Source organism: Gymnoscopelus microlampas (assembly GCF_963454915.1).
Source record: "Gymnoscopelus microlampas genome assembly, chromosome: 9".
Classification (NCBI taxonomy): Eukaryota; Metazoa; Chordata; class Actinopteri; order Myctophiformes; family Myctophidae; genus Gymnoscopelus; species Gymnoscopelus microlampas.
In genome coordinates, this window is record NC_139946.1 from 51597556 (window position 1) to 51669644 (window position 72089).

Below are 72089 nucleotides of genomic sequence, written 5' to 3' on the forward strand. Positions count from 1 at the left end.
GTCAATTTAGGTCTGTGCATGTTTACATCCTGTATACTTTACATTATTGGTTTGTCCTATTTGGTACGTCATTGGTTCTTTATTGACCAAGTGGAGGCAGTGTGCAGCAGGTGCTTTTTATTCTTGACCCCTATAAAATATGCTTCTGGTTCATGGTTTCTACAAGTTGCTGTGTCTGGTGTCCAGGGACGTGCACAGATAGACTCTAGGTGGAGCTAGAGCACCTGCCCTTTGCCCTCTTGACCAGAAGTGCCCTTTTGAAAAGTTTACAGCAGGGGTATTCAACAGGGGTTCCGAGACCCCTAGGGGTCCTCAGAGTTACTACAGGGGGTCCGCCAAATCTTTATGTGATATGATTTTTCTTTTTACCATAACCACTCGAAACCTAGCATCCCTTTTCTGAGGAGAACTTTAGCCCGAAAATAGCCGATCTACAAGCCCACACGCTGCGAGGCGTTGTGGGCTTGTAGATCGGCTATTTTTGGCAAAGAGGTATAGGTGTAGAGGCAAAAAAGAGCAGACCAAGTCAACAAAAAAAAAGAATACAGTACTAATTGCTAACTCACGTGAGATATATGACAGTACAGACTACTGAGACTAGGCATTTGGTGTCTGACTGTATCAAAATGTACTTAAAGTACCAAAAGTAGAAAGTATACTCAGTGTGCAGAATGTCCCGTTTTCACAAGTTCAAAATGTATACATTTTGTTTTGGAAAAAGGCGTCCAGCTTGCTATACGTCACGCAGATACGGGAAGTAAACCGGAGGTGGCATGTCTTGCTATTTCCGTCTTGGGTTTAGAGAGAACAGACAGGTCACATATGAGGAAGTGTCACATACAGTATCAGGAAGTGAGAGATAAAACAACCCAAACAGACACAGCTAGAATCTTTCAAGGGGTGAGTATGGGAAAAATGTTGTTGTTGATGTTAAGTAAAACAGTACAGTATGCAAGCCTATATTTCCTCCTGGGAAACAGTGAGTGAATGACATACATTGCTCATGTGGTAAGAAGACTTGTAACATTAACTGTTTATTTTGTGTGTGTGATAGACAGAGTGATACACACATACAGTGCAGTATGTGTGTGATATGTCATGTATATTTCATGTCTCAAGTACTAAAAAAGCATGTATGATGCTGATGCATAATGTAAAATACGTTTGTACAATGCTGGAACTGAGAAAGAGCTGTGAAAGATAGCAGCAACCGGTTTCTGTTGCCCTCATCTAGGGTGTAAATGTTGATCCTGGTTCAAATGAGGGACAGCAGCAGTCACATATTTTAATCTTACAACACTTGTGATCATTTCAGAAGATAGATCTTAGATGGGCAACTGGCGGCCCGGGGGCCACATGCGGCCGGGCCCCCACCTTCACTTAATGCGGCCCGCAGGTTAATATCGGAATACTGATATATTATGGATTTCAGCTGTTACAATTCCAAACATGCAAACATGACCCGCTTTAATTGCTTCAGTCTATATTAGTAGCTTAATGACTGGCATTACAATTCTATTGTCTTTTGTATGTCTAATGTATTTGTATTTAAATTCATAAAGATACACAGAACATAGATATAACTAAATGCATTTGAAATTAAATAAACATTATTATACTTTTCAGGATTCTAATAAAAAAAATAGCAAAGAGAAAATCAGGATTCCAATTAAAAACAGCAAAAGTAGCCGATCTACAAGCTCAAAACGCGTCGCAGTGCGACACGTTTTGAGCTTGTAGATCTGCTATTTTTGCATTTTTTAAATTGGAATCCTGAATTTTTTATGTGAATAGAATGGCGATCTCCGTATTTTAACTTTTTCCGTAAATTAATGCCGTGGCGAAGTACGGCATTAATTTACGGAAAAAGTTAAAATACGGAGATAAGAGGCAGTATAAGCAATGTGGCCCCCTGGAGTGAGTGTGGAAATATAATGGCCCCCTCCATCATCAAAGTTGCATCACCCCTGAGATAGATGATGCTACAGTGTGTCGAGAAGACATGTATGCCATGAATGAGAATTGTAGTCTGTGTGTGCACTACTGTATAATGTATCTAGCAGGCTGTACAGTGTGGTAGTTTGTGCGTGTTGTTTCTCTGCAGTGGAGAAGGTAATACATCACAGGGGTTTCTTTCTTGAAATTAGCATGTGTATATGAACATACAAGTAACTAAAGTTGGTAATCTTGTTTTTTTGCTACAGCTCGGCATTATGGAGTCCGTTTCCTCCACTCTTCTCTTCCTGCTTGTCTCTCTCTCGTGTGTGTGTGGCGTTTTAGGGAGGTCTGATTTCAAAATCTGTGCCTTCAACGTCCGTAGTTTTGGCGAGTCTAAGTCCAACAATGCCAAAGTCATGCACACACTTGTCAGGGTAAGCTCTTAATGGTACTTAATGTCAGATGTTTTCTGTAAGACACTTGTGTTGTCTGTTCTATCACAGCTGCATGATTGATTGGTATGTGTCACTTCTTCCAAATGACACAAAACCAGTTTTATTATTTGTAATAAACGTGATGTTAGTCTAACCCAGCTGTGGTGTGTGTGTGTGTGTGTGTGTGTGTGTGTGTGTGTGTGTGTGTGTGTGTGTGTGTGTGTGTGTGTGTGTGTGTGTGTGTGTGTGTAGATCATAGCCCGCTGTGATTTATGCCTGCTTCAAGAAGTGAGAGACAGCAAACAAAAGGCTTTGCCGCTGCTACTAGCTCAGCTCAACAGGTTACGAACCATGCACACACACACTCACTCACTCACACACACACACACACACACACTCACACTCACACTCACACTCACACACACACACACACACACACACACACACACACACACACACACACACACACACACACACACACACACAGTTTGACAAATACTCTCATCCATGAGTTCTCACCCAGACACAATTTCCACAGTGTCTTTGTTCTTCCCTCATAATACAGCTATTAAACTGCAGACTATATGTTTCTCTCACCTGGTCATCTCAGCTATGACAGTGATCATAACTATGATGCAGTGTCCAGTCAGAGACTGGGCAGGTCTCCCACCTACCAGGAGCAGTATGTGTTTGTGTACAGGTGAGCACAACACAATGTAACTGTAAATGGGCGCGCGTGTGTGTGTGTGTGTGTGTGTGTGTGTGTGTGTGTGTGTGTGTGCGTGTGCGTGTGCGTGTGCGTGTGCGTGCGTGTGCGCGTGAGTGTGTGTGTGTGTGTGTGTGCAAATGTGTGTGAATGTAACCACATTAACCTTAGATTCCCTATTGTGGGCCTGTCATAATAGGCCAACAATCGATGACCACGTGTCGCAAAGCGAGGCGTTGTAGATCGGCTATTTTTGGCAAAGATTTGGTGTAGAGAGGAACACGGTGGAGACCAAGTATAGCCCCCTGATGACCCCGATCAAGTATAAAGGGTGTAAGTGGTGAAGTTTGCACAATATTGAGACAGAAATCATTCCCTTACTATTGCAATAATGACATCAATTGAACTTGCATACAAAACTTTTAGGAAACAGTTTCTGTTATAGTATAGTCTAGGGAGGGGTGGGGTTAGGGGATGAGGTGCTTAGGACTGGGTGGGGTTAAATCGATGTTATTGTCACAAATTATGAAAAGAAGTCAGGAATTGATGTAATTTATTTGCTTTTACAGCTCTATAAATCTCTCCATCCTCTGTCCACTCTGGTCCCAAACAATGGCGGCAGAGACTGAATTGTGTTCCTTATCAGGAGGCACTGTGAATTCGAGAGCTCACTAGGTTGTTTGAAATGCATATATTGCAGAAGCTAATACACAAGAATAATACACGGTGTATTGTGCAGTGAATGCGCACACAGTATGTGCACATGTAGTATGTACACGACACGTGCATGTGTTCCTTTATGCGTGTCTGTCTGTCTATCTGTACCTGTCATCAGTGGCGTGCACAGACATTTTGAGGGGCAGGTGCTCAAGTAAAAAAAAAGGGCACCTTGCGCAGCGAGCGGAACCGCCGGCTGCCTTAGTAGTGTGAGATTTATAGAAGAAAATTGCAATGCACATTTTGGGGAATTGTTAATATATTAGAAGCTTTTAATCCAGAATTGATCGATGTCACCATGGGCTACATACTGTTAACCAGGGGTCTTCAACGTTTTCAGGCCAAGGACCCCCTAGCTGAGAGAGAGATGAAGCAAGGACCCCTCTATATTGTATAAAATTGTGTTTAAGATTATACTTTTTTTTGTTTACTTGGTCTGCTCTTTTTTCCCTTTACACCTATACCTCTTTGCTAAAAATAGCCGATCTAACCCACAACGCCTCGCAGCGCGAGGCGTTGTGGGCTTGTAGATCTGCTATTTTTGGCTAAAGTTCTCCTCAGAAAAGGGATGCTAGGTTTCGAGTGGTTATGGTAAAAAGAAAAATCATATCACATAAAGATTTGGCGGACCCCCTGTAGTAACTCTGAGGACCCCCTACGGGTCCCACACCCCCTGTTGAAGACCCCTGCTGTAAACTGAAAAAAAGGGCACTTCTGGTCAAGAGGGCAAAGGGCAGGTGCTCCAGCACACCTAGAGTCTATCTGTGCACGTCCCTGCAGTCATGTCATTGTGCTGCTACCTCTCATTAACAGCCACTCACTGCAAATTCTAATCAGTCAACATAAAGATATTTTGCTTGTCTTGTGTACGTATGTGCGTGTCCAGAACCGGAACAGTGACGGTGACAGGTCAGTACCAGTACCCAGACACTCGCCCAGGAGACGTCGATGCTTTCGCAAGAGAGCCTTTCTGCATCCGAGTTAAAGCTCCCAAGACAGGTGACCTCACTATTAGAAAGACTTTCATCAGGACCCGCTGAAAATCACTGGGAAAGTGTATAGCACCAATTATGTGGCATTACATTACATCCTGCCTCTCTGTCTCTCACTCCTCTTTCTCTGTCTTTTCAACCCTCCGTCTCTCTTTTCAGCCATAAAGGAGTTTGTCCTGATCCCCCAACACACCTCTCCGTCCAATGCAACCAGAGAGATCGATGCTCTCTATGATGTGTTTCAGGATGTCAGGAGATTGTGGAAAACTGATGTAAGAAAAGAAGCTTAAAGGAATAGTTCACCCCCAAAATGACTTATTTTCTATCGATTACAAACCCTATGGAGACTTGAATTCATGGAGATTTTTTTTGTTTTTGTCGCATTCCTAAGCCAATCATTTGATGACTGGTGGCGGCTCCGGTAGGAGACTCAAAGTGTCAACTTTGAGTCTCCTACCGGAGACATTAGCGTCTTTCCGCAGGTCAACAGCGCCCTGTTACGGAACAAACACTCTATCAGTGATTACTATCATAATAAAGAGCTATTCAACACTTATTTTAACACAAAAATACCTCTTACAGCACCTTTAAGAAGTTATTATTGTGCATTTCATAAATAATTAAGTTGAAGGAATACATTATTATCAATATATTATTATTACTAGTACTTTGAAGATTCATTCTTCTACTCCTAGTCTCCTATTACTGCTAATGCCACCTCAACTACTATTACTACCTTTACTATTACTAGTACAACGACTTCTATTACTGTTAATACGATAATGCCTACCAACAATAATAATAATAATTCTAACTAATTTTTTACTGCCCATGATGGGTACAACTAAGGGTATCGCATGGCCGGGTATGGCATGCATTCCCAATTTGTATCTTTCCCTATGTATTTAAGTGTGTCCTAAATGTGTGTGCGTTACGTGCAGAATGTGATGTTCCTCGGTGACTTCAACGCTGCCTGTGGCTACCTGGCCAAGAAGAACAGGAAGGATGTTCGCCTACTTACTGATAGTTCCTTCATCTGGCTGATCTCAGACAACACAGACACCACGGTCAAAGAGTCTACCAGCTGTGCCTACGACAGGTATAGGCACACTCCAGATACAAATAGTTCCTCACGTCCTTTCTATCGTCTCATCTTTACACAGTAAATCCCAAGTGTTAATTGAACTTTACCACAATTGAACCCTGGGTTGAATCATTTTACTTTGGGGATTTTACTGTGTCCATTCTTATAACCCAATATTGTGGTTCTTTGGTTCTATATAATGGTTCTTTAAAAAAAGGAAATTAATCTAATGAAGGGTACCACCATAGAATAAAGAATGTTCTATTATTGTAATTTTATGACATCCTATAGTTAAATAGAACAATTCTGTCATAAGTTGTATTTGCTATTCTTGTGTATTGTGGTCATTACTTCTGTAAGCTATGTCCTTTTGGCTTAACTATTGGTTATTATTTCAATGCAGGAACATTTGAGCTGCTGCTGTTTGATTGTGATCTCTTTGTCTCAATGTGGTTTGGTAATAATAACAATAATTTCAATACTCTTTGGACTTGTTAGTAACATTTCTAGTAGACTGCTGGTTAGGGTCTTCCAAAAAAGGTTAAGGACAGTCTATCTAGAGATAAGGAATGAAATAGCACAATACAATGTACAATATTTTAAGTTGACAGGTACACCCATGAGGGCTCGTAACAGTGCCTGATAGGCTACAGTTTCAAATTTCAAGTTTCAAGTTTATTTGTATCATTCTTCTCCTTACTCTGGTTATGGAAAAAGGAAGAATATAATGCCCCCCGGGGCATATTCAATACATAAAAACTGTACATTTAAAGCAATAAAAACAACAATAAGAGCAGCAAACCTAAAATCTCACTTAATATGAAATGTAGATCGTCAAAGTCTCCAACAGATTTGTTTATTACAGAGTAATAATATAGAAGCATCTAAATTATTTCTACAAAATTAAATTAGGTTGTGAAAAGTATGAAATATGATTAATGCAAAGCAACACGTTAATGTATGCCTCTTTGTTACAGTTTATTACAGCCCCAGTCAATAGTGTTCCGGTCTAAACAGCAGTGAGACAATGACTTTGACTCTTTGTGTGTTCTTTTCTAATAGGATCGTGGTGCATGGGGAACCCTTTGCCGAAGCCATTGTGCCTCAGTCAGCCAAAACCTTCGACTTCCAGAGGGAATACCGTCTAACAGAGGAACAGGTAACACATATAACACTAGAGTTGTGTATGTGTGTCTGTCTGTCTGTCTGACTGTCTGTCTGTCTGTCCTGGCCGTACTTGTGACACAAATATAGCACGTAGTGGCAACTGACCAGTACTTTGGACCAAACATTGTATTGAATTGTATTGTACTTTACTCTCTTGTATCTTTGTACTAGTCTAGTCTACGCCAGTATCTTTTCTTTTTCTTTTCTTTTTTTGTCAGTTCTTTCAGTACTTTGCTCTGATTCTCGACTGGAAAGATCCGTAGTTTGGTATAGGAGTTTTTTTTCATTGGTTAATAACTTGTTCTTTTCTGGTGTAAATCTTTTCAGGCCCTGGATGTCAGTGACCACTTCCCTGTGGAGGTTCGGTTAAAGTCACAGGAAAGGCAAGATCCATTTGCGACCTCGACGGAGGTCGTTAAGGTTGCAACCGAGGTCGCTAAAGTCACGACCTCAAAGTCAGGCACATCCACACAACAGGTCTCAATCCACCTACTCCTCTTCCTCCTAACCTTATTGACCTGCAGCTGAACGACCATGCAAGCATAACTGTGTGTAGGTGTGTTTACACAAGATGGTACTATGAAAACTCTATGAATGGATTATTAGTTTGGCACCATTCATTACTTTTACTCTCATGTTACAGGTTAGTTTTGCCCTACTGATGATGAGTTGTTGCAATAGTAATCCCGCTCAGTACGAGAGGAACCGTAGGTTCAGACATTTGGTGCATGTGCTTGACTGAGCTGCCACTGGGATGCTACCGTCTGCGGGCTTATGACTGAATGCCTCAGTCAGAATCGCGCCTAGGCTGGCCTTGCATAGCCAGGTGTCTGCCAGGTGTGGAGGGCCTTTGTGACTGGGCGGGGGTGTAAATCTTTCTCTGGCAGCTTGTGTGTAAATAATTTATACATTTTAGGCATTAGGCTCACCGTTGAATAATTTCACTCCTACAACTGCCATTTAAAAACGTATTTAATATTCACAACTTACAGTAGTCCATACAGTAGTCTTTTTCTGTGGTGTTGAGTGTATTTGCCAACTATACATGCCTACTCCAGAGCACAGCGCACTTGAATGGTTTGTCGCGCCAAAGTTGAGTTTTTCTAACCTTTGATGCTATGCGTTTTGCTGTCTCTGCGACAGCATCCTGATACAGTGAGTGGGAAAAGTGTAGACGAGCGTCTACGCTTTTCCTAGTTTGCTTTTAATAGTTTGCACTGAAGCGTGTGTATAGAGTATGCGTGTCTGTCTGTGTGTGTCTGTGTGTGTCTGTGTGTGTGTGTGTGTGTGTGTGTGTGTGTGTGTGTGTGTGTGTGTGTGTGTGTGTGTAAAATGATAATGTGCACTTCATTTATTAGAAATTCCTTTTTAAACATTTGTAATATTATACCATTGTAAATGAGGTTAATTCGTCAATGGTTTCTCGAGGTGAAATGAAGGTCGATGATGATGATGATGTCTGTATCCTTATAGTGTTGATATTTGGCAGTCTTGGACATGTCCACAAACATGCTATTTTTGTCCATGTGATATTGTTTAACTTCAACATGATGTTGTAATACAATCGGCAGCTAATAAGCTTGCCATACTAATTCATTTGTGTATGTTTTTGTCATTGTTTCCTTTCATAGTTTCTAACTGCAAGTATCTGCACATCAGTGTTAATTTTCATTGTGATGTCTAATAACGTAACTGAGTGGCAACATACGGTATACAGGACAATAAAGGAGAATCTGCATACTGTAGTGTGTACTGCATATTCTGCGCCATAAGCTAATTGAGATAGTTTGCTTCCCCACTTCTTGCACCACCCTGAGTTGCACCCATCTCATATGCATACTACTGTACATCTGCAACATGCTAAAACACCTCTTGCACTGAAAGTAGCAATGATACTACCAGTACCTTCACTTTACTACTCTTTTTAGATGTAGAAAGAAAATAGTTTCATCATATCCTGATTCATCATTGCATGGTTAGTTATTGGTTGACATGAGAGACAAGGTATGGACAAACAAGTTAGTTCTCTTTGTCCTAGAAACAAGGTTTCTAGGACAAAGAGAAACAAGTAATAACTTGTGTGGTATGGTGCCTGGTGGCAAATGCAGGCGGTGAAGGTAAATGTACAGTACAATGTAAACTGCAAGTGTGTGTGTGTGAGAGAGAGAGAGAGAGAGAGAGAGAGAGAGAGAGAGAGAGAGAGAGAGAGAGAGAGAGAGAGAGAGAGAGAGAGAGAGAGAGAGAGAGAGAGAGAGAGAGAGAGAGAGAGAGACATTGAATGACAGGGAAAAAGATTGACAAAAGAAAACATGCAGGACAGAATGTATCACCACCATCTGTGTTCTTTCCATACAGAAAGAGTCATCACCTGTGATATTCTACAGTATATTCCATTAATTTATGCCAGGTATGGCCGTCTATCCAGTGCAACACGGTCGCCTCGGAAACAACAGGAAGTGTTGATCAAATAGAATAAATTTTCGGTTACTGCATTGTCTATTTCTCGCTTCAAATGTTTTCAAAAACAACAAAGCAAATGGACATTTTGGCCTACTCCACAATCAGTCCTCTGCAGAACATGTTGCAGCAATTCCGTGACAAAAAAGACAGCGGTTTTCAGGATAATTGTTTATTGGACGGACGGACGCACACTTCGCACAGTGTAAAACACAGATAGCCTATCTTTACCTATATTGTCATATAAAACAGTAATACCATGGGTGTATGTAATCGTTGAGCTACACAGGCAGGCACAGTTTGACAGAGACAGACAGACAGACATTACATTTCCTCATACCATGTGTGTGTAAAACACGATAGTGGATCTTACATTCCCTCAGTAAACCATGAGTCTCTCTTCAATAGCAGTCGTGTTGCTGTTGCTCTGTGGAGCCCAGCATGGAGGAGCCCAACAGAACAACTTTTATGGAACAGTCATGACCTTTTACCCAAAGGACATAAACGCAGATGGAACTAGGACGGTAGGTACAGTTCGATATTATCGTTAAACAAAAGAATGAAAACTGGAATTGAAAAAATAAATAACGGGGGAAAAACACATAGGTAACTGAAATAAGAAACAAGGCTTAACAACAAACTAACTGAAACTGTATGTGTTGAAAGAATTGACTAAAACTAAAATCATAAAACATGTCTTTTGTTTTAGACTCAAGTCATTTAGCTGTGCCAGCCCGGTTAAAGCCCTGTGCCTCAAAGCTTCACTAATAGTGGAAATAGCCAACCTACAATCTCACAACGTGTCACATCTAGATGCATATTGTAGATGTGATATTTTCACTATTTTTATGAACGTTTTGAATCTCTGCCCTGATTACCCCTTATTACAATTTACAAATACAATTCGCCTTTTGTCAGGGTTAAGTGTTGAACGAGGACCCAAATGCAGACACTGAAGGCAGCAGGTCAAATCCAGCAATGTATTAATAAACTCAAAAACGAGGCAGGCAAATAACACTGAACACACATGGTAGACATATGAGGAACTTACAAGGAACACAGTCAAACACAGGGTTTAAATAGACACAGGGATAACAGGACACAGGTGAACTCAACTGACAATCAACACTGGGATAGGCTCGAGGACTAAGAGGACACAGGTGGAAACACGGACAAATCACAAGACAGGTTAGACAAGGCAGGTACAACTACAGGGGCGGAAAGGAAACAATTAGAATGATACTACAAAATAAGGACCAGAAACACTTCAAAACAAGACACAGAAATGCATAGCCTTTTCTAAAAAATAACAACTCTTCTAAATAGCAAAAGTCTTTAAAAACAAATCAAAAAGAATACAAGTGCAAGTGGAACAAGGGTGTCTGTTTCAATTTACATTGATTAATTAACACACACACACACACACACACACACACACACACACACACACACACACACACACACACACACACACACACCCCCACACTCACCCCCACTCACCCCCACACACGCGCACACACACACACGCACACACACACACACACACACACACACACACACACACACACACACACACACACACACACACACACACACACACACACACACACACACACACACACACACACACACACACACACACACACACACACACACACACACACACACACACACACACAGTCTCACACACACACACACACACACACACACACACACACACACACACACACACACACACACACACACACACACACACACACACACACACACACACACACACACACACACACACACACACACACACACACACACACACACACAAAACACTAAAATTACCGATCTACAATTTGAGTAACACTATTTAAAAGTAAATAAAATGAGTAAAAATACTTAAAAGTTGTTAAAATGAGTTTCTAGTTCCCCAAATGAAATCCATATTCTGTATTAATCTAATGTGATCTCTAACTCTTGTACCAGTTCCATGATTTGTGGTTCATGTTCTATTATCTAACTAATTTGCTATTCTTCACAGTTTTTAACTGCTTCTCAATGACTGAAACGTCTATCTTTTGAATTAACTGTTTATTTTATTTTATTTATTTATTTACTTTTATTATAATAATTATTATTATTATCATCATGATCATCATCATAATCATCACCACTCATTAAACGGCTACATTTGCCATTTTTACATAAAAAAAAAATGAATTTACACGCTTTATCTGTGTCCGTATCCACCTACTGTAAACAAAGACAGACAGGATCAACGTTTTATGTCATTATCTCATAATTACAGGTGGTTCTGCGCTATAAGACAGCTTTCACATCATGCACAGATTCAGACACATGGGAGTGTTACGTTTCTGGGGTTGGGCTTTGTGGCAGTGAGACCCTACTGGAGGTCAACACGGTACAGAGCACCACAGAGTGGTGTCAACGAGAAGGAATCATGACTCGACTGGTTCAAAACAACGATTTCTTCTTCATGGTGTGAGTGAAGACAGCACACTGACACGACAAAAAACAATTACACGTTAAATACAATTTTCATGTTTTACACAGTAAGTCATTTAATTGGTATTTAATTATACTGCCTACCATGACTCAGCTAAATGAGAGGATCTGGTCAAGTGGTTATAATTGAAAGATCACAGGTTCAATCCCTGAAACAAATAGTGTGTCCATTGATGTGTCATAGCAACTAAAGGACATTTATGTGTGTGTGCGTGTGTGTCGTGCAAAAATAGTGAAAATAGTTGATCTACATGCTCATAACGCATACATAAAAACACCTTTTGCCTGTAATCACATGCCCAAAATAGGGATAGTTTATTAATGTATTTATTAAATTTAAGTTTCACTTAAATTTCACCCCTACATATTTTACATTTACCTTTTTCAAAAGAAATAATTTCAATTGCTTCATCTGACACAGTGTGAGAAAAATTATGACAGAAACAAACTGTGTTATTATACTGTTGTCTGTGGCTTTTTAAATAATTATAATGATAATAATAAAAATGATAATGATAATCTCATCTCTCACAGGTTACAAGGTGGTAACTGGATAAATAACACAGACAACATTGCGAGCTGGTTTGCTGCAACGAGTGTGAACCTCAGGACCAGATCTGACACTGGGAAAGCCAACAGGACTCCTCAAACTACCATCATACCTTCACTACGGTAACACAATACACTTCTCTTTTGTTCTTATACTCATTATTGTCTCCGCCAGGAGACTATGTTTTCGTTCTCGTCCTTCCGTGTGTCCACCAAGCTAACATTGGTCAAGCTTCACGTGACATGTGACAATATGTTGAAAGGGTGTGCTTTGATTGGCTAGCGAGACGCATGATGAAATAGAGACCCTATAAGTAGGTGTGCCACTTCAAAAGATCATTTATATCTTTTGAAGTGAGGTAAGACAGGATTAATCAGGAACAGTACTGGCGGAAACCTGTGCTCCGAGGAGCACATTTTCTAGTTTATTATATTTTACATCTCAGTTTTAATCTCTCATTAAGCTGAACAGCAGAGTGACAGGTAGACTAGAGACACATCCTCGAGATACTTCATAGAATAAACACTATGACACACATCCTATCCTATCCTACTATAATTGAAATGACCTCCAAAAGTACGTCCGGGGTAGGTCATCACTCCACTTGCCCAAAAACTTGCCACAGTCTATTGATCAGTGCTCTGGCTAATACTTGGGCTTCTTTTCCCGCCTTCACTGTATTTACATAGTGTACGGTTAATATAAAACTACATTTCCTACTACATCTTAACATCTTAGCCACAGCAGCTTTCCTTCTTTTTGGCCGCAGCAAAGATTTCTGCTGTTTACCTTCCATCTCTCTTTGTCTCTCAGAGTTCCTTCTAACTGTGAGAGAAACTTCAACCTGTTAACATTTGACCCAGATGGAGACCAGGTTAAATGTAATGTTGATGGACCTACTAACATTACTTCTTTTCTCACCATGTCAACCGTGAGTTGAATGCTTTTATTTTGTAAATAAGATCATCAGAACATAGATCACATCATACTGATAACAGACATATGTTATGCAAATTAGATTTTGATGCTGACACAAATTTGAATTAACATTGCATTTATGTTGTACTACTATAATAATGATTACTGCTATGATTAGTCTGTACTGTTTTTCTATATTCACGTCGTCTTAGAAATGTGACCCATTATTTCTCCTGGTTTGTTTTTTTTACTCGTTTTTCGTTTTTACTTGTTTTTCTCTCTTCTTTCAGAATTGCACTTTGTCATTTGCTGCCACCAACACCAGTAGTGAGGGTACCTACATTGTCCAGTTGACAATGAATGACTATCCCAACCAGAATGTTACCCTCACACACAGGGGAGGATCTCAGTCCATTTCCACTACCACAAAGTTGCTCAGCTCTGTACCTCTACAATTTGTTGTCAAAGGTGCACAGCAAAACCCTCAGTTCATCTAAAAATGGTCCCTTGCTGGTGTATTTTCTTAGGGGTTCCTAGCAACTCAACCAGTTAATGTGCAAATAAATTAGATAGATAATCTAATTAAATCAACAATCTAACATATTAAAACGTAAAGCCATTACAATGGTTATATTTGCCCTTTGTGTTCAGTGGATGGAGCAGTACCCAGCTGTACAGAGGGACGGTATCTACCCAGGTTCCTGCCTCCCACCCCGGCTAACAGAGCACAGCTCTACACCCCTGTTGGTGACACACTGGAAATCACCATCAACACAGAGGCAACAAACTCCACGTGAGTAAAAGACAACAAGACTGAGGCCCTCTAGCATGAGGACAGTAAACTGGAGCATTCAGCCTATAACAAGTGTTTTCAATTCCACTAAAATCTGTCTCTGTGGGTGTGCATTGTGTTCCTGATGCGGGCATGTCAGCAATATCCCACTGACAACGTGCAGGTTTGACTAATGACAGACATGTCTACCTCTTCCTGATCTCTTTCTACTGTAGCTTAGTAGGCAGGCAAACAGGAATAACTTCTTCCTGTTCCTTCTTCCTTCCTTCCTTCCTTCTTCGCAGGACGTGGGAATTCATTTAGCTGCCACCCTAACCCTGGATTGGTTGCTGTAGCAATTTATGCAGTAACCAGTCTGCCGTAACCAGTGGTTTATATAGGCTACTCAAGTAAATACTAAAATAGTTTAGACATTTTCAAACGTAAAACATTTTGAAAATAACGTTGTGAGCTTGTAGATTTCCTATTTTGCAAGAGTCCCTTCCTAGAAATGAACTAATGTACTTAGATACTGTCCACCACTGGCCGTAACTCAAAATTCCTTCCAGATGGACTGAAGGAAGACATTTGAAGTGTGTGTTTTTGCCCTGGGGTGTCTTTTAATGTTCATGAAGTTCATTCATTCTTAATGTATATCATATGGCCATTTGGGTCAGGGTAAAGTATAATTAGTGTGGTTGCCCAACAGGGCAACCAGACTATAGTACTCTATACACTTTATTTATTTATAGATAAACTTTTTTCAAACCGCTATTTCTCCCACAGTTTTTATCCCCCAATGTCGTGACATATGTCAAAATGACCGTCTAAATCGGGAATCGTGCGCGTGTATAGGGCTAAGAGATTGGTTGAATAGTTTAATTGATATTAATTTATTAGTGCCATTAAATGTCCCCATCCGCTTTAATGGAAAAGTGAAAAAACTCAAATTCAAGTATTTTTTTCTCAGAAACCGTAAAAGCTAGAGTTATCAGATTTGGAGGGATAATTTATAATATTGTCCGAAATTATTGAAAAAAATATCACACCATTCGGCCACATGGTGGCGCTATAACAGCCCCCTTTACCTTTTGGCCTATAACTCTTGAACCGTAGGTCGTAAAATCAACATTTCTTTTTCCCTGGATTCCTTGGGTCACGACGCATCTTCCCATATAGGCCACGCCCATTTGCGTCAGGATAGATTTTCCGCCATTTTGAATTTTCTTCAAAACACACTTTTTGCTCCTTTTCCTTCAAATTGGGTCCAAATCTCACACAAATCGGTACACATGATCTATGGACCCATGCGATGAATATATCCAAACGGCATATTGATAGTCCTTACCGTTCGTCCGTAATTGGCTTCCAAAGTTAGCGGGAGGGGCCCGTTTTACAAAGAATGCCAAAAAACACGAACGAAACGTCCAATCGATCCCAGATTTGAATCACATGTCGAGGGTGGTTTACTCAACAAATCCCCAAAAGCATTTCCACTTTGACCCATAGGGGGCGCCACAAATGCGCAAAATGTAACCGTTCGATGCAAAAACATGATTTTTGGGGGGATCAATCCTCTCAAAATGAAACGCAAGCGATCTCAGGAGTGACGACACAATGTAATTGGCGCAGCCTCCGACGTTATTCCTCCCGGCGTATTCCTCGAGTCCCGGCGGCCGCGACCCGCGACCGGCGTCGGCGCAACCACACTCTGCAATTTCCCCGGAATTGCGACGCGTCTAGTTCGTTTTTTTTCTCTAAATTAGAGGACAGAGAGAAAACAAGCCTATTTTACGTTTAGTGTGATTTTCATTTTTTCTCTATATTCATTTTAGGTTCAAAAGTAAAACATGGATACTGGGCCCGTTCAGGGTACTAACGTGTTGTCCTTTGGTGTGATTATGTCTAAAGGGTTTCTGAGCTGTTGTTCAGCGGACCCCACAACATGATCCTGACTGGATCAGCACAGGGACAGTTCATCCTGAGATGGACGCCTTCACAGTCAGAGGATGGAGAACATCACCCTGTCTGCTTTGTCGCTCAGGCCAACGGGTCAGCATCCATTTAAACGATCTGTCTGTCTGTCTGTCTGTCTGTCTGTCTGTCTATTATATTACTGTGTCAGAAAACCAATAACGTTTTTATTTGATTATTTCCGATACAAAAACATTGTATTTATATTGTTTTATCTCAACTGCTGCAACCCCAAACATAATCCAAGAATTTACATTGAGGTAAAACATAAGTCCTGTTTATTAAACGTGTTTGTTTTCTCAGTGTGGACACATATCAGTCGGAGCTTCGCTGTGTCATTGTCATTGGTGGGTGAAACTACACCTGTTTACTACTGCACCATATTCCATATTCCATCAGTGATGATGTGGTTTGAGGAGTCTCACTTAGCTACACCCCTGAGTCTCGTAAGGGTGATGAAATAATGATTATTCATTTTTTAATCACTGTCATGTTATAACTTACAGTCCAACAGAACTTTTATGGAACTGTCATTACCTATGACACAAAGGACACGTATGCAAATGGTTCTATGACGGTAGGTACATGGAAAAGTTATTATGGTTAATTAATGAAAAATAGTAACTAAAACATTAAAATAAAAAACGCTTTAGGTAACTGAACTAAAAACTAGGCTTTATTAAGAACAAACTAACTGAAATTGTATTATGCGTTGAAAACAATCACTAAAACCAAAATCATAAAACATCCTTTGTCCTTTGATTTAGACTCAAATCAAGTTTTAAGCTCTGTTAATGCCACAAACTTCACTGATAGTGAAAATAGCAGATCTACAATCTCACATAATCACTATAATAACCTTGGAACAGGGTGTACGTTTCAAATTATACTGATTAACATCAATGTCATTTGCAATTCCCCAAATCTCTCACTCTTGTACCAGTTCCATGATTTGTGATTCATGTTCTATTATCTAACTAATTTGTTCTTCTTTACAGATTTTTACTTCTTCTCAATGACTGAAACATATGAATTTATATTAATTAACTGATTATTTTATTTATTTATTTTATTTTATATTCTTTATAATAATACACATAATAATAATAATTATTATCATCATCATCATCATCATCATCATCATTAGTCATTACACAGCTACATTTGACTCAAATTGTTCATTTTAAATTCATTTGCAAGCTTCTGTGTTCGTATCCACCTACTGTAAAGAGAGACAGCATCAAAGTCATGTAATGTATAACTTTTATGTCATTATCTCACATTTACAGGTGGTTCTGCGCTACAAGACAGCCTTCACATCATGCTCAGGTTCAGACACATGGCAGTGTTATCCTGGGTATGACTGTGGCAACGAGACCCTACTGGAGGTGAACACAGTGCAGAGCACCACAGAGTGGTGTCAACGAGAAGGAATCATGACTCGACTGGTTCCCAACAACATTAAGTTCTACATGTAGTGAGTGAAGAGGGATTCACTATAGCCAAATTCCAATACCGAAAATCTCGGCCACTCGCTCACTCCCACTCGGTCACTCCGACTTCGAACCGGAAGTAGTCGGGTTCCAATTGTTCATTTGCTTCTTGGAGGAGGCGAGTGGAGTCGAGTGGAGGTACATGAAGTGTACGCTCGACCAGTCTCCACAGCTTCTCGCGGCAGACTTCCGCATCACTTGTACACATTTTTTTTGTTTTTTTCCCCTTCTCCCGTGACAACACATGGTCCTCCTCAACATGTGGCCACACATACACTGAAACCCGAAAACACCGGCCTGATTCTTAAATTTTAAGAATCAGTTCAAAATTGAATGAGTACGGCTATAGTTAAATGTGAAGCTCTTTCTGCTATAAATATGCATCCACCGTTCTGCGCGCCCCTCGGCTGCGACGTTTCCTTTTTGCCACACATCTACACTTCATGGAGTACATTTTTGTACCGGGGTTCTGGGCACTGTACGAGCAAACAGGTCAGGATTAAATTCATAAATGTACGTTTGCTCATCCTGGCACTTCATTCACTATTTCAGGAATAAATGGTCTTGCACAAAATGTTAACTATAAAGATAACGATGTGGCCATCCACATGGATGAATTGTCTATTCTTATATTGTATAATTCTATACCTGCATATTATTCTATGCATGGCTCTGGTCCAGCTGTGTGAGACGTCATAAGTGATCACGGAATTTGCCGTCACTTTGAAATGACGCTTGAATGCATTCCGATCCTGTGAGGCCACCCGGTCGACCACTCCGTCCTCGCAAATAATCCTCGGCTCCTCGCAGGGGCGGGGCTTAGGCGCGAGTGGAGGAAGCGAGGAGAGTGAGTGAGTGACCGAGTTTGGGGGATTGGAATTTAGCTTATGACACAACAAAAACTATAATACTTCAAAGGGATAGTTCACCCAAAAAATGACTTATTTTCTATCAATTACACACCCCATGAAGCCTTGAATTCATGGAGATTATTCTTTTTTTGTCGCATTCCTAAGCCAATAATTTGATGACTGGCAGAAAGATGTGTCTCCAGGAGACTCAAAGTTGACACTTTGAGTCTCCTACCGGAGCCGCCACCGGTCATCAAATTATTGGCTTAGGAATTGTTGTTTTAAACAGCAGGCAATTTAATTAGTTTAATTCTCCAGCCTAATAATAAAAAAATGTATTACATCTAATATAAATGTTATGTTATACTGTATATGTACGTGTGTGTGTGTGTGTGTGTGTGTGTGTGTGTGTGTGTGTGTGTGTGTGTGTGTGTGTGTGTGTGTGTGTGTGGTGCAGAAATAGTGAAAATATATCTACAAGCTCATATCGCATCGTGATGTGATGGGTTGTGAGCTTGTAGATCGGCTATTTAAAAAAATAAAACATCTTTTGTCTCTAATCACATGCCCAATATAGGGATAGTTTATTAATTGATTAATTTAATCAGTTTCATTAACTGTTGCACCCCTACAGGAGAGTCGTCTGTCTTAATTATTATTATTCTAATAATAATAACAATAATAATCTCATCTCCCACAGTTTACAAGGTGGTAACTGGATACATAACAGAAACAACATTGAGGGCTGGTTTGCTGCAACGTTGGTGAACCTCAGGACCAGATCTGACACTGGGAAAGCCAACAGGTCTCCTCAGACCACCATCATACCTTCACTACGGTAACACAATACACTTCTCTTTTGTCTAATCTCAGTTTTAATCTCTCATTAAGCTGAACAGCAGGGTGACAGAACTGTAGTGATGATATCATCTAGAGACATTATCCTGGATGGGACATGACATCACACATGATGGTTTTAATGGGACATGATGACATCACACATGATGGTTTTACTTGGACATAGGGACATTTAATGGTTCAGATCAAATCGATCAAAGTGGGTGATGATGTTATCACAAGAAAGGAGGAAATTACCTACCTGGGTTCCATCTTGGAGGCAAACCTCTCCGGTAACAAAAACACTGAAAGAGTGATCAAAAAGGTCAACCAAAGAACACGCTTTTTGTATAGGATTGGACGTCTAGTCAGTAAGAATACTCTTAAGAAGATTCTTGCAGGGGCCCTCATTCAAGGTTATTATGATTATAAATGCACTTCATGGTATCACAACACCTCCAAGGCCTTAAAAACAAGGCTCCAAACATCCCAAAACAAACTAGTAAGGCTACTTCTTGGCCTCAATCACAAAACCCATCTAACCCCTGCTCATTTTGCTAGGATTGGATGGCTTAGGGTTGAGGACAGAGTACAGCAACTTGCTATGGGCCTGGTCTTCAAGATACACCACAACATTGGGATCCTATTTGTCAAAATAATTCCAAAATGTTAACGAAGTCCATGATCATAACACCAGAGGAAGCTCCACAAATCATGTTCAACCCAGATTTGGCTCAACAAAGGGAATGAACTCGTTCTCATGCTATTCATCAAAAATGTGGAATGCCCTACCAAAAGGAGTAAAGATGTGTAAAACCCTACTCACTTTCAAAAAACTGCCCTAAAGACACACCTTCAGGAGGCTGCAATTTGAAAATGGCCCCTGTCCAAGTCTTAACCTACCCCAAGTCCTAACCTACCCCCCCCCCCTTTTTCTTTTTCTTCTCTTGTACATATTTTTCACTCTTCATACCAGTAACCTGTGAGCTGATTGTATGACATTCCGTATAGTAGTGTGTATATCTGTCTGTCTCTTATATGCCATCATGATGTGTGTGCATGGGGATCTCATCTTAAACAAGCTCAGTGCTTAATGAGTCTTCCAGTTTAGTAGACCTTGTATTGTGAATTTGTACTTCCATGTACTGATGTTCTCATGTCTTACTAAATAAAGTACATCAATCAATCAATCAATCAATCAATCAAAGGTGTAAGTCCTATGTTCAAATAAAACTAATTTGGATGTAATATCTCAAACAAAAATGATCTGAGTCCACAAAGTCAATCACTAACTCAACGGGCAAACTCTGTTGGTGCTCTTTATGTTCTTAATGCTCTAATTTCTAGATTATGGATACAATGTTATATATTTAGATACCAACTATACAATTCAAGATAACTGGAAAAGCACAATGTAAATGTGTTTTAGGATGAATATTCCCTTTAACATTTATACTAAAATATAATCATATATTTATACTACTATTATAATACTACTAGTACTATGTACCTCTCCTAATAAAGAAGTGGAGAAGAAACCAATCATATGATCTCATTCTGTCTCTTTCTGTTGTACCTTCCATCTCTCTTTGTCTCTCAGAGTTCCTTCTAACTGTGAGAGAAACTTCAACCTGTTAACATTTGACCCAGATGGAGACCAGGTTAAATGCAATGTTGATGGATTTACTTCTTTTCTCAACATATCAACCGTGAGTTGAATGCTTTTATTTTATAAATAAGAACATAGATCACATCATACTGATGCCATTACAAATATTGTGTTCATTGAATAAATACTCAATTTTTAATTAACATTTTTAATTGCATTTATGTTGTAAACTTACTATAATCATGATTACTGCTATGATTTCATTTGTCTGTACTGTTTTTCTATAGCGACGCCTTCTTAGAAATGTGACCCATTGTTTCTTCAGGTCTTTTTTTTTTTTACTCTTCCCTTCTCTCTTCTTCCAGAATTGCATTTTGTCATTTGCTGCCACCAACAGCAGTAATGAGGGTCCCTACGTTGTCACGTTGACAATGTCTGACCATCCCAACCAGTCTATCACCCTCACAAGACCTAGTGGATCTCAGCAGAGTATAACTACCAGCAACACTATCAGCTATATAAATCTACAATTTGTTGTCAAAGGTACACAGCAAAGCCCTTAGTTCATTTAAAAATGGACCCTTGCGTGATCTATTTTCTTAAAATGGTTATATTTGCCCTTTGTGTTCAGTGGATGGGGCAGTACCCAGCTGTACAGAGGGACAGTATCTACCCAGGTTTCTGCCTCCCACCCCGGCTAACAGAGCACATCTCTACACCCCTGTTGGTGACACACTGGAAAATACCATCAACACAGAGGCAACAAACTCCACGTGAGTAAAAGACAACAAGACTGAGGCCCTCTAGTGTGAGGACAGTAAACTGGAGCACTCAGCCTATAACTACGCAGCAGTGAGAACAGTGTTTTCAATTCCACTCAAATCTGTCTCTGTGGGTGTGCATTGTGTTCCTGATGCGAGCATGTCAGCAATATATCCCACTGATAACGCGCAGGTTTGACTAATGACAGACATGTCTACGTCTTTCTGATCTCATTCAACTGTAGCCTAGTATGCAGTCAAACAGGAATAGCTTAACTTCCCAGGACGTGGGAATTAATTTAGTCATTAACTGTCCAGTCTGCCGTAACCAGTGGCTTACATACTCAAGTAAATACTCAAGTATTAAAATGTACAAATCACAATATACAGTATAGATGCATTGCTGTTTAGACAATTCCCAACAAAATGTAAAAAATAAAAAAGGCAGAAATGTTTAGAAATGTTCAAAACGTAAAACATTTTGAATAAAGCAGACACGGTGTGGCCTTGTAGATTTCCTATTTTGCAAGAGTCCCCTCCTAGAAATGAACTAATGTACATACACAATACTGTCCACCACTGGTCTTAACTCAGAATTCCTTCCAGATGGACCGAAGGAAGACATTTGAAGTGTGTGTTTTTGCCCTGTCTCTTAATGTTCATGAAGTTCATTCATTTTTAATGACATATGGCCATTTGGGTCAGGGTACTTAAACTTATAATTCTCTTGAAAATAGAGAAAACAGACCCATTTTCTAAATGTCTGTAAACATTGAAATCAAGTGGAACAAAGTTGAAAAACTGCTTTCCCCCCATTTGTTGTGATTTAAAAATGTCCTCTAGTATTTTCACTTTAGATTTAAAAGTAAAACATGTATGTATAATGGGCCCGTTCAGGGTAATAACGTGTTGTCCTTTGGTGTACTATGTCTAAAGGGTATCTGCACATCTGACGGACCAAATGAAGTCATTTAGTTCTTCTGGAGGTCTGGAGATGTAAATTAAGACATTTGAACCATGTTCTATTCTTTGGTGGTGTTGTAGGGTCTCTGAGCTGTTGTTCAGCGGACCCCACAACATGAACCTGACTGGATCAGCACAGGGACAGTTCATCCTGAGATGGACGCCTTCACAGTCAGAGGATGGAGAACATCACCCTGTCTGCTTTGTCGCTCAGGCCAACGGGTCAGCATCCATTTAAACGATCTGTCTGTCTGTCTGTCTGTCTGTCTGTCTGTCTGTCTTTCTGTCTGTCTGTCCATATAACCTTTTTTGAGTGTATTGTATTAGAGCATTGTATCAGAGTACTATATTACTGTCAGAAAGTCAATAACGTTTTTATTTTATTATTTTTATCTATAAAAAAACATTGTATTTATATTGTTTTATCTCAACTGCTGCAACCCCAAACATAATCCCAGAATTATCATTAAGGTAAAACAAAAGTCCTGTTCATTAAACGTGTTTGTTTTCTCAGTGTGGACACCTATCAGTCGGAGCTTCGCTGTGTCATTGTCAGTGTCTCAAATGGTGGGTGAAACTACACCGGTTTACTACTGCACCATACAGTAGTTCACATTCCATCAGTGATGATGTGGTTTGAAGAGGCTCAAGTTAAATGTGTCACCTTTATGTTCTCCACCTGCAGAAGCTACAACCACGACCCCGACTACAATACAACCAAGTACAACCACCCAGCACACCACTATGACAACAGCACCTGCTACTACACCCATCACACCTCCTACTACTGAAACTACAACACCACCTACTATTACAACCACACCACCTCCTACTATTGAAACAACAACACCACCTATTATTACAACCAAACCACCACCACCTACTGCTAGTGGTAGGACTAGTGCTAAACCAGCTACGACTGTGACATCTCCACCCAGAACAACAGTCACAATCGTACTGCCCACAACATATGTCTCAATTAGCTAAACCCCTGGGTCTCATAAGTGTGATGAAATTATGACTATTCTTTTTAGCGGTGCCAGCCGCTCTACTCTTGACTATGTCCGTCCGTATGTCCGTTTGTCCGTTATGTCCGTTTGAGCCCGGATGTCCGTTTCAGCACGGGCTTTAAACAGCTATAACTCCAGTTCGCAGCATGCCAGCAAGTCCAAATTTGGTATGTGGACTTACACCACCAATTGGGACGAGCATTGATTGCTGAAGCCCCGCCCCGCCCTATTATAGCGCCACCAGGAGGCCACTGTGTCCGTTTCAGCACGGGCTTTAAACAGCTATAACTCCAGTTCGCAGCATGCCAGCAAGTCCAAATTTAGTATGTGGACTTACACCACCAATTGGGACGAGCATTGATTGCTGAAGCCCCGCCCCGCCCTATTATAGCGCCACCAGGAGGCCACTGGCTTTAAACAGCGCTTTACACAGCTATAACTCCAGTTCGCAGCATGCCAGCAAGTCCCAATTTGGTATGTGGACTTAGACCACCAATAGGGACGAGCATTGATTGCTGAAGCCCCGCCCCGCCCTATTATAGCGCCACCAGGAGGCCACTGGCTTTAAACAGCTATAACTCCAGCTTGCAGCATATGCCACCAAGTCCAACTAATACCACCAATAGGGACCAACTGTAATTACATAAGCCCCGCCCCCTCTGTCTTCCCATTGGCTGGGCTTTAAACAGCCAGAACTCCAGTTCACAGCATGCTACTGAGTACAAATTTGGTACGTGGACTCAGACCACCAATAGGGACGAACTGAAATGTAGTAAGCCCCGCCCCCTCTGTCTTCCTATTGGCTGGGCTTTAAACAGCCATAAGTCCACTTTGCAGCATGCTACCAAATACACATTTACCACGTGAACTTAGACCACCAATAGGGACAAGCTGTAATTGCTGAAGCCCCGCCCCCTCTGTATTGTCATTGGCTGGGCTACAAACAGCCATAACTCCAGTTTGCAGCATGCCACCAAGTCCAAATTTGGTATGTGGACTTACACCACCAATAGGGACGAGCATTAATTGCTGAAGCCCCGCCCCGCCCTATTATAGCGCCACCAGGAGGCCACTCATCAAAGGCACCGCTTCCTTCACACAGGGTGGGATTTTTTTAATCACTGTCATGTTGTAATTTACAGTCCAACAGAACAACTTTTATGGAACTGTCATGACCTATGACACAAAGGACACGTACGCAAATGGATCTATGACGGTAGGTACATGGAAACGTTATTATGGTTAATTAACGAAAACTAGTAGCTAATAAAATTAAAATAAAAAACACTTTAGGTAACTGAACTAAAAACTAGGCTTTATTAAGAACAAACTAACTGAAACCATATTATGTGTTGAAAAAAAAAAACACTAAAACCAAAATCATAAAACATTGCCCTTTGTTTTAGACTCAAATCATTTAGCTTTGACAGGTTTAAGCTCTGCTAAAGCCCTGTGCCACAAAGCTTCACTGATAATTCAAATAGCAGATCTACAATCTCACAACGTGTCGCATCGAGATGCATCAGGAGATTGTAGTTGATTGATATTTTCACAATTTTTCTGTACATTTTTAATCTCGCCCCTGATTACCCCATATTGCAATATAACAAAAAAAATTAATACTAAAATAAATAAAAACTAAAACTAAGCCTTTTCTAAAAAATAACAAAGTTCTATTCTAAATAGCATGACCCTTTAAAAACTAATCAAAAATAAAACTAAACGTGCAAAGCTATAATAACCTTGGAACAGGGTGTGTGTTTCAAATTACCTTGATTAACATCAAGGTAATTTGCAATTCCTCGACTCTCACTCTTGTACCAGTTCCATGATTTGTGGTTCATGTTCTATTATCTAACTAATTTGCTCTTCTTCGCAGTTTTTTACTTCTTCTCAATGGCTGAAACATATGACTTTATATTAATAAACTGTTTATTTTATTTATATTTTTTATTTATATTTTTTATAATAAAAAGAATAATAATTATTATTATCATCATCATCATCATTAACATTACTCATTACACGGCTACATTTGACTCAAATTGTTAATTTCAAATTAATTTACAAGCTTCTGTGCCTGTATCCACCTTTTACTGTAAAGAGAGACAGCATCAAAGTCATGTAATGTATAACTTTTATGTCATTATCTCACATTTACAGGTGGTTCTGCGCTACAAGACAGCCTTCACATCATGCTCAGGTTCAGACACATGGCAGTGTTATCCTGGGTATGACTGTGGCAACGAGACCCTACTGGAGGTGAACACAGTGCAGAGCACCACAGAGTGGTGTCAACGAGAAGGAATCATGACTCGACTGGTTCCCAACAACAATAAGTTCTACATGTAGTGAGTGAAGAGGGATTCACTATGACACAACAAAAACTATGATACTAGGCACAGTTCACCCAAAACATTACTTATTTTCTATCAATTTCACCCCATGAAGCCTTGAATTCATGGAGATTTGCAGAAAATGCAGAAAATATATCTATAAGCTCATAACGCATTGTGATATGACGGGTTGTGAGCTTGTAGATCGGCTATTTATTTAATTTTTTTTGTTTTTTTATAAAACACCTTTTGTCTGTAATCACATGCATAGGGATATTTTATTAATGTATTAATTTAATTAGTTTCATTAACTGTTGCACCCCTACATGTTTTACATTTACTTTTTTCTATATATGTTTCTGAATTGCTTCATCTGACAGTGTGAGAAAAATAATAATCTCATCTCCCACAGCTTACAAGGTGGTAACTGGATACATAACAGAAACAACGTTGTGGGCTGGTTTGCTGCAACGTTGGTGAACCTCAGGACCAGATCTGACACTGGGAAAGCCAACAGGTCTCCTCACACCACCATCATACCTTCACTACGGTAACACAATACACTCTTTTGTTCTTATACTCATTACTAGCATTAACATGATACTAATCTACCCTAAATATAATGACTTATTAGTCATTTTTTAATTATATTTTATATCTCAGTTTTAATCTCTCATTAAGATGAACAGCAGAGTGACAGAACTGTAGTGATGATGTCATCTAGAGACACATCCTGGAGCTGCTTCATAGAAGAAACACCATGAGACACATGATGGTTTTACTGGGACATGACATCATACATGATGGTTTTACTGGGACATGACATCACACATGATGGTTTTAATGGGACATGACATCACACATGATGGTTTTAATGGGACATGACATCACACATGATGGTTTTAATGGGACATGACATCACACATGATGGTTTACTGGGACATGACATCACACATGATGGTTTTAATGGGACATGGGGACATTTATTGGTTCAGAGGTGTAAGTCATTCAAATAAAACTCATTTGGATGTAATATTTCAAACAAAAATGATCTGAGTCCACAAAGTCAATCACTAACTCAATGTCAACAGACAAACTATGTTGGTGCTCTTTATGTTCTTAATGCTCTAATTTCTAGATTATGGATACAATGTTATATATTTAGATACTAATCTGTATACTATTCAAGAACTGGAAAAGCACAATGTCAATTCTGTTTTAGGATGAATATTCCCTTTAACATTTATAGTAAAATATAATCATATATTTATGATACTACTTGTACTAGTACTACGTACTTCTACTAATAAAGAAGTGGAGAAGAAACTAATTATATGATCTCATTCTGTCTCTTTCTGTTGTACCTTCCATCTCTCTTTGTCTCTCAGAGTTCCTTCTAACTGTGAGAGAAACTTCAACCTGTTAACATTTGACCCAGATGGAGACCAGGTTAAATGCAATGTTGATGGATTTACTTCTTTTCTCAACATATCAACCGTGAGTTGAATGCTTTTATTTTGTAAATAAGAACATAGATCACATCATACTGATGCTAATACATTCTATAGCGACGCCTTCTTAGAAACCCATTGTTGACCATTGTTTTTTCAGTTTTTTTTACTCTTCCTGTCCGGTGTCCCTTCTCTCTTCTTCCAGAATTGCATTTTGTCATTTGCTGCCACCAACAGCAGTAATGAGGGTCCCTACGTTGTCACGTTGACAATGTCTGACCATCCCAACCAGTCTATCACCCTCACAAGACCTAGTGGATCTCAGCAGAGTATAACTACCAGCAACACTATCAGCTATATAAATCTACAATTTGTTGTCAAAGGTACACAGCAAAGCCCTTAGTTCATCTAAGGATGGACTCTTGCCAGATCTATTTTCTTAGGGGTTCCTAGCAACTCAACCAGTTAATGTGCTAATACATGAAATAGATAATCTAATTAAATCAATAATCTAACATATTAAAACGGTTATATTTGCCCTTTGTGTTCAGTGGATGGAGCAGTACCCAGCTGTACAGAGGGACAGTATCTACCCAGGTTCCTGCCTCCCACCCCGGCTAACAGAGCACAGCTCTACACCCCTGTTGGTGACACACTGGAAATCACCATCAACACAGAGGCAACAAACTCCACGTGAGTAAAAGAACAAAATGTAAAAAAAAAAGAAAAAAGCCAGAAATGTTTGGACATTTACAAAACGTAAAACATTTTGAAAAAAGCAGACGCGTTGTGAGCCCTTCCTAGAAATGAACTAATGTACTTAGATACTGTCCACCACTGGCCTTAACTCAGAATTTCTTCCAGATGGACCGAAGGAAGACATTTTAAGTATGTGTTTTTGCCCTGTCTCTTAAATTGAGACCTGAAGCCGATTCTACATGTCTCCTAAATCTCAACAGTTTTCTGAAAATGTATGTTTCTATATCAGTGGCGCTCAATATTTTTCATGCCAAGAACCCCCAAATGTATATATATTTGGCCGCCAACCCCCATCAAAATATGTTGTTCCAGGGACCCCCCAGAAGCAAAGATTTGAGTTAAAAATGTTCGCTTTAGAAATATATATATTCAAAGATTTTCACGATTTTTCAAAAATAGCAGATATACAAGCTCATAGCGCGGCACTCGGTGCCGCGCTATGAGCTTGTATATCTGCTATTTTTGAATAGCCCAAAGTGTAAAATTATGCTTTTTAGCTCAAATCTAAAAATGACACATGTTCCAGGTCTTAATGGGTTAAAGGAGAATTCGCTTTTCTCACCTTTTATGACATTATGATATCCCAGGACGAGTGGTACAGTAGAAAAAAAACATTTTAAACTCCATCCCAAGTAGACCGCAGCTAAAAACCCGAGCCGATGGGACTTACGCTAGATTGCATATTTGAATAGCTTTTCTTTTTTTTGGGTGAGATCTAATGTTCTTATGGATAGAAAACCGGGAGACATCTCGTCTTGTGAGACTTCCGGAGAGGCGCATCCAACATAAACACTGAGGAGTGTTTTCTGTCCATAAGAACGTTAGATCTCACCAAAAAAAGAGGGGGAAAAAAAGCTATTAAGTCCATTAGCTATTAAGTCCATTGAGCTAGACAGCACCATTCAAATGGGTGTGTTCTCAAACGTGTTCTCTTAATACATAAATAAACACAATAAATACATAAATCCACACATGCTATTAACAATCTGGACGAACTACACACAAGTAATGATTCCTTCTCAGTACAACCTAAATATCATTACCAATTACCAAGAACACATCATAACCCCCCAGCATTCAATCCAACTTGAGAACCACACGTCCCATACTATTGCACTTCTCTATGGCACTCTACTATTGCACTTGCTCATCATGATTCAAAAACACCAAACATTTCAACAATAGAATCATGACTGTGCAAAATCTAGCTGTGCAAATGAATAAAGTGCAAATATGCTGTGCAACCTGACTCAATAAATAAGGGGATTATATCAAATGTGCAAACATATCTAACAGAGAACCTCTGTCTAAAAGGTTTACGCACATCTGGTCTGGAGATGTAAATTAAGACCTTTCAACCATGTTCTATTCTTTGGTGGTGTTGTAGGGTCTCTGAGCTGTTGTTCAGCGGACCCCACAACATGATCCTGACTGGATCAGCACAGGGACAGTTCATCCTGAGATGGACGCCTTCACAGTCAGAGGATGGAGAACATCACCCTGTCTGCTTTGCCGCTCAGGCCAACGGGTCAGCATCCATTTAATGTCTGTCTGTCTGTCTGTCTGTCTGTCTGTCTAACCTTTTTTGAGTGTATTGTATTAGAGCATTGTATCAGAGTCCTGTTCATTAAACATGTTTGTTTTCTCAGTGTGGACACCTATCAGTCGGAGCTTCGCTGTGTCATTGTCAGTGTCTCACATGGTGGGTGAAACTACACCTGTTTACTACTGCACCATAGTTCACATTCCATCAATGATGATGTGGTTTGAGGCTCAAGTTAAATGTGTCACCTTTATGTTCTCCACCTGCAGAAACTACAAGCACGACCCCGACTACAATACAACCAAGTACAACCACCCAGCACACCACTATGACAACAGCACCTGCTACTACACCCATGACACCTCCTATTACTGAAACTACAAGACCACCTGCAATTACAACCACACCACCTCCTACTGAAACTACAACACCACCTGCAATTACAACCACACCACCTCCTACTGAAACTACAACGCCACCTGCAATTACAACCACACCACCTACTATTACAACCACACTACCACCTACTACTATTGAAACTACACCACCTACTATTACAACCACACTACCACCTATCACTACTGAAACTGCAACACCACCTACTACTACTGAAACTGCAACACCACCTATTACTACTGAAACTACAACACCACCTACTACTACTGAAACTACAACACCACCTATCACTACTGAAATTACAACACCACCTACTACTACTGAAACTACAACACCACCTATTACTACTGAAACTACAACACCACCTACTACTACTGAAACTACAACACCACCTACTACTACTGAAACTACAACGCCACCTACTACTACTGAAACTGCAACACCACCTATCACTACTGAAACTACAACACCACCTACTACTACTGAAACTGCAACACCACCTACTACTACTGAAACTACAACACCACCTACTACTACTGAAACTACAACACCACCTACTACTACTGAAACTACAACACCACCTACTACTACTGAAACTGCAACACCACCTATCACTACTGAAACTACAACACCACCTACTACTACTGAAACTACAACACCACCTACTACTACTGAAACTACAACACCACCTACTACTACTGAAACTGCAACACCACCTACTACTACTGAAACTACAACACCACCTACTACTACTGAAACTACAACACCACCTACTACTACTGAAACTACAACACCACCTATTACTACTGAAACCACAACACCACCTACTACTACTGAAACTACAACACCACCCACTACTACTGAAACTACAACACCACCTATCACTACTGAAATTACAACACCACCTACTACTACTGAAACTACAACACCACCTACTACTACTGAAACTACAACAACACCTATTACTACTGAAACTACAACAACACCACCTACTACTACTGAAACTACAACACCACCTATCACTACTGAAACTACAACACCACCTACTACTACTGAAATTACAACACCACCTATTACTACTGAAACTACAACAACACCACCTATCACTACTGAAACTACAACACCACCTACTACTACTGAAACTGCAACACCACCTACTACTACTGAAACTACAACACCACCTACTACTACTGAAACTACAACACCACCTACTACTACTGAAACTACAACACCACCTATTACTACTGAAACTACAACACCACCTATCACTACTGAAATTACAACACCACCTACTACTACTGAAACTACAACACCACCTATTACTACTGAAACTACAACAACACCTATTACTACTGAAACTACAACACCACCTACTACTACTGAAACTACAACACCACCTATCACTACTGAAACTACAACACCACCTACTACTACTGAAATTACAACACCACCTATTACTACTGAAACTACAACAACACCACCTACTACTACTGAAACTACAACACCACCTACTACTACTGAAATTACAACACCACCTATCACTACTGAAACTACTACAACAACAACAACAACAACACCACCACCTCCTGCTACTGAAACTACAGCACCACCTACTAGTACTAGTCCTAAACCAACTACGACTGTGACATCTCCACCCAGAGCAACAGTCACAATCGTACTGCCCACAGCAGAAGTCTCAATTAGCTACACCCCTGGGTCTGGTAAGTGTGATGAAATTATGATTATTCTTTTCTTAATCACTGCCATGTTGTAACTTACAGTCTCATGTGGAAGTTACCACTACCATGTTAAATGTAACTTACAGTCTGTTAGTTTACTGTCAGTATTCTAAAGCTGGGATATTTTTCATGTACAGTAGGTGGCACCACTGGCCTGAGAATGAGAATCTCCTCAAAGACTCCTTTGACCAAAGAACACATCAGGACAATAGTGCTGCCAAAGGTAATAATACTAATAATAATTAAAGCTGCAGTGGTGACCGGGACCTTGCACCTCTGTACAGATCGGGATGCGTGGCCATCTGCCATTACCACAGGAGTAGTTTGTAAAAGTATAGGGGTATACGAACATACTGTGTACAGGCAGTGTAACAGGAGGGCTCAACACGCATCCCTGAGGGGCTCCTGTGTTGAGGGTCAAGGGGTCAGATGTGACGTTGCCCATTCTCACCACCTGGTGGAGGTTCGTCAGGAAGTCTAATATCCAGTCGCACATGCTGGAACTTCTGACCAATCAAACACAGTGTTCGGCTAGCAGGGGTACGTATTCGGCTATTTAGAAAATCTTAGAAGTGTAAGAACTACCTAACTGATGTCGCCATGGCACCGCTGAAGTTATTAATGATGTGTCTCAAGCACTGTTGCCAGTAAACTTAGTGAGAACTTGCTTTTCGAAAGTTCCACGTCCACTCGACTGCCAGGCAGAGCTCCAAACAATACTACGATGTAGCTATCTAACTATATAAATGGCGACCGACTTCCGCACCCTCGGTGAGGACACCCCACAGCTCTGTTATCGAATAAACAACGCACCGCCAGACCACATGTCGCCAACTGACTCGCCACGGCGGCCGCGCTGAATTTACGCGTCGCGTAGGGGACATCTCATTGCTCACTACACCTTTTCCACCGCGCAACATAATTAATTCTACTCACCAAATGTCGGACAAAACGGAAGGTGAATCACTTTCGTACCGTTTACCGTGCACACCACCGACACCGAACGCCGACGGGTTTCGCCGAAACAACACGAGCGGCCGCCATTGCACTCTGCCCATCTCCTCCACAACACCACACACGCAGCTCCTTTGCTTCAACCCCCCCCCCCTTCTTACGTACCTCCTTTGTTCCACCCAGGCCGTTACTTTCACTTCACTCATGTCTCGATCACAATATGTCCGTCCTTCACGTGCCATGTTCATCCCAAACACACAAACAAACAGCGACGGCCACAGCACAGCACGTTGCCCAGGCTAATGTGGTAAACAAACCGTTCTAGGTTCATGACACCAAAGGACTCGACAGTGATGTCATCATTATGCAACCCGGAAGTACAAATACCAAGGATACGTCAGTGATGTCACTCGGGTTGCCAGGCATGCCAGGTTCTCTAAAAACAAGCGCCAGAAACAAGCAACCACCTTCATGACAAAAAAAAAACCACCGTAGGGGTCCGCAATGTTCCAGGGGTGTCCCCGCGCGTCCCAACACTCCACAGGGGGTCAGTGGACCAGCAGGGGGTCCGCGGACCCCCTGTGGACCCCCTGAAACATAAAAAATATTATTTCTTCTAATTTTTTCCTTTTTCAAAAAAACTTTTCCACAGTTTTACTCCGGCGATTTGGGTCCCCCAATATACACGCGGCCACGCTGGGCCCCGTGCGCGGCTGGGGTTGAGGGGGGCGTAGCCCCCCGAAACTCTAGTAGTGAAATAAAACAATTCAGCCACATAATTCACCACCCATATACCCACAGTTACACTTAGTATAACATTGGTCAAGTAAAGTGAAGTAGTGTCCGGGTAGCTCAGTCGGTAGTTCAGGGGTCTTCAACAGGGGGTCCGGGACCCCTAGGGGTCCTCAGAGTTACTACAGGGGGTCCGCCAAATCTTTGTGTGATATTTCTTTTTTTTACCTTAACCACTTGAACTCTAGCATCCCTTTTTCTGAGGAGAAAATAGCAGATCTACAAGCTCACAACGCCTCGCACTGCGAGGCGTTGTGAGCTTGTAGATCGGCTATTTTTGGCAAAGAGGTATAGGTGTAGAGGGAAAAAAGAGCAGACCAAGTAAACCAAAAAAAAAGTGTAATTCTGAAACACAATTTTAATACAATATAGAGGGGGTCCCTGCTTCATCTCTCTCTCAGCTAGGGGGTCCTTGGCCTGAAAAGGTTGAAGACCCCTGAGGTGACTTTGGACCACAAAGTCATGGGTTTGATCCTTTGACACTAAATTAAACATAGCCTTAATTAGTATCATTGGTTACACCTGAAGGAAGTATCATTACACAACTATTTATGTCAACATGGCTCGGCTGCCATGAAAAAAAGGTCTATTGCGTATTCTTTAAGGGATGGCATATTTTTAGCCAAGCATCAAGAAATGTGCAAACACACACAGACATGCGAGCATCATAACATGTCTGTCAAACATAATGTAAAACTATTTCTCCAGCTTGACTTACTTCAAACAAGGCACGTCCTATAACCTGTTATGAGGTAACATTGTGTTCTTTCATTTCCAGCTCAAAGAGGAACTGGTCAAACATGGGCTGCCAGCAGACATCATACTAAAGCTGATAAACGTTCAACAGAAGGAGTGACAACTACAGCTAAAGCACCCTCTAGGTGGACCTCTAGTGTTGCCTCTGTAACTTTATACATCAATGGAGCTTTGGAGATAAATGTTTATTTTGGTACAACTTAACAAATATATATATATGTGTGTGTGTGTGTGTGTGTGTGTGTGTGTGTGTGTGTGTGTGTGTGTGTGTGTGTGTGTGTGTGTGTGTGTTAAAATAAGCTTTTATCGCCAAGTTCCATTGATGTATAAAGTCTTCATTTTCAAGTGTGTATACAAATGTACCCTACGGGTACACTCTCAGAATTACAGACCTGTAATGGTCCATTTGGACCACCCTCAAGGGAACCCTGAAGGTCCCTCAACCCACTTTGTATACTTAGTAGTATACATTAAGGGATAGCTCTGTCTCTGGTAATATTTGTATGTCCATGGCAAAAATGGCCACCACAAGCCGGCATGGCGATGAACCCCGCTCGGAAAAGGTTGTTTACGCACAGATTGATTCATGTTATGCTTACTTAGATGAATGATTCACCACATGTACTGTACGTGTACTGGGTCAGGCAGATAGAGGTCATAAATCATGACAGTTAGGTGCCTTCACACTAAACTATTGTGACACTGCATTCCATTACAATCCTGGCATGCCCTCGTCACTCATCATGTAGGCCTACAGTACATACAGTGGCGTGCACAGACATTTTGAGGGGCAGGTGCTCAAGTGAATTATTCTTTGCCAAAAATAGCCGATCTACAAGCCCACAACGCCTCGCAACGCGCGGCGTTGTGGGCTTTGTATCTGTATTTTTGGCTAAAGTTCTCCTCAGAAAAGGGATGCTAGGTTTCGAGTGGTTATGGTAAAAAGAAAAATCATATCACATAAAGATTTGGCGGACCCCCTGTAGTAGCTCTGAGGACCCCCTAAGGGTCCCGGACCCCCTGTCGAAGACCCCTGCTGTAAACTGAAAATAAAAAAACTTTTTTTTTTTCTTTTTTTCAAAAGGGCACTTCTGGTCAAGAGGGCAAAGGGCAGGTGCTCTAGCATCACCTAGAGTCTATCTGTGCACGTCCCTGCCTACATATCTGTTTTGTCTCTCAAGTTTCCTTGTTCCCGTCAGTGTTCCATAGGCATTTTATCCTTGACGTTTCCGTGAGAAGCATTTAACATGTAATTATTACGTCTAATAAATCAATTCAAGTGTAGCTTGTAGTGTGTGTCTTTTTTCCATGGTTACATTTGCATTAGAGCCATGCAGGCCCGGCGGCCTTGGACTTTCTCATCAACAGCAGAATACATTAATGGAATCCAGCAGCAGAATACCTTAATGGAATCCACAACTAGCTACCGTACCTTGCTAAAACAAAGCAATGGTTTAGCTGGTAGAACTTGAGCTAAGTGGCCCTTTTGCAATGGAAGCACTGTCTGTACTGATTAGACTCAATTATTATTATCCAAAAAAAGAAATAGGATTTGTTTTGGTGGTAAGTGGCTCAATAGTTAATGCAGACATACTATTGTGTTAAAATGTGCAGCACATTGGAATAGACCCTATGACACATTAGGAGTCCATTAGTATACAGTTAGGGCTAGGCCAATGTGTTTTTGGTAAAATGATTATTTTGTATGGTAAAAAATGAAATATTAATGAAAATGTCCATCACAAGCTGGCATGGTGATGACCCCTGCCTACATGGAATGTTACATTATTAGTTACATTGTTTGTTTTGCTTACTTTGCAACTGCAGCTGGTTTAGCCTAATTGTTTTATTGGCTTAAGTAGGCTATTTTACAGATGACAAAAATGTGGCGTAGCCTCGTCCCATCTGTTCTTTGACATGAAGTAATGCAGTGGCGTGCACAGACATTTTGAGGGGCAGGTGCTCAAGTAAATCATACTTTTTTTGTTGACTTGGTCTGCTCTTTTTCCCCTCTACACCTATACCTCTTTGCCAAAAATAGCCGATCTACAAGCCCACAACGCCTCGTGTAGATCTGCTATTTTTGGCTAAAGTTCTCCTCAGAAAAGGGATGCTAGGTTTCGAGTGGTTATGGTAAAAAGAAAAATCATATCCCATAAAGAATTGACCCCCTGTAGTAACTCTGAGGACCCCCTAGGGGTCCCGGACCCCCTGTTGAAGACCACTGCTGTAAACTGAAGAGAAAAAAAAACTTTTTTTTTCTTTTTTTCAAAAGGGCACTTCTGGTCAAGAGGGCAAAGGGCAGGTGCTCTAGCACCACCTAGAGTCTATCTGTGCACGTCCCTAAAGTAATGTAATACGGAAGAAGAGGAACTTCTCAGAAATGTGAAGTTACCCCACCAAACGTCTTGTGGATTCACACACAGCTACACAGCAGCACACACGCCTATCATTATGTGGCATCTGGCATGGCACATGCTATTTGCATACACAGGGCACAGACCCGAATCCTGACACAGACACGTCCAATAAGAACAATATAGCACAATTATTGATGATATTTTGACTTTTGTTTCTTTTATATATATTTGTTTTACCCGACCACCTTTATGCCCCTGGGCACTGTCTGTTTATGTGGGTCTGTGTGGATGGGTGGATATAAGGAAACGTTTCTATGTGTAGCAGGGCTTTGTAAAGCAATGACTATATCTATCTATCTATCTATCTATATATATAGAGGACTGAACAAGGTAAGGTTCTCCAGAAAGGTACGGTTCAGAATGAACAGAACCAGAGGCTGATGTATCAAATGTGTCAAGTTTATTCAAACAGTTGGTATAAAAATAGTCAGGTTAAAATACAGAAAGGAAGAAAGCGGTTAGTATTACTGGGAGTTCTACAAAAGGGACTAAACTGAAGAGGCAAAGGGGCAATAAGGGTAATGGCTTCGGGGCCTACTTGGGCCTCTAAACTAAATATACAGAAATGAAACAAATCCAATCCAAATAATGCAAACCAAAAGCAAATAAAGTAAATAAGCAAATCAAAACAAAATACAAATACGCAAAATCAAACTCATGCAATACTTAATGGCCCAGTATAGCTCTGTCCTCAGTCAACCCTATTGCACACAGTCCAATAGCAAAAAAAAACAGTCTAAAACAGTGATGGTTAGTTCAGCTCCTACAAAAAAATCAAATAATAAAGCATTAGACCAACCCTCCAACAATTCATCCCAGACATTAGGCCCCTATAGCAAGATGACAAAATACAGCAAAATAACAAACATAGGCCTACCCAATGAGTCAATATATGCTCATGGCTCCCATTGATATACTGTAGGCCTGCACAGCCACAGGGTACTGCTGCTCAAAGGACCTGGAGGCTCCTGGAAATACAGATATATATATTAGTATAATTAACATCAGGCCTAATATTGTCAGCCTATCTAACTCTTATATTATTCTATTGCTATAATGAGTTATAAAAAACCTTGTCATTTGTTTCAGATTGTCTTACCAAGAATTAGTCTGTACCCCTCATGCCTCCAGATCTCTCTCACAAACACTCAAGCCAGGCTTCTGGCTAAACAGGAGGCCACAAACCTGGCCACCCCTCTTTATGCACTTTCCTTAAAGGGCCAGTGCTACATATGTAAACTAAAACAAAATAAAAATGAAATAAAATACTTGAGTGATTGTGTTTTCATCAGTAAGGAAGGTAATGAAGTCAATGTGAAGTCAAACAATAGAATGGGTCAAATGAAACAATAGTAGTGGTCTTGTTATTTGTAAAACAGTCATCATTCCCAGTTCGTGTTCAGAGACACATGACATATTCAAATAAACAGATCATTATGTGTATTGTGGGGAGGAATCAGTTGACATAACTGAATTGAGGAGAAAAATGGGGTAAAAAGCTAAAAAGTGGAAGAAAATAATTCTTAACAGTTTACTTGTTGAATTTACAGTAATGCAAACTATTCCATTAATCATAAATAGTGTAAGACCTCATTTTATTTGTCTTTTTTATGTTTACGTCAAAGATGTCCCAGTGTTGGCTGAGGACTGGTCAGTGCACCAGACAGTCCAGCAGAGGGCAGCAGTGTGAAGTTGACCTGCAGCAGTGACGCTAACCCACCAGTACACAACTCCAGCTCCCTGGTCCAGGTAGGGTCAGGACAGGTGCTGGTTCTGGCCTCTCTGCAGCCTTCCCACTAGTCTGTGAGCCAGGACCCCAAATATGGGCCATCTGTACCGGGGTTCTCATAGTGATTTTTGGGAAGGTGTACACACATATAGTGCTAGAAAATATGTGATAGCATTGCAGCGGTGCTGGTTTTCTGTGTGTTACCACTCCATTCATAACCCCATATCAAAACACACTTTTCAAAATTATAGATAGAAACGAATGAGGCATTCCACTTCAAACTGATGGCTATTGAACCTCTCTCTTTGGAAAATGGTGGGCATAGCTCAGACAATATGTTTTTTTTTTAGAAAAGTTGTTAAAGTAGCAACTCTAGAAATTGCATCTATTACTGGCAGTGGCAACATGTATTGACCTCATTACACAAGGTGTACTTCTGTTTTCATGAGAGATGTTGACGCCAGTCCAAACCAATGCAACTAGTCGCAACCATTGCACAAAATTGCTGCGGTCTGGACTGACCATAGTTACAGACCGGTGTCTTTGGGGAAATGGTTAACTTGCAAGTAGTTGCAAGTATTGCAGTTGCAAGTAGTTGTGTTGCGACTCAATGGTGTGGAATGGCCTTTTCACAAAGGTTACCACAGTAAATAACATCAATATTTAATGCCATGTTTACATACACAGGTTCTAAAGAAATGTATTATGAAATTCAATTAACACAATTTTGTGTGTGTAAGTAATGCATAGGATATCTTTTATTTTATTATATTACATACATGAATATCACCTTTGCAGCAGGTGCTTTTTTCACAACAGTTGTTACATGCAAAGCACCTCTATGGCTTCCAGAATCGCTAAATCATTCATTCATAAATGTTTTGACCTACAGTAGCCTAAGTGGGACAAATCGATTATCATGACAGGTTCCACCCCCAGTTCATATTCCGTAAGCTAGGACCCCAAATTTACCATATGGGGGGAATAATTTTCATAGTGATTTTTGGGAAGGTACACACCCCTAGTGCTAGAAAATATTTGATAGCATTATAGCTGTGGTAGCTTTCTTTCTGTGTGTTATCACTCCATTCATAACCCCATACCAAAACACACATTTCAAACTTAGCCTATACCTGTACATAGAACCGAAGATTTCTACTTCCAACGGATGATCCTCTCTTATTATTGACCCTCTCTTAACGGTGGGCATAGCTCAGACGATATGTTCTCTATTACGTTGGTTCTCAAAGTGGGGTCCGGGGACCCCCAGCTAAATGGTATTTAGGAACCAAATGGACCCTTATGGGTCTGTAACTCAGAGAGTGTACACATTTGTACATTTGTACACTCTCAGAGTTAAATTAACATTGATTTTACGATATAAATTGGGGTCCAAGAGATAGAAATGCCATTAGACGGGGGTCCGTAGCCTAATGCATGTCAAACTGGGGGTCCAAGAAATTGAAATGGTTGAAAATCACTGCTATAGAGCCGTAAAAATCTTCTCTTATGGGAGTCCTTGGCATATCTTTTCAAATGGGGGTCCGCGGGCTAATAAGTGTCAATTTGGGGGTCCTTGATGTGAAAAAGTTTGAGAACCACTGCTCTATTACTGGCAGTGTACAACATATACTGTACATTACACAAGATGTACTGTACTTCTGTTTTCAATTGTTACACAAAGGTTTCCTCTGTAAATAACTTAAAGTTGTAATACCATGATTGCATGATACATAGATTCTAAGGAAATGTATTATGACTTTCAATACACTAAATATAGCCTAATGTAAGTGTGTAAGTAATGCATTCTACAAATGCCTTCTAAATCCTAACAGTTCTCTGAAAAATCTTAAAGTCGTGTCATTAGAGATATTTAAAAATATATTTTAAAATATGTTTTAAAAGATATTTTAAAATATATTTTAAAATATGTTTTAAAAGATATTTTAAAATATATTTTAAAAGATGTTTTAAAAGATATTTTAAAAGATATTTTAAAATATATTTTCGTGAACGGAAGTGCCAGTTTCCTCTCTCGGATTTCGGGAGGTGTAGTTCCAGACTCTATACTGTAGCATTCGGAGATTGTGGAATAGTTGTCTGGCTATGCGAGACTACACAAGATGGCACTAGAACACCATAACGAGGACTTCCTCCAACTCTGTCAAACCAAGTCCAGCTCGCCTCCAAATTCTACTTCATGCGTCAAGTAAATGTGTCAAAATTGTATTAATTAAAAGGTTTAGGCATGGGTGTGATGTAGTTTAATGAATTAATAAGAGTTAAGGTTGGGCACTGTTTGTATGGTCAGTTTTAGACACACATGGGCTTGGTAGCTTACGGTTAGGTTAAGGATCTGTTCACTATGTCAAAAGGCCAGCCTTTTTAAGTATCAGCGCACATATTGGGCTTAGTTATGTCTGACTGTAGGGATACATCATTCTTTTACTACATTTATCACATGGGATGCTAGCCATCTATATGAGGGTTGGTCTGTGTGTGTGTGTGTGTCTGTGCGTGCGTGTGTGTGGGTAGAGCCAATCTTGTAAACCGCTGGACCAAGCACCACATTTCTTGTGCATGCTGCCAGTAGGCCAAAGACGTAAGCATGTCCATGCATTTGTTTTCACATACAGTATGTTTAATATATATTTGAAATATTTAACTTACATTTTATGATGGCAGTCCATCCTTTATTTAACACGGGAGGTAGCTAAGTTAGGGTTCTTATTTTCAGCCAAGCCCTGCTCACAGACAACCACACATTAAAAACTGCTGGCCACTGAGCAGCTGCACTGGAGCAGTCAGGGGTCCAGTGCCTTGCTCAAGGGCATTTCATCTGCGTTTGTGAGTGGTGGCCAATCACTAGCTTCCCCACCAAGACTTTTCCCGCTGGTCTGGGAATTGAACCGGGAACCTTCCGGCAACAAGCACACTCCTCTAACCTTTAGGCCACCGCTGCCCAAAGTCAATAGGTCTGAATTGGGCTGAAACCGTGCCCTCATACTACCCTACTGATGATGAGTTGTTGCAATAGTTATAATCCCACTCAGTACGAGAGGAACCACAGGTTCAGACGTGCATGTGCTTGACTGAGCTGCCACTGGGGGCTTATGACTGAATGCCTCTCAGTCAGAATCGCGCCTAGGCAGAGCGATATCTTTCTCGAGGTGAAATGAAGGTCGATGATTATGATGTCTGTATCCTTATAGTGTTGATATTGGGCAGTCTTGGACATGTCCACAAACATGGTATTTTGGTCCATGTGATATTGTTTAACTTCAACATGATGTTGTAATAATATCGACAGCTAATAAGCTTGACATACTAATTAATTTGTGTATGTTTTTGTCATTGCTTCCTTTCATAGTTTCTAATTGCAAGCAGTGTATCTGCACATCAGCGGTAAGTATGATGATGCTGCAGTTGATTGATTATTCTGCCATCTGTTTATTATATTGATGTTGCCCATATTGTGCCACCTTGTGGATATTTATTGTACTCATTTAATTTGTATAGCCGATTTGAGCTATAATAGCAACATACGTTTTTTTCAGAAAACTCTTAGGGTTTAGAACAGTGTTTCACAAAAGTAGTAGATGTACAAGCTCACAGCTTGTAATTTTATGCTGCGCTGCGAGCTTGTACATCTGCTATTTTTGAACATGGTTTTCTTTTTAAATATGTTGAAAGTGAAACATTTTGAACCGTAACAGGACATGCTGTACATAATGTATAGAAAATAACATCCTTACGGAATGTCACATATCAACATTGTGTTTTTTCGCCGTCAAACTTGGGCTGCCAGTAGACACTGCATACTAAAGCTGATAAATGTTCAACAGGAGTGACAACTACAACAATCCTTCCAGATCACTTGACTACAGAGATAATGTGTACCGATTTGCGTGATGTTTGGAATAAATTTGTAGGAGTAATATTCAAAAACAGTTTTTTAGTGGCGCTATAATAGGGCAATATTAAAACGGTGGCATTAGCCTCGGCCTAGTGGGAATGTGTGTGCAAAGTGTCACCGCAATCGGACGCTACGTTCATGATTTGTGGCATTTTGTTCAAAACGGGCCACTCCTGCAAACTTTAGATGTCAAACTTAGCCAATCAGGATGGAATAGGAGAATCAAACAGATCTGTCTTGATCACATGACTTATATAGATCATGTGTATCTATTTGCTTGACATTTGGATAAAATCTGAAGGAGTAATATATATATATTTACATAAATCAACCTCCTGGTGGTGCTATTAAAGGCAGAGGAGCGGACCGTGACACTTCCTGACAGTAAGTAAACAAGCTGAATCATTTCAGATGGATTCACACACTGATGAAGCAGAGAAATGTTCCATGTCAACCTGTCAGACAGACAGACAGACAGACAGACAGACAGACAGACAGACAGACAGACAGACAGAGACACACAGGCACACGCACAGGCGCACACGCACAGGCGCACGCGCACACGCACACACACACACACACACACACACACACACACACACACACACACACACACACACACACACACACACACACACACACACACACACACACACACACACACTATGAACTGTGTGACTGATGTAACTAAATTAAGCCAACATGTATAAGGATAGGCTAGCATTCTCATTTATTGTGACATAAATTATAGATAGATCTTTATTGATCCCTGTGTGTCGTCACAGCCCGAAGTACAGTAAGTGTGAAAAACACGACAGGAACAGCTAAGATTAATAACAATAGAAGTACAAAAATGCAGTGGTGTAAAGTAACTAAGTACATTTACTCAAGTACTGTACTCAGGGGTCATCGTAGATGGACAAACATGTCCGTGGCAAGACTTGTCTATGTCCGTGGTACTTTTTCTTTCTTCTTTTTTTACGAAAAATATTGTCTATAATTGCATCTCTTTTTTTTATTGTCACAATCTAATCTTCAAAATGTGTTTTAATAATTTTGGTTACTCATAACGTGTCGGGATGACATGCTCATTAATATGTAATGGTATTGTTTGTGATACCTGTACCACATATGTCGTACAGTTGCTGCCAAGGCAAAGAAGGGCAGAACTGGACAAGTAAAGCTAATTTTCATCAGTTGAGAGAAAGTGTTTCAAATAAGTGCCCGATTAAAACAATAACAACTCAATAAATATAGCTGCAAGCAGCAATTAGCGGTTTCGAGAATAATGGCAGACTGGCAGACTGTGACAAGAGTGGCAGACTGGCAGACTGGCAGACTTTGACAGAGTGGCAGACTGGCAGACTGGCAGACTGGCAGACTGGCAGACTTTGACAGAGTGGCAGACTGGCAGACTGTGACAGAGTGGCAGACTGGCAGACTGTGACAGACTGTGGCAGACTGGCAGACAGACAGACTGTGGCAGACTGGCAGACTGGCAGACAGACAGACAGACAGTGACAGAGTGGCAGACTGTGACAGAGTGAGAGAGAGAGAGAGAGAGAGAGAGAGAGAGAGAGAGAGAGAGAGAGAGAGAGAGAGAGAGAGAGAGAGAGAGAGAGAGAGAGAGAGAGCAAAGTGCACATGTCTGAATTAACAGGGTCATGTTTTGCATAATGCAATTTAAATGTAAACTGTGACAAGTGGGGTTTGAGCCGTGGACCTTTGGCACATGAGACTAACACTGTATTGATCAAGCTATTCAATCCACAGCCTTGGTCAGTGAGAAGGGAGAATCCAACAAAACAAAACAAAACAAAAGAGGGAATGAAGTACATCATACATTGAAAACAAGTACTCTCAATAAGCGTTTCATTTAACAATTGCATGTTTATTCATTGATACAGTCATGTTGTGTGTAATGCAATTGAGTTGAGGTCTGCATGAGGTGAGATTTGAACCGGCGACGCTCTGGTATCAAGGCAGATGATTAAGCCATTGGGCCAACAGACCCGAACTGATGAAAAGGGAGTTCACACACATGACACACTTTCACGCAAATTGCTCAGAAATACTGGATTTAAATGTTTTTCAAACTGCTCAAAATTGCAGACAATCTAAGGGCGGAGTTTACTGGTTAACAATTGCACATGCATTCATTGATACAGTCATGTTGTGTGCAATGCAATTATAATGAATTCTACATGACGTGGGATTCGAACCAGGAACCCTGTGGTTTCAAGGCAGATGATTAAGCCATTGGGCCAACAGACCTGTACTAGTGAAAAGGGAGTTCACACACATGACACACTTTCACGCAAATTGCTCAGAAATCCTTGGTTTAAATGTTTTTCAAACTGCTCAATATATTTCGGAATGGAAACTAGTGGAAAATAGTCGATCTACAAGCTCACAACGCGTTGCTATCTAAAAAGGTGTGAGATTGTAGATCGGCTATTTTCACAAGAAAGTATGTCATATATAAAAAAAACTACTCTCAAAAGCATTTCGTGTTATTGTCTAAACATTGCACTTGTCTGAATTAACAGGGTCATGTTTTGTACAATGCAATTTAAATGTGAACTGTAATAAGTGGGATTCGAACCAGGGACCTTCGGCACATGAGACTCACACTCTACTGGTGGAGCTATCCAATACACAGCCTTAGACAGTGAAAAGGGAGAATCCAACAAAACAAAACAAAAGCGCGAATGAAGTACGTCATACATTGAAAAGAACTACTTTCAAGTATGCATTTCTCGTCATCTTTAACAATTGCACATGTATTCATTGGTATAGTCATGTTGTGTGCAATGCAATTATAATTAAGTCTACCTGAGGTGGGATTCGAACCGGCTACCCTATGGTTTCAAGGCAGATGATTAAGCGATCAAGCTATTGAACCAACACACCTGAACCTGTGAAAAAGGGCCTCAAACATGTATTTGACACAGTTTCATGCAAATTGCTCAGAAATCCTGGATTTAAATGTTTTTCAAACTGCTCAAAATTGCAGACAATCTAAGGGCAGAGCTTACTGGTCAAAGTGATACATGTGTTCCTCATGAGTCAAGGCACATGTGTAAGCAGGTTTAACGGCTGTCGGCCAAACGAGGCATGACTTTTGCCTGTTTAAAGTTTGCATTTTCAAAAAATTGCTATAGCGCCCCCCTTTGACCAATTGGAGTAAGATTGGTTTCAGTGATACTTGGAAGGACCCTCTACAATATTGCAAAGTGTCAAACAAATGTGAGTCTGCATGTATGTGTTAGGGGCAGATGAATAATTAAAAAAAAGCTGCAATTTTCATTGGCTTATAAAAGCTTAACGTTTTCACTTATGGAAAATCCGCTAAGTTACGTTTGTCGGCATTGGTCCAAAGTTCATGTGTATACAGTTTCGTACAGATTGCTCATAAATCCCAGGAGAAGTGATTTTTTTACTGCTTTTTACTGCTTTTCATAGAATTCGAAATGGTGGGAGATCTAAAGGTCAGAGGTCAAAAGTCAAACAGCGAAAGTTGTTAGGCATGAGGAGACGCATGTGTGTATCGAAGTTTCATGGCTGTAGGTCGAACAGGGCATGAGCTGTACCTGTTCAAAGTTGGCATGTTCAATTGAGTGCTACAGCGCCACCCTTTGGCCAATGGTTGTGAGTTTCGGGTTTTCGCCGTTTGGCATAGCCCTCTACCATATTGCCGAATTTCATAAGAAGTGACCAGGCGGTTAGGCCAGAACTGGCAAAACCGGCGGAAGAATAATAATAAATATAGCTGCAAGCAGCGATAATATGGGGCCAGGAGAGAGAAAGAGAAATGATAATTCCTTTAACAGGTCAGTTCACAAAAGTCCTTGGTCTTGTTTCCAATGAGGGCCTGTGAGCAATTAGGGGTTAAGAGTCTTGCTCAGGGACAAATTTCATCGACACATTTGCTGACCTGGCCTGGAATCGTACCTGGGGCAACCAGAGCCTCTGGCTCCCTAGGCGGGCTCACTAACCACTCAGCTATGGCCGACCCTCAGAGAGAGAGAGAGAGAGAGAGAGAGAGAGAGAGAGAGAGAGAGAGAGAGAGAGAGAGAGAGAGAGAGAGAGAGAGAGAGAGAGAGAGAGAGAGAGAGAGAGAGAGAGAGAGAGAGAGAGAGAGAGAGAGAGAGAGAGAGAGAGAGAGAGAACGGAATAGATTGAAGATAGAAACGGAATATAAGTATATATATATATATATATAATAGATCGAAGAGACAGAGAGAGAGACATGGAAACGGAATAGATTGAAGAGAAAGACATGGAAACGGAATAGATTGAAGAGAGAGAGAGAGCCATGGAAACGGAATAGATTGAGTCATGTTTTTTGCAATTCAACTTAAATGAGTGTGCATCAAGTGAGGCTTGAACCAGCAACCTTGTGGTCGTGAGGCACTCTTAGGTAGCTGCAACACTACCTATAGTGCTATAGCTTTGTCCAGGCTGATATTGTCTGTTGAGGATCACAAACTCTTGCCTTCTGTCATGACCCAAGCCCCTGTTTCACTAACACTAAGATCACTCGTTCACAAACCATTTACCAATTAAGAAATTGTACATCTCCTCAGAAGCAAAACTAGTGAAAGTAGCCGATCTACAAGCTCACAAACCATTAAAAGTTGTCAGATTGTACATCGGCTATTTTCACAATGAAGTATGTTATACATTGAAAAAACATACTCTCATTGCTATCTGAAAAGTTGTGAGATTGTAGATCAGCTGTATGTAAAAAACACTCAATTAAGTATTTCATGTTATCTTTAACAATTGCAGATGTATTCATTGATAGTCATGTTGTGTGAAATGCAACTTAGATGAAGTCTGCACCAAGTGAGGCTTGAACTGGTGACCTTCAGGTTGTGGGGCACACATTTAAGCGAGAAGCCACCAACAGACAAGAACCTGTGAAAGGAGATCACACAGATGATACAGTTTCACGCAAATAGCTGAAAAATCCTGGGTTTAAGTGTTTTTCAAACTGCTCAAGATTGCGGACAATCTAAGGGCGGTGCTTACTGGTCAACGTGATAGATGTGTTCCTCATTAGTCAAGGCACATGTGTAAGCAGGTCTAATGGCTGTCGGCCAAACGAGGCATGACTTTTGCCTGTTTAAAGTTTCAATTTTCAAAAAATTGCTATAGCGCCCCCGTTTGACCAATTGGAGTAAGATTGGTTTCAGTGATATTTGGAATGGCCCTTTACATTTCTGCAAAGTTTCAAAGAATGGTAAGTCTGCATGTATGTGTTAGGGGCAGATGAATAATTGTCATAAAACTGCAATATTCATTGGCTCATTAAAGCTTCATTTTTTCACTTATGGAAGATATTTTGCAAACGTTTTTTGGTATAGGTCCAAAGTTCATGTGTAAAAAGTTTCGTGTAGATTACTCAAAAATCCCAGGAGGAGATAGGTTTTAACTGTTTTTCATATAATTCGAAATGGTGGGAGATCTAAGGGTCAGAGGTCAAAAGTCAGAGTGTGAAAGTTGTTCATCATGAGGAGACGCATGTGTGTATTGAAGTTTTATGGCTGTAGGTAAAACAGGGCATGAGTTGTACCTGTTCAAAGTTGGCATTTTCAACTGAGTGCTATAGCGCCACCTTTTGACGAAAGATTGTGAGATTTATTTTTTGATCGTTTTTCATGACCATCTATCATATGGCCGAGTTTCATAAAAAGCGACTGCACGGTTCAGCCAGAACTGCCAAAAACGGCAGAAGAAGAAGAAGAAATGGAATAATGCGAATAACAATATGGGTCCATGCTGGAAGCCTGGCCCCATAATAATAATAATGAAAGTGTAGAGATGTAATAGGGTTCGAAGCCTTACAGGCTCTCGAAACCTAATAATAACACTCAACAAGCATAATCCATGGAAACCCTTGATCCACAGCCTGCACCAGACCTCCTCCTCACCTCTGATCAAAGTTAGGCACCTTTGCATCAAACTATTGTGACACTGCATTCCTTTAAATCCTGCCATGCCCTTCATGGATCACTCATCATGTACATACCGTTCTTTATTGTTCCATCTGCATACTTTCTCAACATTTTTGAGTATGTTCACCGTATGGAAACCACAACTATTGAAGCTATACGTTGCCAAACTATAAAAGTACTATACATGCTGTTTTGCTACAGCCGTAGTCCTGTACCTCCATCAAATTAAATTAAATTAAATAAACTTGTGTTATATAGCTGGTGCAAAAGTGGCAAACTGGCACTGATAAATACATCATAGTTTGAGGTGAAACAAATGGTGAAGGTATGAGGAAGAGTATCAAACTGATGGTGGAGGTTGAATGACAAGGAAACAAACATTTGCAAAAAATAAAATGTAAATCCCCCTCTGTCTCTATCTATCAACTGAACATCAAGTTGAACAGCCAGTTTGTCAAGAGAGAGAACTCTGTGTAAACCATGATTGACAGTAGAATGTCCATGGTCCCTCTCTCTCTGTATCTTGTTCCATCTGTGAACGTCAAGTTGAATATCTAGTTTTGGATAGACAATTAGACATGCAAAACTCATGTGCACACAAGCACCATAACAACCCTGATTTACAGGGTTACATTGGTCAGTATTCTTGAGGTCTTGAAAAGGTTTCAAATGGACTCAATTTTTTGGTGTCAGTGCCCAATATATTACGGTCTTGTGTTGTAGAGCTGTTGTAGAGCTTCTTCAATATTTTTTTTGTTTTATATTTGTTTCTTTTTTGGTGACCTTTTTCTTCCTGCCGGGGAACTTCAGTTTTCAGCTTCACCCAGCTGAGTGCTGTCCACAGAGGAGCGCGGAGGAGGAAGCAGTTCAAATCAAATTAAATCAAACTTTATTTATAGAGCACATGCAACATATATGTTACATTTGGGAGTGGCGCGCAAGCGTGGCTGTTCCTCCGATTAAAAGCAAGGGAAAATAAGTGGGTTTTGAGCAGGGATTTAAAAACCTCAATGGACTGCACTGGAGTTAAGTGTCTTGCTCAGGAACACTTTGACACATGGCTGAGGCCAGGAATCAGTGGCGTAGCCAGAAATTAATTAGTAGCTAGGCCTGGCACGATATGGGTGGGCACAATATGGGTGGGCACAACATCTTTCCATTAATTAATTAATTAATACTTCGTTTTGCCTATATCTGCAGATGATTTGTATTGGTTGAGTAGATAATAGACAGGTTGTCATCTCCAATCAGTAAGAAATTGACACCCACTGCCCAATTTAACTAGCCTGGTAAACCCTCCCTCCGGAAATCTCATTTCCAGAGCACAGGCACAGTTCACAAGCAGAAAAATAAAATCAAACTACTTTTTCTTCTTTTTTTTGGGGGGTGGGCACAACAGCCAGGTGGGTCGGCCCAGGTCTACCTATGCCCACCCGTGGCTACGCCCCTGTCTCAGATTCCACAGCAACCAGACATACTGAAATACTGGCTGCATGGTGAGACGTTCCGAGCTTGTAGATCTGCTCACAATATTTATCTGTGGAACCGAGTCAAACTAAATGTAATGCCTACAACTCCTACAATTCCAAGTGCTTGTCGGGGTGGGGGGGGTCCCCATTTCAAATAGGATTATTTTGGGTGGGGGTCCCCATTTCAAATATGATTATTTTGGGTGGGGGTCCCCAGTTCAAATATGATTATTTTGGGTGGGGGGTCCCCAGTTCAAATATGATTATTTTGGGTGGGGGGTTCCCAGTTCAAATATGATTATTGTGGGTGGGGGGTTCCCAGTTCAAATATGACCAAACCCAAAAAAATATTTGGGTTTGCGGACCTTTACGGTTGGTTGTATAGGACACTGGATTGTGATGGTCAGCTTTCGTTTACTATCGTAATCCTTCCAACTCTCCACATATTTGAGATTTAGCTCATTCTTCATCCAAATGACCTCTCCCTTCTTATCTTCCCCACAGTTGACATAGCACCACAGCTCGGAGACTCTGTTTTCATCCGATACAGTGTATTCGGTACGCATGTTATACGTATTTGTTTCGTTATACTCATAGCCACAAGAAATGGCACGACCAGCACTAGAAACGTTTGCGGTCGATTTATCGCTCCAGCCTTGCTCTGCGCTGACCGCCTTCACATCACTCTTGAACGTGATGACCCCACCACATCCAAAAAAGGTACTACCGTCCTTCTTCAGGTGGAGTACGCCGGGCGACTGGTTCGCCACATGGCCGTGTTGCATGTCGATGTCGGCTATTGACAGCTGATTTGGGTGGAGAATCCTGACTTCTGCGTTGCCCATTCTAAAAATAAAAAAAAGAGAACAGTTCCAGGACAACATTTGTAAATACAATTTTTTTCTTCTTGACTTGGGCTGGTTAAATAAAGGTAAAAGAAGAAAAATAAATCGGGGTTCAAGTAAAGTTTATCTCAAAACTCTTTTAGAAAAAATACTTTTCAGCTAGCATAGCTACTGTGTGGCCTGGGAGAGATGTTGAGCAATGATCCCCCAAAGGAACTGATGGGAAAATTACCATTCTACTATACTCTGCCACCACAACGTGGAATGCCCTGACACCATGCATTATCAGATGTGTATCACTGGCTTCTTTCAAAATTGGCCTGAATAAAACATCTACCAGGTCACAGGGGGAGCTAGTTTTAATTTCTCTTCGAAATGAGGTGTCTTACACTACCGCCGTTTTTTCCGTTTCCCCTTTTCTCTAACAAATATAGCTGTTTATATTTGTTGATGACATGTAGGCTATGTATAAATGTGTAATATGTGATGCTCTGTTGATGAATTGAATACATAGGACCATAATGCAGATTTTTTTGTGTTATCCTTTTAGTTTACATTTCTGTCTAATAAAGTATTCAATCAATCAATCAAAACTAGATGATACTAATGTGATGATAAAATGTGTCCAATGTGCTATGAGACGGAGGATGAAGCCTATGATCTCACCCATCTTTGCACCATTTGGTTGTTGTTGCTTGGTTGGACAAAACATTCTCTCTCTCCATCCACTACCATTGAAAAAAACATGTGCCTCGTATTGATAATTCATGTATTAAATTCTTATCTTAAACTTGGCCTCTGTAAAAAATAAATAAAAGGAACATCTTGGGTGCACAGTATGACTGGGCATAACGTGTTCCTCTTTCTTTTTCTTTTTCTAAAACTGGATATTAAGCTTTCCCAAACCAAAAACTCACCCACCAGACAGACGCCCCCCCCCCCCCTTGTTCTTGTACACATATATATATTTTTTAACCTTTTTTTTTGGTTTAGTTGTACATAATGTTATCTTTTTTTGTATTTTTTTGTATTGATATTTGAACTGTGGTGCCACTACAGTATATGTCTATGAATTGAATATCAAGGACCTCGTTGGAAACCAGGCCGCAAGGACTTTTATGAACGGACCTTTTAGACAAAGTATTTTAAATGTAACTGTGCTGTTTTACATTTTTGCCTAATAAAATGTTCAATCAATTAATCAAACAAACCACCTATACCATCAATTCTGTAATGGCATCAAACTCAATTAGTAATTTTCACCAAAAATCAATCATGTTTGCTATATGAGTAGCAATCAGATTATTTTAAGATGATTGAATAATTTTACCTCTTGCGTTGTTGGTGTTTGACTGTCTCTCACGCCTCCCTTTGCAGGAAATTAGACCACACACCTTTTAATAAAAAAAGACAATATTTATATACTGTATACAAAAATAATATACCACACCACTCTGTCTATGTCCACATGTCTGCACATTAACATATTAGATTATTAACAGATGCATTGCAGATTATATTCATACATATACTGTTAAAAGCGTCTGCTAAATGCCTAAATAAAAAATTGTAATAATATGAATAATTAATTATTTTACCTTTTGTGTTGTTGGTGTTTGTCCGTCTCTCACACCTCCCTTTGGAGGAAATTAGACTAATACTTAGTATATATTACTTATATATCTTAGAATAGATAATCTACGAGTTCCCAGCGTAAAATAGACAATCTTACGAGCTCACAGCATGAAATAGACAATCTACAAGCTCAGCTCACCACGTAAAATAAACAATCTACTACAAGCTCACAGCATAAAATAGACAATCTAGTTATAGTGGAATTATAACAGAGAGGCAACCAGAAATCCCACCCATGCACTTGTATGGAGTTGCTCACCCAGCTCATACTCCCTTTGCACCCCTTCTTCCGGGTTGGGAAAGTTTGAAGGGCGGGGCCTATCATGAGGCGCCTCTGCACGTGGTCTTGCCTGCACAGTAGTGTCACCTCCAAGCTCAACCCTGTCACCAAGACTTATATATCTCTGCTGTCAGGCAGAAACCAGCTAACTCCAAAATGTTCATTTTTCAGGAAATGACAAAAACAAAACAAAAAGTGGAGTTAGGAGGTTTTGTTCATCATTGATAAAAACAGCAGGTCAAAAGGGGGCGGAGCCTGGAGTCAGCAAAACCAGCTAACTCCACCCCTCTTTGGTGGACTTAGCTGGTTTAGCAGAAAGTTTGAGGATCCAATGGAGTTAGCTGGTTTTGTCAGAAGCACTTTTTAATAACTTTCAGTGATTCAATGTTTTTTTAATCAACACACAGACTTAAAGGGTGTTCAACTGATTTAAGGGCAAAAGCAAGAATAGACAATATACTATCTCACAACATAAAATAGACAATCTACGAGCTAACAATGTAAAATAGACAATCTACAAGCTCTGTGTCACACCATAACATGTTGATCCTGCTCCTCTCAGTCAGTGTTGTAGGCGAGTTTAAAAGAATCGTGAAAGTCAAACAGGAATCCTGTCAGTTTACAGTCCAAAGACAGTGTGTGTGTGTGTGTGTGTGTGTGTGTGTGTGTGTGTGTGTGTGTGTGTGTGTGTGTGTGTGTGTGTGTGTGTGTGTGTGTGTGTGTGTGTGTGTGTGTGTGTGTGTGTGTGTGTGTGTTAGAAAGACGTGGCCCAAGTGTATCCCCTCTGCATAATTTGTAAATAAATAAAAAAAACTGAAACCTCTCCTAATTAACATAATGTGCATACATGATGCAAAATAATATAAATCAGGAAATGCCTGCATTTTTCACCTTTTCCAACTGTCATAGACTCTAAGTCTATGTTTACATGTCCAGACATTATTACCTTGCCATAATGATGTAATAAATAAGCTGAAACCGGGAAATAGCTAGGGTATATAGCCAGCACAAACTGGCTGACCAGGTGTGAATTGAAGGATGTTTAGAGATCAATCTGAACGAAGCCATTGGCCAACTCCCACGTACTCTTCACAGTGAGTGGTGACCTGCTATGCACAGACAAGATCAGCTCATGACCATCCTCAAGAAACTGCCCAACCAGGAGAGTAGAGGACTACTGATGCCTTTGGCGATGCTGATCAGCAACCACAAAATACTACCAGTGAGGGTTATCCCCTGTAAACTAAGAAGGGGATCTCATGGATGGAATGGCAGTGGTACAGGGAATTGGAAAGCCATCATGGATCATGTGCCCAGTAGGCTGATCACTTCACAGCCACACTGGACAGCAAGTCAAGAGTAGGGAGATCAATAGTGTATGACCACTACAATCTCCCATCTTTACGGAAGGAGGCCACACGGAAGAGATTCCAGGATGTACAAACATCTTCATAGCTCGCACAAGAAGTAGTATGCCTTGCCAAACCATGTGGCCCATAGGGCAGCAGCGTGAGTCAGCTTGACGTACAAGTACACCCCCCAGCCAGATGGAACAAGATACAAAGAGAGAGGGACCATGGACATTCTACTGTCAATCATGATTTACACAGAGTTCTCTCTTTTGACAAACTGGCTATTCAACTTGATGTTCAGTCAGATAGAGACAGAGGGGGATTTACATTTTATTTTTTGCAAACTTGTTTCCTTGTCATTCAACCTCCACCCTGAGTTTGATACTCTTCCTCATACCTTTACCATTTTTTTCACCTCAAACTGTGATGTATTTATCAGTGACAGTTTACGTCTCTTTTCCACCAGCTATATAACACCAGTTTATTGTTTCCGCCAGGTCGAAAGGCATGGCGAGAAAGTATGTTTTTCACCCTGTCCGTCCGTCCGTCCGTCCGTCCGTCCGTCCGTCCGTCCGTCCGTGTGTCCGTCCGTGTGTGTGTGTCTGTCTGTGAACAGCTAATCTCCGACACCGTTGGCCTGGCCGCTGCAAAACTGTGCACACACACTCCCTGGATGCCAAAGTCGAACCTCTGGCCCGAATTCTTTTAATTGACCTGTTATAGCGCCACCAGGAGGCCGATTTGTGCAAAACATATTTTTGAATACCACTCCTACAGATTGTGTCCAAACCTCACGGAAATCGGTACACAGTATCTCTATAGTCATGTGATCAACATGGATCTGTCCGATTTTCCATATTCCATCCTGATTGGCTAAGATTGGCTTCCAAAGTTTGCAGGATTAGTTAGTTTTGAACAAAATGCCTCAAATCATCAACGCAGCATGCAATTTCAGTGAAATTTTGTGCGCACATTCCCACTAGGCCGAGGAAGAAATGCCACTTGAAAAAAACATCAAATCAGCCTCATGGTGCCGCTATAACAGGCTGTTTTGCGTTTCTACCTATAACTGCACCGATCTGGGTGAAACTTTACACGCACACTCCCTAGAGGCCAAGGAAAAACCTTTGCCCTGCATTTTTCACATCTGCTTTTTAGAGCACCACCAGGAAGCCGATTTGTGGAAAACACATGTTTTTATATTACTCCTACAGATTCTGTCCAAAAATCACACAAATCAGTACACAGTATCTCTATAGTCATGTGATCTGTCAACACAGATCTGTCCGATTTTTTAAGTTTAGATATTCCATTCTAATTGGCTTACATTGGCTTCCAATTTTTGCAGGAGAGGTCCCTTTTGAAAAAAAATGCCTCAAAACATGAACGCAGCGTGCAATATCTGTTAAATTTTGCACGCACATTCCCACTAAGCAGAGGAAGAAATGAAACCCTTTTCACATTGGCCTGTTATAGCGCCACCAGCAGGTCTAATTTTGTAAAAATTAGAGGTGGAACAAAATACCTCAAATCATGAATGCAGTGTCCGATTGAAAGTCCTAAGAAGAAATGGCCCCATTTTCACATTGGCCTATTATAGCGCCACCAGGAGGCCACAATACCTGACCTGGCAGAGACCTGTGTTACGAGGAGTAACAGTTTAATTTAATTTACTTTAATTTAATTTGATGGAGGTACAGGACAACAGCTGTAGCAAAGCAGCATGTATAGTACTCATTCATAAATAAGTATATAAATAAATCTATTCCAAGTTCCCAGAGTAGTCTAAATTCTGTCAATTTCCAGCACTGGTTATAAACTCTACTAAAGATAAATCTGGTATATCCCATATATCTGGGATATACCTGTTTTATTCTTATTTTTGTCTTTATTACATTTTTTGCAGAGGTGGAAAAAATATTATTTCTTTTTTACTTAAACAGCATTCAATAAAATAACACACACCCACAGTAGTAACACATGTAACACATACTGTAAGAGCCCACCCACGCATGCACACGCACACGCACACACACACACACACACACACACACACACACACACACACACACACACACACACACACACACACACACACACACACACACACACAGGCATAAAACACGCACTCACACGCACACACACAATGTGAGAGAATGTGAGAGAATGATATGGAATGATACAAGAAATGCCCCTGAGAAAAGATGTGTAGAAGATCTAAGGAGTGCTGCTGTTATAAATATGTGAGTGCTGCGGTGGGAGGGGGTGTTTGCGTATACGTGCACTCTCTAGCAATAGACAAGCGGATCAAACGCATCATGAAAAATACATCAAAGACATGAAAGGAACTACTACTGCATATGTGACTGAAAGCGTGTACCTAATCTCTGTCAGTGTATGTCAGTGTATACCTGTACAGGAATATATACTGTGTGTATATATATATATATATATATATATATATATATATATATATATATATATATATATATATATATATACTGTTGTACTGTTCCAAAATATTCAAAAAGATTGTCAAAATTTTGAAAAATAATATTGTGCATGGCCAAAATACATTTCAAATACATTGTGATAGTGTACGTCCTCAATGCAAAACTATAATTCCAAATACATTTCTGGCCAATCATTGCATAATTGTGGAACATGCATGTTAATAGGTGATAATACACATGCATGATGTGTTTACCAACACATTTCCCAGTATGTGTCTCCACCACATCACTACCACAGCAGCACATAACTTCAATCCTCATACATTATGCATGTACAGTCCAAAGCATGAGTTAAGTTGGTCCCTTTTCTTTTTGCTGGTGTCATCATTTTAACACGACTTAATATATCCGCGCAATAAATAGCTGTAATAAAAAGCTGTACTCTTGCCCCATAAACAACCTATATATGGAGAGAAATCTAAATTAAAACCTTCCTCAGCAAATCTATGGGTTCACTGTGGACCCGCTCCTCAGGGCTGGGGCTTTGTTTGGCCCGCTCTGTTCAGAGGAACACACATGACAGCACTGAGACCCAGTCAGTCTGATCCATACTTAGTAGTGTGTCGGTGTTGTGCTATTTTCTATCAATTACACACCCCATGAAGCTATGAATTCATGGAGATTTTTTGTTTTTGTTGCAAGCCAGTAATTTGATGACCGGGTCATCGGTCAGTAGGAGACTGTCATAAAATGATTGGCCTAGGTGGGGTTGGCGAAAGGGCCTTTCTGTGTGGAGTTTGCATGTTCTCCCCGTGTCTCCTAGGGTAGTTAATACCCTCACAAAAACATGCAGTAATCCTGGTCACTATACTGCCTACCCCTGGCCAGCCGGAGCGCCTGATGGAGGGGAAGGGAACTGGTTGGAATAACGTGTTCCTTCCACGCGCTACGTCTAACCAGGGAAACTCTCCCCTGTCAGGTGATAAGAAGGTCAGTTGGCTCTCATGCACTGAAGGAGGCATGAGCTCGGCCCTGGCCTCCCTAGGTTGGCAGAGGGAAGGTAGTGCCCAGGATTACACGCTTAGGCATTGGCACCAGGGTGAAAAAAATAGGGGTTACAAAATCGTGGGATTAAAAAAAAAAATCACACCCTGTGTGAAGGAAGCGGTGCCTTTGGGGCGGGGCTTAACTCATTTCAGTTCGTCCCTATTGGTGGTCTGAGTCCACGTACCAAATTGTTACTTGGTAGCATGCTGCAAACTGGAATGATGGCTGTTTACAGCCCAGCCAATGGGCAGACAGAGGGGGCGGGGCTTAAGTAATTACAGTTCGTCCCTATTGGTGGTTTGAGTCCATGTACAAAATTTGTACTCCGTAGCATGCTGCGAACTTGAGTTATGGCTGCTTGAAGGCCAGCCAATGGGAAGACAGAGGGGGCGGGGCTTCAGCAATTCATGCTGGTCCCTATTGGTGGTCTAAGTCCACATACCAAATGTTGACTTGGTGGCATGCTGCAAACTGGAGTTATAGCTGTTTAAAATCCCGTGCTCATACGGGCGCTGGGGGTCCCTGGACCCCTCTTTGATAACTTCAGCAATGCATGCTCGTCCCTATTGGTGGTCTAAGTCCACATACCAAATTTGGCCTTGGTGGCATGATGCAAACTGGAGTTATAGCTGTTTACAATCCCGTGCTCATCCGGACACACGGACGGACGGACGGACGGACATACGGACAAAGTCAAGCTTAGAGCGGTTGGCACCGCTAAAAATGATTGGCTTAGGAATGCGACAAAATATCCATGAATTCAAGGCTTCATGGGGTGTGTAATTGATAGAAAGTAAGTAATTACTTTGCATTCCTCAAAATGTTAAATGAGGCACTTAGTTTATGTGACAGTTAATGGTTGGAATAATGGACTGTGTTGATCGGATTTGGATGCGTTCGGTTTACTGCAGGATAATACATTTTAAACCCTCTAGACAGTAAAATGGACCTGAGTTGGTTCTGTACTTGGACCACCTTTTCCCCCTCTACACCAAATCTCTTTGCCAAAAATAGAGGGTTTAAGTAGTTAAGTGCATTTCATCCCTGAGGACACAGGAACTTACAGTACTCATGCATTTGACTGTACAGTACGGCCATGAATGTAGGTAAGTACAGTCTGTACCAACATTCATGTCTAATAATAAAGTGAACAGGAGTGACTACTGATTTGTCTATTTTAAATGTCGTAACTAGGGTCCAGACCTCAGAAGAACAAATGTGGTGCCCATTAAATGCCCCTAAAGCAGTGGTTCTCAAAGTGGGGTCTAGGGACCCTCAGGGTTCCTTGAGGGGGTTCCAAATGGACCCTTACATGTCTGTAAATAATGTACAAATGGGCCCTTATGAGTCCATTTGGACTCCTCAGAGTTATGGGGGTTATTGTAAATAAATAATTTTGAGAACCACAGCCCTAAACGATCCACTACCCAGGCTGTGGGTGTATGTGCCAAGGATACCTTGGTGGAACGACTATTCATTTAGTTACTGCTCTTTGGCTTGTTGGAGACAACAACCCCTAAACCCTAGCCCCCCCCCCTCAAGCCCCCCATCTCAGAGCTCTCTGGGGATAATAGTGAAGGGCCGGATGGGGCCCTCTTTCCCCAGGAGGGGTCATGCCTATGTTCCCTCAGCCCTATGTTCCCTCAGCCCTATGTTCCCTCAATCCCTAACAATTTTATTTTATCCAAATTAGTCCCTATGTTCCCTCAGCCCTATGTTCCCTCAACCCTATGTTCCCTCATCCCAAATTAGACCCTATGTTCCCTCAGCCCTATGTTCCCTCATCCCAAATTAGACCCTATGTTCCCTCAGCCCTATGTTCCCTCATCCCAAATTAGACCCTATCTTCCCTCAGCCCTATGTTCCTTCAGCGTCACATATGGCCCTTCCATAATGTGCTGTTGGGGTCACCTGTTGGGTTCCCCAGGGCTCCCCAAGGTATCCCCCAAAGGTATAAGACTATATACTGTATAGATATATTATTAGTAAGTTATAAGACTTCATAAACTTCTCTTTACACCGATGATGATGGTGACCACAACATTAAATTGTGGCTACGTGGTGCAGCTCCGACGGCCTGCTGCTCCGAAAGCCCACCAGTATGACAGCCGTCCCTGGGCGCGGAGGTGGACCGGGGACCCCCGGGGGTCCCTGGCTCCGGAGGCTTAACTCGACCGGTCTGTCGGTGGGGTCAGGCCTCTCCAGCCAGGGACCCCCGGGGAGGCCTCGACCCGGCCCAGGGAGCCCCGAACCTGGGTACTCGCTCCAGTCCAGGGGGACCCCTGCCTCCGGGGTACACCCGGCTCTCCAGGCGGTCCCGTGGACCCACTCTTAAGCACCCCTCAGCGAGCGTTAAGTGAAGTGACAGACCGCGGCCCAAGCACCGCGGGGACCTGGTGGTACAAACCAGAATAGTCGCCCCTGGGACTATTCTGAACTTAGCGTGTCGGGCCCGGCTCACCGGCCGGTCCCGCGTACCCACGCTTAAGCACCCCTCGGCGGGCGATAAGGGGGGGTCCCGCGGCCTACAGACCGCAGGTACCTGGTGGTACAAGCGGTGCCGCAATAGTTATCACGCCCATTAGCAGGGTCTTGTTTCCTCGCTGAAGATTGTCTTCTTCCCTCTATGGGCTGAGCTGATTTCATTTCTCTTGGCTATGGTTTCGCTAGGTAGCTGGTAGGGACAGTGAGAATCTCGTTCGATTAACTCGGGCGCAGCCACTGCTGAGTTGCGGGACAACCGCGGCGCCGGGCACAACCCACATAGATATGTAGCTGCTCGCAGGTTCATGTCAAGTTCGCCCGCCCCCAACCCCATCAAAGTAACTTGCCTTGTGGGTCTACAATCGGGAACTTTGGTTTACTCAACTACTGCGTGCGCCACCTATGTTGTCCCATATCAGTTACTGTCCCGGCGTGGTCACTTGGCAGTGACTGCATGCCCAACTCAGACGAGTCTGCAGCGCCCTTTAAGACAAGCATATGCTACTGGCAGGATCAACCAGGTAGGCCTCCTGTTCCGCCACGGACACAGGAGGCCGGGGCCTCTCTGCACGTGGTCCCTCCGCGCCTGGTCGGCAGCGTCCGCCGAGCAACCAGAGGTGCACCAGAGGTGAACTAGAGGTGCCAGCGGGGCCCTTGCAAGAGCTAGGGCTACGATTGCCAATCGGTCAGAATCAATTGTGGGTTCCACGGCCCTTGCAGGCGGCGTGGTTCCCGGAACACAGTGCTTTGACTAGAGTGGCCACTGTGGCCGACGGCGGGCCCTGCATTCGGGCAGGCCTGCCATCCGTCCCGAGCATCCGGACGCCAGATCAACATATCCGGTCTGGGAAAAGTTGCCGATTGTACCGGGAGAGAATTTCAAAAGAGGGGGCCATGGTGGACCCCAGATTCTCCTGGGCTCTCCGAGGACCTCCAGGGCGCCCGTCCGCCCGGCCGTGCCCGAGCGGAGGCCTCTGTCTTCCCATAAGCCCGATGGCCACCGTGGCCTCCAATTTCATGGCTCTTTCCCCCCTGTCGGGGAGGGGGGGAAGGGACCCATGGCCATCGCCGCTCGGCCCACCGGGGCCGCCCCAGACGGAGCCTCGCGTCGGGCATCGACACGGCCAAGCTCCACAGGTACGTTCTAGAGCGAGTGGGCGTCCCGACCGGGAGACTTTTTCACAGGAGGGAGGCAGGGACGAGCGGGACGCCTCTGGGCCACGGGGAGGGGACAGGGAGGTACGACGTGGAGATCCAGGGCAAGCCCCAGACGAGGCTCCGTCGCCCTAGCTATCCTATGGCACCAGTCGGCCCTTGTCCGTAGCTTCCCCCTCTCCACCAGGGGAGAGCCAGGGAGCCCAGGGCGACCTGAGGCTGCAACACTTCAGGCTGCAACCTCCAGGATCCATGGCCCTGCGAGGCACGGGGACGCCCCCGAATATGGTGCACCATGTCCGGCCATGGTCCCTAGCTACCCTATGGCACAAGTGGCCACTTTCCCCCCCATGCGAAATTTCACGCATGGGAAAGGCCGCGAGCCCTAAAGCTCCTGAGCCTTCCGGAGCTTTTTTCGGGTTTTTCGGCCGCCGTTTGCTCGGGCAGCCACTCAGGGGCCCGGGGGGGGGGGTGCGCCCGGCCCGGATCCAACGAGCCCTCCGTCGGCCCCGGGCGACCCACGGACCGGGAGGTACCGGCCGTTTTAGCCCGAAAAAGCGCAGATCGACAAGCCGAAAAAAGGTAGAATTTTAGGCCGGGGGTCCTCCAGGGGTTCCCTGGGGACCTTTGGAGCCCATGCGGACACTTAGAAAAAAAAAAAACGAAAATTTTCAAAGAACCATGATTTTGGGGGTCTGTGCCGCCCCGTCGCTACCCCAGGAAGGTGCCTCTTCCTGGGCATGATCCCTAGCTATCCTATGGCACGAGTCGGCCCTTCTCCCTGGCTTCCCCCTTCCAGCAGGGGAGAGGCCAGGAGCCCTGGGCCTCCCGGGAGACTGCCGGGTTCACACTCGGCACTCGGTTGCTCTACCCGCCCCGGGAGCCACCGTCCCTGGGCGCGGAGGTGGGCCGGGGACCCCTGGGGGGGTACATGGACCGGGGAGGGCGCCGCCTTGTGGACACGGCCGGTATTGCGCCCCGCGGCCACCACAGGCCTATCCAGGCTTGTGGATCTGCTCTTCTTCCACGGCAGGACTTTGTCCCTTTTCCAGGGCGGGGACCCCGGGGGTCCCCGCCGGCCGCCCTTACCCGCCTCGGGAGCCACCGTCCCTGGGCATGGAGGTGGACCGGGGACCCCCGGGGGTCCCTGGCTCCATGTGGACACTTAGCCCCATCGCTTCCCCCAGGAAGGTGCCTCTTCCTGGGAATGGTCCCTACCTATCCGATGGCACCAGTCGGCCTAGTGCCTCCCGGCACAGTGACGGGTTCACACTCGCCCGCTCTACCCACCCCGGGGGACACCGTCCCGGGCACTGAGGTGGTCCATGGACCCCTGAGGGACCATGGACCGGAGACGGCGCCACCTGTGGTCGCCGGTGGTACCCACGACAACAGGCTTTTACAGGCTTTTACAAGCTTGTGGATCTGCTCTTTTTCCACCCTTTTTGAGCCTGGATTCCGGCTTTCGGACCCGCGGGGCGTCGGAGCCGCGCCACGTAACCTTAAATTGTACATGTTGAAAGCATATGTTCTGGGGGTACGTATACGTGTACATTATGTCACAAGGAAAACTTGACCATGGTGACCATGACCATGACTGACCATGATGCTGACCATGCTACTGACCATGATACTGACCATGATGCTGACCATGATGCTGACCATGATGCTTGGGCAACATGATTGGCCAAACTTAATTGCTTTGACCTGGTCAGCTAAGACACATTAAACCCACGGTTCTCAAAGTGGGGGGGTCCGCGACGCATGGCCAGGGGGTCCGCGAAATATTTCACAGATTAAAAAAAAAAAAAAACATTTTTTTGATTAAAAATATTTTTTGATTATTATTTTTTTATGGGGGGGGGGCTAGTGAAAGTTGCATAAGTTCTTACTGTAATGGTGTATGTGATATGAAATGTGAGCTTACAATAATCACAGTAATCCTTAATCATATTCCATCATATTCAAAGGCTTTTGCAGAGAAATGAGACAGACTCCAGTCACTTTCAAATTAGAGCACTGCAAAGGGCCGGTGTGTGTGTCTGTTTACAGCTGACGCTCGTTGACGCTCGTTAATGTTATAGGCATCAGAGGCAATTATGCTTTTGCACTGTCAAATATAGGCCAACATCTAATCTAAGATTAGTGGGACTCATTCAAATGACCACCAGTGAGTCCCGGGACTCACTTCATTGAAAACCTAACAACATCAATGTATACATATTAGATGTATTAGATATTTATTAGATATTACATTGGTATTAAAGCTATTTTATTTGATTAGATATGTGATGTTGTTACCTGACAATTAGTTGACTTTTGGTGAAAATATATGGTATATATGTCGGTATCGGTTGATATCGGCAGAGGTGGACGAAGTATTCGACCCAAGTACTTGAGTAAGAGTACAGATACTCCTTGGTCAAATTCACTCCACTATAAGTAAAAGTAGCTCAGTCAAAATGTTACTCAAGTAAGAGTAAAAAAGTCATTGTTTTTAAATATACTTAAGTATTCCAAAGTACATGCTTTGAAAAATACTTAAAGTACAAGTAGAAGTAGAAGTACATTTCTTAATTTTGATATCAATGAATTGCTGTAATGTTTTCACATGAATTTATAGGACCTTGTAACTCTTGTTTCAGAGAAGTACTGTAACTCTCTGAAACCACCTGCACTGCATGCACTGATGTGCTTGCTTCTAGACGTTATACAAAGCCTTCAGAAACACCTATAAAAACATAGAAATGACTGAGGAACCAGAACTAAATACTTTTACTCCTATACACCCATACAAGATGTAACAAAGAGGCGAGCGGAGGGGGAAGCCAGAAACACGGCTAGTGTGAGAGCAGAAGTTAGGCCAATTGCATTTTAAGGAAGAAAAAAAACAGCCAACCTAAAGACCAAACCGCACCAATGCAACTAGTCGCAACTCCTAGCAACAAAACCGTTTTAAGGTCAACCACACCAATGCAACTCCTTGCAACTGCCATTGGGGTTAATGGTTGCAAGTAGTTGCATGTTGCAACTCCTTGCAACATGCATGGCGAAACATTGTTGTGGATGTGGAGTGGGCTTAATAGCCTTCCTAAAAATATACTAGAGTAAAAGTAAAAAAATCTAATACTCAAGAAAAGTACAGATCCTCAGAATCTGTACTCAAGTACAGTACTCAAGTATATTTACTCCGTTACTGTCCACCGCTGGATATCGGAATCGGAAAGTAAGAGTTGGACAATATCGGAATATCGGATATTGGCAAAAAAGTCAATATCGAATATCCCTAACAATAAGTTTATTATTTTTAAATTGAAGCACCTACTAAAAGTCACCTTTAGACTGGTCATTTTACATGTCTGTTTTTATTAGGACTGTAGAAGTGTTCATTTTCTGAAGTCTGAACCATTAAGATCAGTTACTTGAAAAGTGTTCTGTCAGGTTTTACACAAAAGCAATTTTAATAAAATTACTATTGGCACATGATTCATATAGTAGTAGTGGTTTCTGTTTATGACTATGAAATGGGTCTGATTTTGATTGAAACGTTGTTTAATACAGATAGTTCCAATGGCATCTAAATGTACACATGTGGTTGTAAGTATATGCTTATCGCTGCTGCGAGGATGAGGGGAATACTTTTATCAGTCATAGGAAAATTATAGGTAAATTATTTTATTTTATCCATTTCAACCTAAACTTATAGAAATCGTTTTGATGACTGAAGCAAATAACCACTCCTGATATTTACATAATACTGACATGATACTGACCATGATACAGACAGACAGACAGACAGACAGACAGACAGACAGACAGACAGACAGACAGACAGACAGACAGACAAGACAAGACAAGACAAGACAAAACATTAGAATATTACACGGGCTGATGGAACATAAGGCTGGAGGAATATAGGGCTGAGGGAACATAGGGTCTATTTTGGGATGAGGGAACATAGGGTCTGTTTTGGGATGAGGGAACATAGGGTTGAGGGAACATAGGGTCTAATTTTGGATGAGGGAACATAGGGCTGAGGGAACATAAGGCTGAGGGAACATAAGGCTGAGGGAACATAGGGTTGAGGGAACTTGAGTACGCTCCCGGGCAGGAGGCCTCCAGCTCCAGGGCGGTGAAGAAGCAGTCCGGGGCCTCGGGGCAACCCCGAGCCTGCAGCGCCTCCCCAAGCCCGGCCCACGCCTCGTGGGAGGTGCTGTGGGAGTGCACCGCGTCCCGTAGAAACTTCTCTCCGAGTTGGATCCGGCCCGTCTGCACCAGCAACCGACCCTGAATGGAGAGATGGACGGATGAATGAGAGATGGATGAAAGGGGGGAAGTGAAGGATGCAGGGGAGGAATTTCATGGAGGCCATGAAGGCCATGCATGGTCGTTGCCTCTCGTTTTGGCCCTTGAAAAAACAAGAAAGAATGACATAGATGTCATGATGGACAGCGCAGGACCCCCCCCCCCCCCCCAAAAAAAAGAAAATAGTTTTGGGGGTACAAAAGCATGGGATTAAAAAAAAAAAAAAAAAAAAAAAAGGAGGTCCGCGGTCGTCCCCCCCCCTTAGGGGTCCCTGGAGACCCTTGGGGGTCCCTGGGGGTGACCTACAGACACGGCGAAGGAAAACTGTAAAGCCACAGCCATGCGATGTTGCACATGAACTCTGCAGCCGCACTGAGCAGAGATGCTCATAGGCCTGCGTCCTGCGTCGCTGACGCACAATATTGTGAAAGGACGCATTCATGACACCGTCGTGCCGTCGTGGCGTCGCACTAGAGTTGTCACCAACAACAGAGAAAAATATAAAAACCAGAAAAAGTGCTCCTCGGAGCACAGGTCTCCGCCAGGTCAGGTAGGTTATTGTGGGCCAGCAATTTTCGGAATTCGCCAATCAGGATGGAATATAAAAAATTTGACAGATCCATCTTGATCACTTGACTATAGAGATCATGTGTACTGATTTGCATGTTTGGACAAAATTAAAAGTAATATAAAAAAGAAACATCTGCCTCCTGGTGGCGCTATAATAGGGCAATGTTAAAAGGGTGGCGTTTGTTCTTCAACGTAGTGCAAATGTGCGTGCAAAGTTCCACCACAATTGGACGCTGTGTTCATGATTTGCGGCATTTTGTTCAAAGCGGGCCACTCCTGCAAACTTTAGATGTCAATGTTAGCCAATCACGATGGAATATGAAATATCAAACAGATGCATCTTGATCACATGACTATAGAGATCATGTGTACCGATTTGCGTGAAATTTGGAAAAAATGTGAAGGCTTAATCTAAAAAAAAAAAAGTTTTACATAAGTCGGCCTCCTGGTGGCGCTATAAAAGGCTAATGTGAAAAATGCAGGGCAGATATTTTTCCTTGGCCTCTAGGGAGTATGTGTGCAAAGTTTCACGCAGATCGGTGCAGATAGTTAAAAACACAAATCTGCCTTTTATAGCGCCACCATGAGGCTGATTTGAACATTTTCAAATGGCATTTCTTCCTCGGCCTAGTGGGAACATGCGTGTTAAATTTCACATAAATCACAAGCTGCGTTCATGATTTGAGGCATTTAGTTCAAAATGGACCAATCCTGCAAACTTTGGAAGCCAACCTTAGCCAATCAGGATGGAATATGGAAAATCAGGCAGATCTGTGTTGATCACATGACTATAGAGATACTGTGCACCGATTTGCGTGATGTTTGGATAAAATCTGTAGGAGTACTGTCCAAAAATGTCTTTTGCACAAATCAGCCTCCTGGTGGCGCTATAAAAGGCCCATGTGAAAAATTTGGGGCAGAGGTTCTGCTCTGGCATCCAGGGAGTGTGTGTGCACAGTTTCACTGCGATCAAGCCAACGGTGCCAGAGATTAGCTGTTCACAGACACACGGACACACACACACACAGACACACGGACGGACAGGGGGTAAAACATACTCTCTCGCCATGCCTTCGGCCTGGCGGAGACAATAATTTGCGATAAAATTATTAGTGCACGATAAGTATCGGCCCGATAATTATCGGTTCGATATCAGGAATTATGACGTCATCACGATAAAACCGATAACATTAATAATAGCTCCGATAATATATAATATTTGTCAACTGTGATCTGCATGGACTCTCAGTTAGACACCGTTGTACTGGAGAAGTATAACTCTCGGTTAGACACCGTTGTACTGGAGAAGTATAACTCTCGGTTAGACACCGTTGTACTGGAGAAGTATAACTCTCGGTTAGACACCGTTGTACTGGAGAAGTATAACTCTCGGTTTGACACCGTTGTAGTGTTGTGCTAGTGGTGTGCTAGTTACTGAAAACCAGTGACTAGTTACCATTACTAGTTACTTGTCATGTAAAAGTAACTCAGTTACTTTACTAGTTACTTACACCAAAAAGTAATGCGTTACTGTGAAAAGTAACTTTGAAGTTACTTTAAAAAAGAAAGGGCTCCCATTATTGCCCTTATAGCCTTCATTTCAGTACTGTTATTGCATTGGAGAATAATACAATCTGTTGATCAACTTGACATGCATTTGCATCACTGAACTCTGCTAAGCAATGTGGTCAATACCAGGGGTTACGATATAGGATTGTAACCTGCTGGTCCCAATGTCCGGAATGAATCAAATGTATCAGACATCTGATAAAAAATACCGGTCATAACTATATTTAAGCATTAATTACAATTAAGCAGGTGCGTAAATACAGCCTAACACTTAGGCCTACAGCATTATATTTTGGATTGAGCTATTTGAACTTGAACCATGATGAACGAGTAATATACACATTTTATATACAGTAGCAGGGTCATCTTGCACAAATACATTAATTACCTACACTTGTGCCTGGCAATGTCCTTCTCACCCATTGACTTGCATGTTAAATGATGGCGTTTCCCCTTAAAAAATAATCGATCATTTCAGGAGCAAGAGCTTAAAAATCTATTCTAAATCTAGTCAACAAGGCCTGCAGTAGGCTATGCACTGGACAAATATGCATGACATTATTTCAATACACTAAAAACCAGTGGTGGAAAGTAACTAAGTACATTTACTCAAGTACTGTACTTATAAGTACAATTTTGAGGTATCTGTACTTTACTTGAGTATTTCCAATTTCCAATACTTTTACTACTACTCCACTACATCTCAGAGGCAACTATTGTACTTTTACTCCACTACATGTATTTGAAAACTTTAGTTACTAGTTACTTTTCAGATATAAATTATGATATAATGAAACATACATTAACCACTTTAACCCTATTTTATACCTAGCCGGTCTACAAGCTCACAACGCGTCGCATCGCGACCCGTTGTGAGCTTGAAGATCTGCTATTTTCAAATATTTAGTACTTTTACTTTTGGTACTTTAAGTGCATTTTGATGCCAATACTTTTGTACTTTTACTCAAGTAAATTTTGAATTCTGGACTTTTACTTGTAACAAGAGTATTTCTATATTGCAGTATTGGTACTTTTACTTAAGTAAAGAATTTGAGTACTTTTTCCACCACTGCTAAAAACATGGGAAATGTTAGAGGGAGTAATAGCCACGGATACACGACGGTCGACTGTCACGACCGTCATGGATGAACTTCAACCTAGTGTTTGCACTTTCTCCATTTATGACCCGTACATCTACATAAACGTTCATATTTCAAAGATAAAGTGCTTATCCCATGGCGACGGAGGTTACATGTATATATGGGCTCTCAAAAGTACCTGTATCATCCGTATTGTTCAATAAAAAGCATTTTAATCTGATCGGTGGCCATATGCTTTTAACAGAGTGACCCTATCGGTTGGTAGGTGTATTGCACTCGAATACATTATGAAAAAATGGCCACTAATCGGATTACAATGCTTTTCATTGAACAATAGTATAGTTCAGCTTGGGAAAAGCAGCCTTTAACGGGTTTGGGTACGTGGTTCATAATCACCATTGCGTTATCGTGGTTATCTCTCTCTCTCTCTCTCTCTCTCTCTCTCTCTCTCTCTCTCTCTCTCTCTCTCTCTCTCTCTCTCTCTCTCTGGACCTCACTGTCCATGAAAAGAATGTCGGGGACTCGGGGCTCCCGAAAATTATCTCGCAGAATCGCTGCTGCGCTGAAAATAGCAGATCTACAAGCTCACAACGCGTAGTGATGGGACCTGTTGTGAGCTTGTAGATCTGCTATTTTCAAATAGCCAACGCAGCCATGCAGATCTGCAAGCCTAACCGAATGACTGTTAAAGCAGTTTGTTTAAATTACTTTATAAAATGTTATATTTTCACAGGGATTATTTATTAGTGTAGATATACATTTTGGAGTGGATATATGTGTCCAGATGCCTGTCAGACCGTCTGCTCCGCAGGTCTAGAATGGAATAAACGGGCGCAGCCAACGTCAACAATTGGTCTCGACCAGACGTGAGATCTCAGCGTAAAGTAGGATGAAGCCCACGTCAGGATATATTGATAAATGCCGAAAGGTGCGGTGATATCGCCGTACGTTCATTATTCGGGCTACACCGCGTTGATAAATGAGGGCCACTGTGCCTTAACTCCGCCAGACAGCTTTTTGTGTATTTACTATGAATATCGCCCCTATACTTAAGGCTGACAAATAACGTAATACACATCCATTCTCTCTCTACGTCCTGCGTGTCTGGAGGATGTTGGGTCTTTTGAGCAATTGAGCCAATGTGTATTCTCAGAATCCCATTTCACACTCGAGTGTGAAATGTGTCTGTCTGTGTCCCTCATTCACAGAACCGGTTTATTGACATAAGCGCACAATATAAACACCACACACATGTCCTGGCCTGAGTGGCCTCGTTCTCTTCATGTTTGATTCTTGAGACAGCAGAGAGGCAGCAATGGCACCAGCGTAAAAAAAAAAGTTTGTCCAGAGCAAACTCAGCGACGCGAGGACGCCTAAACGAACGGTCGCCTAAACCACTTTCAGGGCAAGCTGCTTCAGGCTGCAGCATCAGTCCTGCTTGGTAAAATAAAGGCTGAACTCAGTGGACATTGGACAATATTTTGCAATAGGCCTACTCGCGTATAAAGATTTCCCGCTTTCCAAACGGGAACTAGTTGCAGTTTGTATTCGATTCATGGAGGATGGAGGACTCATCAAAGAGCGGGCAGTGGAATTTATTGACACCGCGGATTTGACTGCACGGTGCATCACAAAGCGCTCCTAAAATAAACCTTTCCGAGCGCACTTTATGTACACTGCAATTCTCACTGGCTAAATGTAGTGCTTTGCACTCTGTAGCCTAACAAAGCATCCCTGGATATTAGCAATACATTGCCAGCTTTGTTTTTGTGTATCAAGTGGTCCCCCCCCCCTTTTTCTCTCTCATGTAGCCTACTGGTGCAGCGATATGCTTGTGGTTCAAGAAAGTACAAAATAAAAGTCTTTGAGTCGTTGTCATGGTTAATAATTTACCAATCATCTACCAACTATTGTAGGCTACCCGTGTCTAAGCTAAAACATAAACATGTAGGTCGCCTACATAGGCTACTTTGGTAAATAAATCTGGTTATTTGAAGAGGAGGTTATTCAACTCTCCAGCTGTCTATCTGCGACTCTCTCCCCCCCGCCGCCCCTTGCGCTTCAACTACATGCAAAAAGGCCGTTCGCAGCTCGCGATGCTTAAATGAAGAAATGTGCACAGAAAATCATCTAAAACTATGCTAAATAAACCCCAAATAAAAATCAAAAATAAAAGCGGGGCTTTATTGTGGCTTAAATAGATTCAAGTCAACACTTATTAATGTTTTGGTGCATTCTATAATTTAATACAAAATTCTGATGCCTCCATAGTCTATAGTCTACATGTCTACTCAGTGGTGGAAAGTAACTAAGTACATTTACTAAAGTACTGTACTTGAGTACAGTTTTGAGGTATTTGTACTTTACTTGAGTATTTCCAATTTACAATACTTTTACTTCTACTCCACTACATCTCAGAGGCAAATATTGCACTTTTACTCTACATTTAGTTGAAAACTTTAGTTACTAGTTACTTTTCAGATATAAACTATGATATAATGAAATATACATTAACCACTTTAGCCCTATTTCATACCTATAGGCTATTTGAAAATAGCAGATCTACAAGCTCACAACGCGTCGCATCGCGACGCCTTGTGAGCTTGTAGATCGGCTATTTTCAAATATTTGTAGATCGGCTATTTTCAAATATTTAGTACTTTTACTTTTGGTACTTTAAGTACATTTTGATGCCAATACTTTTGTACTTTTACTCAAGTACATTTTTAATTCTGGACTTTTACTTGTAACGGAGTATTTTTATATTGCAGTATTGGTACTTTTACTTAAGTAAAGAATTTGAGTACTTTTTCCACCACTGTGTCTACTTCTCTGCAGTGCCTGAGTGCCTGTGACAACAGGCAGCCGTTCCAAATTTTTCGGAGCAAAGAGGGGGCGTCTCCCTGCATGAATCCAAGTTGCAGCAACCAATCGGTGTTTGGAGCAAAGAGGGGGCGTCTCCCTGCATGAATCCAAGTTGCAGCAACCAATCGGTGGCAACCAGACCCTTTTTTAGCAAGCCGGCCCACTTTTTCCCACAAACAGAGAGTCCCTGACCAAATCACGCCCCGTTACGCCCCTTTTTCGCCTAAGCCACCTCCTCTCTTTATAAGCCTACAGAGGTTACATCCCACATACCTCAGTTGCCTTTCATCTCTCTCCATAGAGGACAGCTCGCTTCGCTTGAGCTGTCCTAAAAAGATATACCCGGCCTAAGGCCACAGTGGCCTTGATGCCCCGTCCGCATTGCCACAGTGTGCCAGCTGATATCACTGTTTTCTCCTTTGCTTCTTTTCTGTCAATATGGTTTTTGAGATTCTG

At 41.8% G+C, this 72089-nt stretch overlaps 2 protein-coding genes across 3 annotated transcripts; both read left to right on the forward strand.

Moving 5' to 3' along the window:
* The first annotated feature begins 871 nt into the window (after window positions 1-871).
* LOC311051244 (deoxyribonuclease gamma-like) lies at window positions 872-8255 on the forward strand. 2 transcript variants are annotated; one of them, XM_084065726.1, is made up of 10 exons: window positions 872-900; window positions 2205-2372; window positions 2625-2713; window positions 2983-3072; window positions 4682-4794; window positions 4947-5059; window positions 5729-5886; window positions 6934-7030; window positions 7366-7406; window positions 7491-8255. In XM_084065726.1, the coding sequence occupies exons 2-10, from the start codon at window positions 2214-2216 to the stop codon at window positions 7564-7566; spliced, it is 936 nt and encodes a 311-aa protein (XP_083921852.1). In that variant the 5' UTR covers window positions 872-900; window positions 2205-2213; the 3' UTR covers window positions 7567-8255. The 2 variants fall into 2 exon arrangements, with proteins under 2 accessions (XP_083921852.1, XP_083921853.1); XM_084065727.1 differs by lacking the exons at window positions 872-900; window positions 2625-2713 and having other exon boundaries at window positions 2329-2372.
* Window positions 8256-9874: 1619 nt separating this feature from the next.
* On the forward strand, window positions 9875-35750 carry LOC311051635 (uncharacterized protein). The gene is made up of 28 exons (XM_084066215.1): window positions 9875-10019; window positions 11795-11988; window positions 12547-12684; window positions 13376-13493; window positions 13771-13948; window positions 14132-14273; window positions 16164-16304; window positions 16530-16573; window positions 16733-16803; window positions 17516-17703; window positions 19271-19408; window positions 21008-21116; window positions 21382-21559; window positions 21648-21789; window positions 22822-22962; window positions 23255-23307; window positions 23426-23461; window positions 24893-24966; window positions 25914-26101; window positions 26499-26636; window positions 27475-27583; window positions 27743-27920; window positions 28089-28230; window positions 29684-29824; window positions 29946-29998; window positions 30109-31956; window positions 32115-32197; window positions 34499-35750. Exons 1-28 carry the CDS (start codon window positions 9885-9887, stop codon window positions 34574-34576), a joined length of 5178 nt encoding a protein of 1725 aa, XP_083922341.1. The 5' UTR covers window positions 9875-9884; the 3' UTR covers window positions 34577-35750.
* Window positions 35751-72089: the final 36339 nt, after the last annotated feature.

Bases quoted from the DNA above. Each gene is read 5' to 3' on its own strand.
- LOC311051244 (XM_084065726.1), top strand. From the start codon at position 2,214: ATGGAGTCCGTTTCCTCCACTCTTCTCTTCCTGCTTGTCTCTCTCTCG. The intron at 2,373-2,624 runs GTAAGCTCTTAA...GTGTGTGTGTAG, and splicing joins TCATGCACACACTTGTCAGG to ATCATAGCCCGCTGTGATTT. The intron at 3,073-4,681 runs GTGAGCACAACA...GTGCGTGTCCAG, and splicing joins CAGTATGTGTTTGTGTACAG to AACCGGAACAGTGACGGTGA.
- LOC311051635 (XM_084066215.1), top strand. From the start codon at position 9,885: ATGAGTCTCTCTTCAATAGCAGTCGTGTTGCTGTTGCTCTGTGGAGCC. The intron at 16,804-17,515 runs GTAGGTACATGG...TCACATTTACAG, and splicing joins ATGCAAATGGTTCTATGACG to GTGGTTCTGCGCTACAAGAC. The intron at 19,409-21,007 runs GTAACACAATAC...TTTGTCTCTCAG, and splicing joins ACCATCATACCTTCACTACG to AGTTCCTTCTAACTGTGAGA.